At 40.0% G+C, this 70,963-nt stretch overlaps 5 protein-coding genes across 5 annotated transcripts in view; 2 read left to right on the top strand and 3 right to left on the bottom strand.

Moving 5' to 3' along the window:
• Nucleotides 1-4,798, bottom strand: part of f11r.1 (F11 receptor, tandem duplicate 1) — a 9,804-nt gene extending 5,006 nt beyond the window's left edge. Inside the window, exons 1-3 of the mRNA XM_008303235.1 lie at nucleotides 4,609-4,798; nucleotides 882-938; nucleotides 215-331 (exon numbers count right to left, since the gene is read on the bottom strand). Of these exons, the coding sequence (XP_008301457.1) occupies nucleotides 215-331; nucleotides 882-938; nucleotides 4,609-4,663 (229 nt within the window). The 5' untranslated portion in view covers nucleotides 4,664-4,798. The remainder of the gene's footprint in view (nucleotides 1-214; nucleotides 332-881; nucleotides 939-4,608) is intronic.
• Nucleotides 4,799-34,914: 30,116 nt separating this feature from the next.
• LOC103373360 (forkhead box protein O1-A-like) lies at nucleotides 34,915-54,147 on the bottom strand. Its single transcript, XM_008303232.1, has 4 exons — nucleotides 52,893-54,147; nucleotides 39,949-40,140; nucleotides 38,542-39,791; nucleotides 34,915-38,447 (listed from the first exon to the last, which is right to left on the bottom strand). Exons 1-3 carry the CDS (start codon nucleotides 53,472-53,474, stop codon nucleotides 38,589-38,591), a joined length of 1,977 nt encoding a protein of 658 aa, XP_008301454.1. The 5' UTR covers nucleotides 53,475-54,147; the 3' UTR covers nucleotides 34,915-38,447; nucleotides 38,542-38,588.
• Nucleotides 54,148-57,706: 3,559 nt separating this feature from the next.
• On the bottom strand, nucleotides 57,707-61,464 carry mrps31 (mitochondrial ribosomal protein S31). Its single transcript, XM_008303234.1, has 7 exons — nucleotides 61,293-61,464; nucleotides 59,663-60,124; nucleotides 59,275-59,427; nucleotides 58,992-59,135; nucleotides 58,825-58,901; nucleotides 58,466-58,606; nucleotides 57,707-58,369 (listed from the first exon to the last, which is right to left on the bottom strand). The coding sequence occupies exons 1-7, from the start codon at nucleotides 61,403-61,405 to the stop codon at nucleotides 58,134-58,136; spliced, it is 1,326 nt and encodes a 441-aa protein (XP_008301456.1). The 5' UTR covers nucleotides 61,406-61,464; the 3' UTR covers nucleotides 57,707-58,133.
• Nucleotides 61,465-61,745: 281 nt separating this feature from the next.
• On the top strand, nucleotides 61,746-67,182 carry LOC103373359 (transcription initiation factor TFIID subunit 6-like). Its single transcript, XM_008303231.1, has 15 exons — nucleotides 61,746-61,941; nucleotides 62,792-62,949; nucleotides 63,092-63,178; nucleotides 63,319-63,472; nucleotides 63,583-63,639; nucleotides 63,733-63,852; nucleotides 63,966-64,087; nucleotides 64,312-64,389; nucleotides 64,493-64,594; nucleotides 64,690-64,872; nucleotides 65,291-65,365; nucleotides 65,448-65,573; nucleotides 65,707-65,880; nucleotides 66,123-66,314; nucleotides 66,608-67,182. The coding sequence occupies exons 2-15, from the start codon at nucleotides 62,794-62,796 to the stop codon at nucleotides 66,896-66,898; spliced, it is 1,917 nt and encodes a 638-aa protein (XP_008301453.1). The 5' UTR covers nucleotides 61,746-61,941; nucleotides 62,792-62,793; the 3' UTR covers nucleotides 66,899-67,182.
• A 1,293-nt stretch (nucleotides 67,183-68,475) lies between these two features.
• Nucleotides 68,476-70,894, top strand: LOC103373358 (diamine acetyltransferase 2-like). Its single transcript, XM_008303230.1, has 6 exons — nucleotides 68,476-68,652; nucleotides 68,821-68,872; nucleotides 69,859-69,942; nucleotides 70,089-70,190; nucleotides 70,354-70,394; nucleotides 70,524-70,894. Exons 1-6 carry the CDS (start codon nucleotides 68,590-68,592, stop codon nucleotides 70,701-70,703), a joined length of 522 nt encoding a protein of 173 aa, XP_008301452.1. The 5' UTR covers nucleotides 68,476-68,589; the 3' UTR covers nucleotides 70,704-70,894.
• The last annotated feature ends 69 nt before the right edge of the window (nucleotides 70,895-70,963 follow it).

The raw sequence follows: 70,963 nt of genomic DNA, 5'->3' as shown, positions 1-70,963 counted from the left end.
TTTTGTAAGCAATTGCAACAAAATGGTATATAAAAAAAAACAAACTTGAAACTGTATTTTGAAAAAGAATTGAAACGAGTGGGACATATAATATGTGTCAATGGGAAACAGATGCATACTGTGTGGGCTGACCCAACTGTCGAAGCTTTCATTAAAATCTAGATAAAATGTTAAATAAAGATAGGAAACAACAAAAAAAAGTCAGTTTACTTACGTGTGAGTTCCCCATTATAAACCACGTACACCTGTGAGCCTTTCGTATTCTTAAATTTCCATTCAATTCTGGGGGACGGACCAAAGTCTGCTGAATACTGGCATGTAAGGTCCGTTCCTAAAAAAGACAAAATCAACAGAGTTTACACCATTATGCACTGACAGATTTAAATTTAACATGTAATACACAACTTAAAAAACAAACAAACAAAATCGCAGGTAGACTTTGACCATGACAACTGTTACTGGCTGGCTTTTGCCGCTTTTCTATCATTTTTGGATGTTTATCTCTTTTCAGTATCTCACATCTAGCAAAGTCACTTAGATCGCAAGCCTCAACATGCCTCTAAATGTCAGCTTCTCACAAACTTAATTAGAGAAAATGAATAGGATAGCTACACAACAATCATGTCCTGTCCAGCAGAATGAAAACACACCCTTCTGTGCTATATAGCTGAGTAAAGGAAAACTTCATCTTATCTTTAATTTCTCTTTGAAAACTTTCTGTGATTTTAAGTGCCAGTAAGATTGTGCAACTGATATGACACAGTATAAATATGAATGTGCCTTTATTCTGTAAATAAAGAAAAAAAAGAGACATTGTGCTGCTCTGATAAAACTACCACTCCTTAAACATTCAAATGACTTTTCATGTTTTTAGGACTCACCTTCATTCTCTTTCACACTTACAGTCTTCTGTGTGGTGACTGTGAAACCGCTGACATCTATGACACAAAGATAAAACATAATTAGACTTAAAGGACAGATATGCATCTTCACAGTTTTAAAAAGGTTCCAAGTCTAAAGTTTTCACTGTGTCCAGGCAACCCAATGCAGCACAGTTTTGTCTACAGCAGCAGGACCCATCCAAAGTAGACTCACAATGTGGACTCTGACAAACACTGTAAGATCAATCATGAAAAAATGAGTAACAGAATTTACAAAGTGACAAGATTAAAGACATGTGAGGGATTTACACGTGGGAAAACTGTGGTCTATCATGAACTCTTACATTCCCAAGTGGAATTTAGAACTTGGCTTATAAACAGCTGGCAGCATGTATTTTTGATCTCCCTCGTATGAAGTTAAGGCTTCACAAGAAGCAAGATGAAAGCACTCTAACTGTAATATTTATTAGCAAACAACAAGAGGCAGCAATAGATATGTAGGCTGGTACAGCTGAGGCTGAGATGATTCACTTTATATGGAGATAAGCATCAGTTCGAAACTTATTATCAACAGGAAGCAACATTTGATATCAGCGTTCTACTTCAGCTGCTTTAAAACATGAAGTTATGCGCACGACTCGCTCACATGGAAGACAAGTTTAGGTCAAAAGAGGACTGATGGGAGCAAGAAGGAGGTAATCGAGGGCGAAAAAATGAAGTGGATTCCCAAGCCTGAATAGTTCAGTACGTCATCTAAGAAATACACATAAAAATTAAAAGCAACTGTTCTGATAATCTGTAATAGTTTTCCATCATTTCAACAGGAAAAATCACCAGTTTTAGTACCTATAATGGGATTATTTACTGGATTATTTTGTCTTCTATTTGTGTAAACCTATAATCCATAACACTAATTCTGGTTTTGGGCTGTTAGTTGGATAAAACTGTCAATTTGAATAAGCCAATTTAGCCATTGAGAAGTTGCAATGGGCATGTGTTAGCATTTTTTGATCATTTATAGACCAAACTATTAAAAAGATAATAATAATAATAATAATAATAATAATAATAATAATAATAATAATAATAGTGGTCAGATGAATGCTAATAAAATTAATGGTTAGTTACAGCAGGCCTAAAAACATGACTTCATTCACACAGTGAGCTGCGTTACTGTGTCTCCGTGTCACCAGCAAATAAAAAGGTATGTTCAAAGATCATCATCACCACAGGAATAACTGGCAAACTGATACTGGCAAACACTTTGAGCATGCTCAGAAGCTCTTAGGGTGTGGACAAGAAGAAAAAAAAGAAAAAAAGAAGTGCTTCATTCCTTCCTGCTGAGCCAAAACGCTTCCGGTGAAACTGTCAACAGTCTGGTTGAAACCAGGCCTTTCCAGGCAGAGCAGTGCTACTACAAAGACAAAGGCGACTTAAGTTAGTATTGCTGGCAGTCACGTGCCTATCTGTCACGCCTTATTCCCATCTATTACACCACTTTGCATTAAATTACACAACTGCTATTATTTTAAGCATTGGGAGTTATATTATTTAACAACTATCTGCCTGCAAAGCCCTCAGTGATACAGAGAAGCTTCAACTCCACCATAGTACAGCAACAGTCAGTTAATTATTAACTGTGTGCAAAGTCATTCATTGTCCACCTCACCACATTCACTACAAAATGACAATATAAACAAAGCAAGACTTTAAATAAATGTGTACACTAACATAGTGCTTCCGTCTATAATTTACAGTCACATGAGGTGTTTTCACTGCAGACACTTTAATAACAGACTTCCTTGAAGTCTGCTGGTGTTTCTCACAGGCAGTCTCAGCTGAGATAAGGCAGTACAGTCACAGTTTTGGTTTGCTGGGACAGATAAGGCTCCAGTGTGAAATGAAACCTGAGCCATCTGTGACTTCCTTGTTTGCATACTTTGTGAGTTTCAGCACTTGAATGGTGACTAACTTTGCTGGTAAATCACTGGGAATACAGGTGGACTAAAGAGCCGCAGATAACTCACTTCAAAGCCTGGCAGCAAATGTTTGTTCATGTCTTGAGGAGGCCCGTCTATCAGCTGCTGTTTAGGGTCTCATTCATACATCAGACCAGAAGGTGTACTACAGCAAATACAAACAGTAACCAGTCTGGAATGCAGCTGAAATAATTATTACTTTATCTAGAAACATGAGGTCCACCAACCAGTCCAACCACTCTGTCCTGGCCTGCAAACAAAAACTATGCAGGTCTCAGTTGGCATAATGCCCTGTGAGTCAGCCTAGATTTTTTGTTCATGAATGTAAATCCCACTTCACATGAACTGAAATTCAAATACCTTGATCACATGATGGACACGGATATGTGAACATGAGCTGTTCAAGAGAGTAAAACTTTACTTCACAGACACATGTATTTAATATCAACTGAACCTGTATTTAAAAGAGACAATTTGGAAATTTGAATTGATATGATATGATAAAACCTACGGGGGGATTAGAGAATTACAGTAGACATAGAGGGAGTGGTTTACAATTGTAGACACAAAAACAGTATATTATGATACTAAATTATGATTCATGTCAACGAATCAGCCACAGATATTAGTCATTATTAATTCTGTTATGTAACATAAGTAGCACGATTGTTCGGGTTGATTTTGCTTTCTTGTTATTTTCATACAATGTACTGAATTTAAAAAAATTATAAAATCCTTTTTCACAACAATATGTGTTTCCATATAGAATCATCTTAGAACTTCTGAGTGCTACCACAGGGACTGCATTTCAGGTCAAAGTGATGAATGAAGACATGAGCTCCAGCTTCCACAATTAATTGTTAACTGTTAAATCATTTGCCAACAGTTTTGGTCATAGATTCATCAGTCTGATCATTGTTTAGAGAAAGAAGTTGACATTCTAAGCTTCTTAATTGTGAATATTTTCTGCTCTCTTGTCGTCTTTATGACAGTGAACTGAATATATTTGGGTTGTAGACAAAACAGAGCATCTGAGGACAGTTTTGGGGGGTTTGGGGAAACACTGATGCACATTTTACACCATTTTTAACAACAATAATCTAGCAAATAACTGACAATAATTGCTGATCGCAGCTTTTCTGTTCTGTACAAATACTTTTGTGTTGCCTGCTAACTTTACAAGATGTAGTTTACACACTAAATTATCCTAAAAATGAGCAAACTTGACTATTTTGGTGCTCAATAATGATAATTATGGCCTCAATTAACCTCTTTACTAGTGTATTATATTATAATATTAGGGCAAAAAGGGATACATGGTGCTTTTTTGGTAGATAAACGAACAATACATGTTAGTAAAACAGGAGGAGCTCATTTATCTTCCACATATGAGTTGCACATACAGACCTACATATGTGGCTGCTGGTGTTACTGCTCTCAATGCTAATATAGCAAATATTTTTTTTATTTTACAAGCTACAATCTTATTTTATCGACAGTAATATTAAGCTTTAACTTCCTGAACTCACCCAAGCCTTATAGACACGGAGCAGGTCAAACTTCAGGAGCAGGCCTGAAACTAGTTCACGGCTGTCAACAGTCACCTGTTCGCCTCTTGTTGGGTACTAAGGGGCTCCATATCTACTAGTATCGCTATTGTTGTGCTAAAATGGGCAAAAATACGTAGTTTCATCGCTGCCCGTCCTCAAACCCACATATTTCCTGAGAAAAGTGCCACCATCACTCACCTGTTGCTGCGCACAAGAACAATAGCGCCGAAACCAAGGCGCTGCTGGTAAACATGTCGCTCTTCTTTCTCCTCCTTTGCGACAAGACGGTGCTTCTTTGCGATAGTACTCCTGTTAGAGGACAGAAAGTGAACCAAAAATCCTTCCTCGCGTCGAATAAACAAGCAGGTGCCTTTATTTTTCGACGTTTCCACCTGCAGCGTCCGCCTGCTCTCTCACCTGAGGGTCCGCCCCGGTGACGACAGACTCGGTGACTTCCGGCGACTCGACGCTCTCAGGTGGCGGCAGACTGGAAGAACTGGTCCGACTGGAACAGAGCTGCACTGTTTGAGTTTCTTACATGCAGAGAAAACAGCTGACGATAGGCAACCACGCAGGATTTCTACATCTGCACTATGGGTTGTTTGGCTGACACGGATTTTTTATTTTTTTTTAATCTCTTGGTGGTTCATTTCTTTCACTTCCGTCGCGGCTGGCATGATATTTAACAAAATGAGTCAGAGATGATAAGAAAAAACGCTGTTATGAAGTTATCATGGACTAAATTATTTCTTGAAAGCTGTCACTTTAATTCTAACAAGTGACAAGAAACTATACTAACTAACTCACTTCATATTCTTTATATTTGAATTATTTCATCTCAAAGCATCAGGGGCCTTCTGCTCAGTCATTTCTGATTTGCTTGAAAAGTTGTTCTACTTTTTTTCTATCATAAACTATAAATATTTCAAATGAAACCTGGTGTAGTTTAGATTTATTTAGATTAATATCTGTAGTGCTTTCCAAGATTTCTATATTTCTTATTTGTTTTTTCGTGCATTGAAATTTGAGGCTATGTTTAAATGACAATATCTGGTGTTCTCATGCATTACCGATCAGGTAGATTACATAGTCTGATTATGGGTGAGTTGAAATATGAAAAACATTGAAGCGATCATGAAGATTCCCGTGTTTGAACTCACATTAACAAAAAGATTGATAATGCAGACGTCAACTAGTGATGTTTTCTGAACCATCTGTAGTTTCATGTCACAATAAAACAGAACAAAACATATGGAATACTTTAGGATATGAAACACAAAAATGGTCACTCATAACTAACAGAGGAGGTATGAGAAGACAGTAAAACTTTATTTCATACACGCATTTCTTTAATATTAACTGAAGTTGTATATATATTTTTATTTTTGTTTAAAAAAGACAATTTAAAAATTTAAATCGATAATTACACAGGTTAGATCTACACAAATCACTTCCAAGCTTCCAAGAAATTGAAGAAACAGGTATGATACAACCCACGGAGGGATTAGAGAATTACATTAAAAAAAAGATAGAGGGATATGAAAACAAAAATAATATCAGAACCAACCTGAAAAACACAAGCTTTGTTTATTATACTGAATCAGCATCAGATTTTTGTCATTATTTATTCAGTTATGTAATATAGTTAGTATGGTTGTTTGGGTTGATTTTGCTTTGTGGTTGTTTTCATACAACATACTGAATGCTTTTAATAACAACGTGTGTGTTTCCGTGTGATCACAAAAATGGTAACTCATAACTGATTGAGCAGGTATGACAAGCGGAACCACAAAAACAAAACTATTGCTAGATAACAAATCCATAATTTGGCCTTAAGCGCTGCGTGCAGCACATGTAGCAGAGTATGAATTAGAGCTGAGTGCATGGTGATGCAGAGTCAAGTGTCTTTATTGGAAGCTGCCAACTAGTTTGTAAAAAAAACATAAAAATAAATATTGACTGCAAGGGTCCACTTGACAAATTTCCTCATCCACCCAAGTGGAGCCCTCTGCAGACGTCTGCATGCAGCCCAGTATTTGTAACCCCTCAAATGCTCTGTAAAACAAATGCTTGTTAAGAGGAGAAGCAATGCGAAGAGATTCTCTGTCCTCCACACATTTTTAATTCCTCATTAAAAGAACTGCAACTGAAGTCTTTACTGTCGTATTATAGAGGTGCTGTGATTTGTACTTGCTACTTTCCATCAGCTGAGCACAAACACAGTGGGAAGCTCTAAAATCTCCAGATATCCTGTGCCATGCCTGCCCACTGTGCAGGGAATAACCACACTGACACGGTGGTAAAGCCCAATCTATAACCAGCTGCTACATCCTGTAAGAGAGCAAAGTCACAACCTTTCAGAAACATCAACAGGAGCCATGCTTTGGTCCGTACACATGATGCAGAAAGCATGAACTGGCCCTTCGAGTACTGTAAACAATGAAGTCAGAGCTGCTCTTCTTGTTAAGCTATGTATGATATCCTTACTAAATCCTTACTAAATCACCTCAAGCATCTTTCTCTATGTCCTGTAAAAAATTTAATTAAATAAAAAATCCCATCTACACATATCGGACAACATATTGTCCAACTCATATATCTGTGATAAGGCAGTATATCAGCCAGTAACATCAGTCTACCAGACACATTGGCTGACCAGAAACCAAAAACATTAATAAGTTCCCCAAAGTAGTCCACGCAGACATGTTACGCAATATTTCCAGCATCAAAATGGGCTGCGATATGTTTATTTTCTATGTATTATTTATCTGAAAGAACAACACCATGAATGGAAAATGTTGCCTCTTGACCACCTGTTATGGTCACGATAGGGTTCAGGAGGAAAAAGTTTATAAGTGACAGAGTAGTTTACTTCTATAAACATGAGCTGGAATTCAGTGAAAAAAAATGAGGTCATGATTCACTTGTCCTGGATTTAAGGTAACGCATGCGTCTCTGAACTCAGCAGCAGCAGCAGCAGCAGCAGCATGTTATTGTGTGTTGCACAAATGCTCATGGACATGCATGGTTAGGCAACACGGTGTTACACAGTTTGTGTGCACAGTGCGGAGCCTCTTGGGAAATGTTACTGTTTAAACCTGTTTAACACTGTGCACATATTAACAGTCACTCAGTCTTTAGCATTACGAAACATTGCCATCATGCATCTTTCAACTTTGTGTGATTAACGCATTATAATGTGGCCAAAAGTATGTGGACACACAAAGAAATAAAACATTTAATTAAGATAAAATTGTTGTTTCGTGCCACATACAGTAGGACATCTTGCTCATCTTACTGTTTCACAAGAAATCTGAATACTTATAATCATCGTATGATTAGTGGATCAGGTTTTTAAGATGGTAGTGACGTATTCAGATCCTTGAGTAAAATCCCTGGGTAGCATTTAGCACTTAATATGTTACTGAAGTAAAAGTATGGAAGTACAACCAGGGACATTTACTTAAGGTATAAAAAATAATATACAGTAAAAGTGACAATGTTTACAGCCTGATACAAGAAACTGTTTTGGTCTCCACAGCCAATTTAGTAATTAATGAACATCTGTAAGGGACTACATTTTTATCTACTTCACTGTTTAAATCATACTGAGGCTTAAATTTCTGCATTATTTGTAACTTTGAGTGATGATTTTGGATTTTGTTTTTTTTACACGAAAAGGTGGAGTCTTTGTTGAACATTTTGTGCAGGATTGCAAATGCTGTTTATTTTCATTGAGGATTAATCTTAATTAATTAATTCTTTTCGCCGCTAATCTCCAAACAATTCTGAAAATAGTGAGGACTTCCTTCACAGTTACTCAACGTCCAAAGTGACACCTTCACAATGCTGGTTTTGTCCAACCAATAATCCAAAACTATAATAAATAAAAAAAATTAAAAACACTAAAATGAATACAATAATTAAAAGGAACACCAGCTAATCTTTACATTTGTAAAGCTGAAACCATAGAAGGTGATTACATGAAAAGATTACGGAAACTGTCAGCAAAAATAGTTGGCCATTCATTTTCTGTCAGTCAGTTATTTAATGAATTACTAACTGATTACATGATGTTTGCATAAACAATTGGGTTGTTTAATTGTTGGGAAAACATTATGTTTTGTCAGCTCTTCATATGCTTTGTGTGCAAAGATCTTAATTTGAAAATTAACTTGCAATTACAACAATGTAATGAAGCAAAAAGTTCAATATTTCCCTCTGAGATGTTGCCCAGTGAAGGAGAATTGTAAAGTGTTATTAAAATTTTAAAAAACTATTGAAGTACAAGTCGGGGTGTATGGTGGCTTGGTGGTTAGCACCGTCACCTAGAAGATCCCCGGTTCACGACCTGGTTAGGACACCCCGGATCTTCCTGTGTGGAGTTTGCGTGTTCTCCCCGTGCAGCGTGGGTTCTCTCCGGGTTCTCCGGCTTCCTCCCACAATCCAAAAACATGTTGAGGTTAATTGATGATTCTAAATTGTCCGTAGGTGTGAATGTGAGTGTGCTTGGTTGTCTGTCTCTAAGTGTAGCCCGGTGATAGACTGGTGATCTGTCACCCCTTCGATTCTAGTGAGGATTAGGATGGATAGATGGAAGTACAAGAATTCACCAATCAAGCCACTACATTAAATTGAACACAAATACAGATTTTAACCTGCTTATGCAGTTAAACAATATTTTTTTAAACTTGTTGCAGAAGCTTTAGTATTTCCTCATGACTGTAACGAACAATGCCATGTTTCCTCTTTGTTTTTGTCACTTTCTACTAGAACCTGATTTGACCCAGTGCTACCCTCTACAGGACATCAACAGCTCCTTCAATATTAAAGTAACTCCAGACATGTATATTCATCCTGAAACACATTCAGCTGGACAGTTAGTTGCAGTGTGATGAGAAACGCTCCATCTGGTTTGAGTTTATTTTATTGACATTATACAGTACATAGTACAGCAGTGCTTTTCAGTGCATTGACATGATTGTGCTTTTGCTACACACCACCTAATCAACTACATACGTAAGTAAAAATCCTTTACATTATCAGAGAAAACATTGCATCATAAAAAGCATAGTCAATGTAAATTTATAAATAGAAACATCACTGTGGCTCTGACTAAAACTATAGCTTCAAAGGCATACTCAACAAGCCTCGGCCGAGCATGGGTGTCTCAGGCACAAGTGAAAGGCAAAATAAAAAAAGAGTTTGTGTTTTGGTTTCCGTTGTAGCGCTAGTCGAGGGACCTTATACGTCGTCGCCTCGGAGAGAGAACAGAATAGGAGAAAGGCTTTATTGCTTGTGCATGCATTAGTGGTCAGTCAAAGTTAAGATTAAAACCCTGTCTGCTATCTTTGTTGCCTTATCCAATTCCTATTGACAAACACAACTCACCGTTCCATTAGTGGACCTGCGCGGCACAAGGTCGCCTCTATCTGCCCTCGTTATTTGGCAGCCAAGAAGAGACACAGGGGACAGATTTCATTAAGGCAAAATAGATTGCTTACGTTAAAGATTGATGAAACTCAGCAATAATTCACATTGCAGAGTGCAACGTTGCATAACTTTTGAGCTGGAAAGACTTCAGTCGTTAGATGGCATAGCAAATGCAGTTTTCGCCCCTCTTCAGAATCCCTCTTACCTGTCGTCCTCACAGATAGCTCTTCTCTTCTTGGAAACAAGACTGGAGGCAAAAGCTTAATATCTTTCAGTGCACTAAATGCAGTCGCTAAAATTATTGATATTGATGTAGATATTAAATAGTACAGAATATAGACTCTTTATTTTAAGACTAAGTCACATTCATGCTTTTTACTCATCAACCTGTTAGATAAATCTGTTATTAATCTGGATCCAACAGATCTGTGCTGGTTACTTAGACGACTGTTAATATGTGAGAGTACTGTAGAGTACAAAGAGTAGGCTACGCAGTAGTATGTGTGTTTAGTATTGAGTGCATAATGCAGAATATGCAGGCCTGTAACATATACTGTTAATACATCCACTTCAACTTATTGCACTTTGTGCATACACACAACTTCAGGAGAGGATCCGTCGCCAGATGATCATGGTTGCAGTGTTCACATATGCAGCAGTTTGGCGCCTTCTTCACAGCCAGTGAATTTCCAGCAGCGTGGGAAGTGTCATCAAGGTCAGCAGTAGGCCACTGCAGCTTTGTAATAGGACACTCCATGCTGAGCAGGGGAGGAGGAGCTCTGCAATAAGAAAAAGAATGCAGGTTCAGAAGGAGGAGCATTTTGTTTGGCACCTCAAACGGATTCTTTTTACATGTACGATAAGCGGATGTGCACAGCTGGAGCAAACAGCCGACCGCGAGGACAAGCAGCTCACTTTTCTCAACCACTGAAGTTTTGATGGCCGTGCCCCCGTCGGGCAGTCTGATGTTGCAGGTGAAGTTGGACTTGCCCTTGGGAAGGTTTTTAAACAGCAGGCGGCAGACGTTGCCTGGAAAGATGCGAGCTCTGGCGCGGTGCTTGAAGGGAGCGTGCTGCTCCTCGTCTGGGTCGGTGGTGTCCAGGAGTCTGTGGGCCTGCGTGTACTTGCAGAAGGGTTCTGGTGACTCAGGCGGAACGGCGTATTTGCAGTCCATCCTGAGGTTGTCTTCGCCTATAGAGCAGTAGGCCAACTGAATCACCTTCTGAGCTGAGGCAAAGCCTGTGTACAGTGCGGCACAAAGAGATGTGTGTGGTCATCTATAAAAAAAAAAAGTTGGGAAATATCCACCTTTAACAAAAGGTAGATTGCCTTACCAACAAGTAACATTGTGGTGAGGAAGAACATTTTCCCAAGTTTCCTGGGGGGGAAAATAATAGATAAAACAAATCAGATCAAATGAATCGACCAATTATTAAACATCAGAAACAAGCGGCTAGGCTATTAATTTTACTGCCTTTGGATCTACGTTGTGGAGGTTCCAAACAAATAAAGCTGACGTTGCTGTAAAGCGGAGGCTCAGATTTCAGGGACATTCTGCAGCTCTGATGTGAACCCACAGAAAAAGTCAGTGTACCACAATACAACAACTGATCAGCCCCACTGTTTACGCTGCAAAGAGATGAACTGCAAACTTCACTGGTGAATTGCCAACACTGACGCATTTCTGTGCTTAACCACTCTGGAGAACAAAGGCTGATCGTTCCCCTCACTGTGTTGAGAAAACACACAAAAGCAACATTTTGTTTGCTTGATGCAAACCCGCTCTCGCCTTCATTCAGATATTTGCTTTAGTGCAGTGTTGAGCCAAATGTTCATGCAGAACAATAGAGTGACAGAAAGCCATTCTGAAAAACACAGTTCAATATTTTTTCACCGTAGCTTACATTCAACACATAATAGCACATGAATCATTCTCACCTCCTCTGATGCATTTTGAGCCTTCCTCAGTGCTCTGCAGTGTGATGCCAGGGGTAGATACAGTAGAGGTCGGCTTATAGAAGAAACAGAGGAGAGAGGGAGGGGGACAGAGACAGAGAGAGAGAGAGAGGAGAGAGGAGAGAGGAGAGGAGAGGAGAGGAGAGGAGAGGAGAGGAGGGGGAGAAAATGCTGCTCCAGTGGACTTTGGGGACATTTCTCAGTCCTGTATAAGCTTTTGTATTGATTTCTATCTACTGTTTTACCAGAGGACGGAGGATCACATGTCAATACACAAACCCTCCGATTCCATACTCAAAGATTCACGCTGCTGACTGGGAAGGAGAAAAAAAATGGGGAAAATGTTGTGATGAGGCTTTGATTAGCTCGGACACTTGAGCAGCTGATCTACATTTCCCCATTCAGTGCGAGCACAATGTGTGTCAGCAGTTTCTCCAACCAACACAGATTATAGTGCATGCATATTAAACACGCAGCCGCCTAAATCCTCCTGATAGACTGAAGATCTGTTGCACTACATTTGCATCTGCAATAAATAGAAAAGGGCAAAAGAAAATCATACAATCATGTGTGATGGTTTTATATGTGTTATCGTGTGTGTTCTGCTAAGAGGTGCATTGATGCATACATGCATAGTTGTATTAATTAATGCAACTACATTGATTTTAAACTGAAGCATGTGGATGAATAAATCTGAAAGCATGAGGTTTCTTTTATGCATGGGAGGTTTTTTTTTTTTTTTATTCCTGTGAGAGTGGGTGTGATTTTCTGTGTCAGTCCTGCGATGAACCAATGTCATCCAGGGTTACAACCACATTCCTACAACCACATTGCTAGCTTGGGTAAAAAATTAAAAAAAAAATCACAATTCTAATTTATCAACCCCCTGAACTAAAATCAACTGAAAAGCCACACAAGCTGCAGCATAATTCCTACTATTTCTACATCCTCATCACTTTTTTAAACACATTAAATCGAGGCTCTTAAAGCATTACTTCGAAAACTGAGGCGTTTTAGTGAAAAGCCCAGAAAATGATCATTCTAATCCAATCCTAAGCCTGAGAGACGAGCCTTGGCACGCTCCTAATTAACTTATTATCAAGTCACTTAATAGAAATATCACTGTGGAGTTGAACGAATGCATAATGTGACAAAGTGTTTATGTAAGAGTCGATGGCTGTGGCTATGTAAAATTATGCAACGTTATCTTATGCAGCCTGAAACCACGAGGAACAGCTGGGGATTGCATCTTGTCAAATCCACTGAGCCAGAGCCACAGTCTCCTCAGTCTCCTCTGCATCCTCGTCCACACTGCTCATCCATTTTGTCAAGGTCCTTCCTTCACAGCTGCTGAACAACTGCCATGTTGCTGAAGCAGTCTCCCAGGATACTGACAGAAGTGTTGCAGAGGTCTCTGAAAGGCACAAACAACAGCACGCCATGATGGCAAGGGGATATCTGCGGCGTGTTTTATTTCACATATTAACGCCACGTATTCTTATGGCTGTGTCTCCTTCTTTCTGAATATGAAAAGCAGAGAGGGGAGGCTGTAGTGATCCCTGCCAAAAGTATTCATTAGAGATTCTGTAGCTGTGATCCCTGCTGCTCCTCTACTGGAGGCTGCTGCTGATACACTGCAGATGAAACACGAGCCATCGCCTTTTCTTCTCCATTCATATACTCTATGAGTATTTTATATACACTGTGCTACTATTATAGTGGGCTATCGAATTGCATCGAGTATTGATTAAGAAAGAATGATGTCGTATTATGCAACAAAAGCAATCAATCCATGTTTGTGTTTTCATTCACTGCTCTCTGTCTTCTGCTTTATGAAACAGTTAACGCCACTGCGCCTGATCTGACATGTTTAAGGATGATTTCATCTCCCTGGGCTTTGCAGTAACTGGGACGCCTGCTCAGAGGCAGTTTTTTGGCCCAGACTTGGCCAGACAGATGTGTATCTGCTGTTAGTCAGTCAGGCCAAGACTGGCGAAAACCTGCAATGCATGCAAATGAGGGAGTGTGTGACATATATAGTCTGCATAGATGGCATGCATCTCGTCACATTTAGAACCTGACATTTTATGGAACAGGCATGTTGTTCATCTCTCAAAAAGCTGGGATGTTTCCCTTTTTCAAAGATTTTTTTTAAATTAGATATGCGTATGAGTGGTTAACAAAGATCAAATAAAAATGAAAAGAACGTACAAAAATTCATTAATAAATCAAACAACAAGGACAACCAGACAAGCACAGCAAACATGATGAATTGCTTCATATCTGCTGTCATGGAGGGCTGTGACGTGTTGCGTTGAGGTGTGTGTGTGTGTGTGTGGATTAATTTGTCACACTAGCACTGGTTGTTTAACACAAAACTGCACACTTTACATTTTATTTTAAATCTGGGTTCATACAGCTTTTATACAAGTAAAATCAAAACGTGTCGCTGGCACTTTCAACAATTTTAATACCCTAAATCTCAGCCACTGTGCAGAGTGGCATAGCAACAGTCACCTTTTCTCTTATGTTGCTTAACTGTACAGTGGATGTGTTTACCACACATCTTCCAGCAGTGCGCTCAATAGGGAGAAATGATGATGGATATGAGGTGTCTGTTCCCAGCAAGCTTCAAACTTCTACTGGCTTTCCATAAAAATGTCTGTCTGGATGGGAATGAAGCCAGAAAATTCTTGCAATGACATGTCTAAATGTAATACTTTTCAACACAACATTAATAGCTATGAATAATGGCTGGTCGTGGATCTGACAGAGGGTCAAGGGTGGGTTCCTCAAAACTGTTGGTGTTTGCACGCCACCTAGCAGATACATATGCTGACCTTTCTGCTCTAGATCCATCTACAGAGTAGGCTAGAGTATGTTACCCTTTAACATGAAATGGCAAAACGGTCAACGGTAGTTATGCAGTTTTCAGGGTACATTTGATGATACATTGTCAATATTGCATGTACATCTACTTCATCCAAGATAATATTTTTGAATGGAGACAGTGGCACCACCGTACAGTTTTCCTAGAGAAGCCTTTCTGCAGACACCAAATTACTGTCCTTCACATAAAGCATGTCAGCTGTGTCATCACATGACAAAGTCCCAAACATTTGTCCTCACAAAATACCACCAAATTCAGAAACTGTATTCACATGTCCATGGCATACTAAGCTGTTGTCTCTGCTGAAACTGCCTCATAATCTGGACTTCAGTTGCCCTATTCTTGTTATTAAACTTTCCAAGGATTCCATTAAAACTCTCAAATGAAAAGCACCAGAAAATATAAGCTGGTCCGTAGTCCAACATGCACTCTTTCAAATGAAGATGTAAATACATGTTCGGGGTGCTGTGTGATGTGCCAAATAACTCCACATTTTGACAGAAATGTCTGCAGGTGTCAATCTGCTTCTTTGAGTCTCTTGATGGATATGACTCTGGAGTAGAGTATGATACAGGCCTCTACAAAGAGAAACCACATGTCATACTGTCCTTTGTTGATAAGACCCTTCAGACAAAACAGGTAGTAAATGGTTGTCCAGTTTTTCCATTGATCTGCTGTGAATCCAGTAAAGCCAGATGAAATTCTTAAGGGAATTCTTCCAACCTCATATGGTACTTTGATATCTTCCACTCTAATCTGAAGTTCCTCAAGGTTCTTGGTTGTTGAAAGTCCTCGTTCTGTCCACAGTCGGAATACATGTCATGCTGTGCCAAGGAGAAGGTTGTGCATTGGATCTATGACAACAAATCTGATGGCATCGTAGTAAGGCAAGCGGAATAGTTCTGACCACCTAGCTCCATAAATGTGTTCAATTCTTTTCTGTTCTGCCTTTGTTGTTACCCGTCTGGATGTATGTGATCATGCAATGTGCGTGATTCCCATGAAGACCGCTCAAATCCTGAGTAGTCCATCTTTGCACCAAGCTTTGTCTTGCTGAACATCTTCAAACACTTGTGGCATCCTACAGGTATAAAACACACAAAGTTATAGTTGAGTATTGAATGAAACAGATCAACTATCACAATATCAACAGTGTAAACAGCTGCATGTTGAGTTTACAGATTCAACTGTCAATATAAAAGTTTAATAATTACATATTACAAACTATATATTGTAATATTTTCATTTACCTCTGTATTCCACCATGCCAAAGTTGCTGTTGCTTATCAACCAAAGGGTCTAAGAAGACATTTATGTTTAGGGATGGTTCCTTTGGGCCAGGTGTTGGTCCAACAAGAATCATATTGTCTTCCTTAAAACAGTCCTCACAAAGTGGATTCAGAATAACCAAGTAGATGGCTCCAACTGAATAAGGTGTGTTTTTGAAAGGTTGGAACCAGTCCACATTTAACATAAAGGCCACTAAAAACAGCTGGCCATTCACATACTGGTAATCCTGCCATACTTTTCCANGTGCTCTTCATATTCAGCTACATATTTTAGAAGCAGAATATTGGTGTTAATGTTACACAAAAATCCAATAACATAATGTAATAGACTACAGCAGGGTCACACTATGGCACCAAGTCCCTCTTCAGTCATTGGTCAAACCCCTAAAACTCATCTCTGTGCATCAAAGTCTTATTTAGAAGGTTTCTCCATGAAAATAATCCCATCCTGCCTGTCATTGTTCTTGAATACACAGCTCTATGAAGTTCCTACCTTTCTCTCCACTCACCCCTCCCACCTGCAGCTCAAGCACACCAGCTCACCTGCAACTCCGCTCCAAAAAAAATACCACCACTCTAAAACTGCAGTTGCAATGTTGGAGTAATTCAGCCACACGTTCGATTTTGAAGAAGAATAATGACACAGAAAGTCTCAACCTGCAACATGGCAACATGGGAAAATCTAAAAAAAATCAACCAAGATATCAGGAAGAGAACTGTGGACCTCCACACATCTGGTTCATCCTTGGGTACAATTTTCAGAAGCCTGAAGGTTCCACGTTCATCTGTTCAAACAATTACACACAAGTATAAACACTATGGGAATGTCCAGCCATCATACCGCTCAGGAAGGAGACGGGTTCTGTGTCCCAGAGATGAAGTGTTTTGGTTGAAATGTGCGTATCAACCCCAGAACAAAAGCAAAAGACCTGTGAAGATGCTGCTGAAGCTGGTCAGAGAGTCATTATCTACAGTGAAACCAGTCCTGTACCGACATGAGCTGAAAGGATACTCAGAGAGGAAGAAGACATGACTCCAAAAGCAACATATAAAAGTCAGATTACAGTTTGCAAATGCACACAGGGACAAAGACCTTAACCCTTTAAGCCCTGAGCTATTTTTCAGGCCTTTGTTCGACAATTCCATAATAAAAAACAGTTTATCTCTGCAACCACAAGGTCTGTTTGAAAAATTCTTGTGTCATAATAAAAGGAACACTTGTAAGATTTGTTTAGATGTGTAAATATCAGTATACATGTTAGTGGTTAAAAGTAAATATAGATGGCACACACACATTTAAAAAATTCAGGTTCGTCTAAAAAAAAAAAAAAAGCAGTGTCAGGGTAATTATCTCTTTGTACTGATCCAGCTGCACCTCTAAACCTCTCCCAGATCAGAGCACAACATGTGAACATTCTCCCTGCAAAGGCTGACTGACAAAGTGAAGTAGAACAAAGTTAGAAAGTTTGCGCCCTAGTTCACTTTGGGGCAGGGCGCTGAAAGGGTGACGTGCTTTTCGTGTGGCACAGGAAGTCGTACTAACNATTCACATACTGGTAATCCTGCCATACTTTTCCATCTTATACATCTCCTAACACACCCTCAGGTATTTTACACTTTCGCCATTCCTCACATTTAGCTTCGATTCCAGGTCTTTTTAAAATTGCTTCAAGAGACTGTACAACACTATTGTAACAGTATGGCCATATTGGATAGAGATATTCTTTTCCAAGAGAAGATTTTGATTTTCTTAACAAGTCAGAACCACATTTCTTCCTTAGGGCAGATCTTTTCTGTGGGTGGTTATAAAATGGTATGTAACCACAAGGCTTGTTTGCCTTCGTACCATCCCGTGTTAGCTCATACCTTTCAGTGGGCTTGTATACAGTCACACATCTTGGGCAAACCACATATTTTAAGAAATCATCACGGACGATGCCTGTCCATTTCATCAAGGAGAATAAAGTTGTTGGGATACAGCTTGCAAAGGCAGTAAGGGAATCAATGCTAAGGACATTTCCGATTATCCACATGAACTGTTAGAAAGCGGAAATCCATCAGGACTCAGGATATATTTGTGACCACTTGAGGGTTAAAACCAACGATATGTGCAGTTTCCCTCAAACGACCACAATTAGGAACATGAAAATGACCATTTGTAAGTCAAAAGCCAACGATATGTGCAGTTTCACTCTCAAACAACGGTAATTACACACATGAATATGGACATGGTTTACAGCAATTCACAGGGCCTATAATCTGGCTTTTCATGCAGTAGTTGAGACTTCAGTAGGACGTCGCCATGTCAGGCCGCCATCTTTTCCCTTATCATCGTTGGGCAGATAGAAAGTGAAGTATTAGACCAGAAAGTCAGCAACAAGGGCGTCCACCATTTGAAACTTTTAATGTCACACATCTGCAGTACATAGGTAATCAAAGAAATTCTACTAAAAATTGTAAGGATGCTGCATTTTTTTGCACTTAATTTGTAATCATGCTTTTATTCTGAAGGAATTGACAGCGTTGTGCTGCTGCTGACTGCAGAGTTTGCTCTCTGCAAAGTTAATGAAAGGCCTGATGGTCCACACACTGTATAATTCAGAGAAGCACCCATTAACTGATGTCACTCATCAAAAACAACATTAATGCACTCAGACTGGAGGGTTGTTTAAATTAATATAATAGATAATGGAGCTTCCTATTTTATTGCCTTATTAATTGCATGTGATGTCATTATTGTGCTCTTCATATTCAGCTACATATTTTAGAAGCAGAATATTGGTGTTAATGTTACACAAATTAAAAAAATTCAAGTTCGCCTAAAAAAACTAAAAAAACAAACAAACAAAAAAAAAAGTAGTTTCAGGGTAATTATCTCTTTGGAATGATCCAGCTGCACCTCTAAACCTCTCCCAGATCAGAGCACATCATGTGATCATTCTCCCTGCAAAGGTTGACTCTGATAAAGTGAAGCAGAACAAAGTTAGAAAGTTTGCGCCCTAGTTCACTTTGGGGCAGGGCGCTGAAAGGGTGACGTGCTTTTCGTGTGGCACAGGAAGTCGTACTAACTACTACTACGTTTGGATTTACCGAGAAAAACAAACTTTTTACTGCAAAACAGCGAAGGTAAGAGAAATTTTACAACTACAGTTTGACGAAGCGCTTTCGGTTTTTTGCTGTTCTTTGGGTTGTTTCTCGCTGATGCTTTGGTTTTAGAGAGCTTTGATGGATATTGTTTACAATCTGGGGACTCTCTGCTTTGTTTTGAGGCGTGGGTCGGGCGTGTTGCATAACGTCCAGTTGCGACAGAGTCAAAACAATGTGACGAGTGGGTTGACTGGGTGTCACTATATCGATGTCCATATATGATAAATCATTTAGTTGGTGTTTGAGGCATGTAGAAATGGCTGGTATATGCTTGTAGCCCAGGTTCTGCTGTTTAATTTGATGTATAACATCACTATATTCTTTAATGGTGAGTGCACAGTGTGTAAAACCCGAGTCTCTGGCTTAAGGGGTTAAAATAAATCGCACATTGGGTCAAGTTTTTAAAAAAATGCAACAATGAGGACTATTTTTTAGTATATTATGTACCAGGTTCTATCTAGATTTCTAATTAATAATCTACAGTGCAGTTTCTGTAGCACAACAAAGACAATGATACACAATTACTGCAACTGAAACGGCATCAAATAAATCACTGCTTAAGTCACAAAAATGTTCACTTTCAATAAATGTTGAGGAGCATGGATGGAACACATTTAAAATCAAAGTTTGCTTTCTAACCCTGAATTCCTAAACATGTGTTCAACACACTTCAGCCCCTCTTCTATCTGTCTTTTACACTAGATGTCACCAAAATATTGACTTGCTGCATTTGCCATGTTTTGTGGAGGCGCTTCCAGGTTTTGTCCTGCAGAGGGAACTCTTGTTTTGCACCAAGGCTCCACAATCCCTCCTCCCAAAAAAAAAAACAAACCCCAATGTAAATACCTGGACAGAAGTAGGAGTGAAGGAAGTGAAAAAGAGAGTTCTCATGCAATCCAGAAAAGTGAAGGAGTCAAGAGAAAGTCTTACACACATAGTTTTCCACACATGTGAGTCACAAATGAGAGCTTAATGAGCAGATCAGAGCAGAAAAATGTAACTGATGCAGTGCAAAACAGCGCATAAAAGACATATTTTTGGGGGGGTTTATTTGCGGTGTGTGTGTGAGTGTGTGTGTGCTTTTAAATGAGGCCGTACAGTTCAGAGCAGTAACCGCATCCTGAGTCAGTCGTCAGTCAGCGCTGCTCTGCTGATGCTGTCCTGCGTAGCGGCACATGAGCGCTGCAGGAGCTGACAGCGACCCAAGCTCAGGTAGGAGCGGCTCTGCGTCTGCACACTGGATCGCTTCTTCTTTTTTTTTTTTGGTTTTACATGTCATTATGGGAAATGCATCATTTCAGGTGGGCTGTGTATGTGTCAGCAACAATGTCCGCAGTAACGGTGCGCACTGACAGTGAGGCCAGTTTGCTGCAGTGACTGCATGGGCGTAGTCCTGCACTGAGCGGTTGGGCTGCAGGCTGAGCCTCCTCCAGGCCCGCTGCTGCTGCTGCTGCTGCTGCTGCTGGACACAGGAGGCTGATAAATGGTGCTGTTTGCGCGTATAAGATGCATGGTGACTTTGCGTGTGTGCGTGCAGACGTGTCGTGTTTTTTCTCATCGCTCACACTCCGGGAGCTGCACGGTTAACTTTGTCATGTTGTGTCCCATGCTGAACTTTGAAGGTTATTGATCTGATCGGACAGACGGGCTGCCTATCGACATGGAGCTGCACCTGCTGGTCACGGCCTGCCTCCTGTTTGGCAGGATCATGATGACGCACCAAACCCAACACAGTATGTCTTTCCCTTTTGATTTATTGATATCAGTGCATCTTCTATAGTGAGGGCTGTGTTATGAGGTTGTTGTGACTCATCAGTTCAAATAGAAGAAGGACAAAATATTGGTGATTATCTCAAAGAGGTGTATTGATGCCAAAAGCTCAACTTGAAAAAAAGAGTCAAATCTGAGCTCAAATCCACAGCATTCAAAATTGTATGATGCTGCAGCAGAAGTGTTATTCCCCAGTTTGACCACAGAGATCAGTAAAGTTTCATGAGGATTACGTCATCCAAACATGCAGACCTCAGACTGTATACAGTGTGAGGTGAAGACACCTGCTGACCTCTGGCCTGCACACTAAAACATTACATTTAAGTTATAGGCAAACAGTGAATTAAATGGGAGGACATTAATTTAAAAGGGGAAAAAAATCGGATTTCTTGCTTTTTTTCAAAGCTTTGCAATTTGTTTTTAATTTATCAAAATGTAATTATCTCATACCGACAAATTTCATAATCATGCATTTTATTGTTGTCACTACCTTTTGTCCTTTAAACCCAAACTACACTGTAAAAAATGAAGAAAAAAGACAAACAAACAAATAAAAGTGCAAAAGAGGATGTAATAATCTAGTAGCTGGGATGCCAATAAAAAAACAAATTAAAAAAAACACAGACAAACAAAAAACTGTAATTTTCCAATTAAAATACTTTTAAGAAAAATTTGAGATGTAATTTTACATGAGGTCGTGTGTATTTATTTGACTATTTAATGCCTAATGAAGGATGTTTACACATCATTTACACAAAAACAATGACAGTACTGACACATGTAAAGCAATCAAAGTGCTGTACTTTGACAGATTCCCACTGCTTATAGAAATTATAGAGTGATAAAACGTGTTTGTTCAACATTTTTGTTGTATTCATTTATTGCGTTTAAATTTAGAAATATATTTACAGTATTACATCTGAATTAAAAAAAATATTGATTAAATTAAAAGGATGTATTTGGTAAATTTCAATAAATGTGCTAATGTATTTTAACAGTCTTATATTAGTAGTATTAGTAGTGTATGTCCAAAAAAAAAAAAGTAATCAAAAAAATTGCCATTTTATGGTTTTCCACAGTTACGGGTTTCTGATTTTACAACATGTGCATTTGTTAATTTAAAAAAAAATTCTCAATATTTTTGTTTATTTTTTAAAAAACAAGGTAACAACTCAGACTGATATCAAATATGAGGTCATTAACTAACAGATTTAGACGAGTGAAATCTATTATTCAATGTTCCACATAATCCTCTGCTCTCGTCTTGGTTGTTGGTTAACGACGTGGAGGTAATCTTAGTTTCTGGGGTTTTAGGAGGGTGACAGCTGTGTGGAAGCTTCATGTTAAACCTGCAGCTCTGCCTCCTGCTCTCACCTCTGGATAGTTGTGGTTTAGGGTTTCTAAGAAACTCGATCGTATTCCTAGAAATGAGTATTGTGTGTCCTAATCTGACCATGTTTTCCCAAAAATGTTTTCTCGCTGTCTGTGTAGCCCACTTTGTTTGCAATGTATTCTGGGTATTTTGCTGCATTATTTCACTGTGAATTCTGACTGTAACTTCCTGTTTTCATCTATCTTCAGTGAGCTCCGTGTCCACGTTCCTGTTCGCTCCACGAGGACCCCAGATGTTTCCGTGTCTAACCTACCTGGAGCGAAACGTCCGGGTGGACTGCGAGTTCCCGGCCACCTACCAGATCCCCGGACCTTACTGTGAGTACCGTCAGGACAGCCGGCTGGTGGGCAGCACCTACCCCAACGCCGTCATCTACGTGTCCACGGAGGACCGCAGGAGGAGCAACGTCAGCCTGGTCAACCCCACTCTGTGCCGCCTCACCTGGGCCCCGCTGGCCGACGAGAAGCCTTACACCTACACCTGCAGGGTTTATCAGGGCAACAGCTGGAAGGAGAACAGCATGGCCGTCCACCACAGTGAGTTTACTTGTCATTTAAGCCTTTATCATTTAAGCCGGCAGACACAACATCTAAACTCACATTCTCCTCCACTTGCAGGGATTCTTCCGATCTGCTCCGCAATCAGCGTCATGTTCAAATCAGCTCCGTGGTTCCTGTCGCTGGTCATGTCTCTCCCTGTGGCCGTGGGTCTCCTGAGCCCTTGAAGTGTCACTCTCACTGGGTAACAGCAGCTCAGTGGACTTTTTGCTGACATGACTTCTGACTCTTTCTGTGTTAATCATTGGTGCTTGATTCAATGTAGGGGGGATTTTATTTCATATTATTTCATTTTTAGGCAGACGGGGGAGAATCCCTGGAACATGAAAAAACCCCTCTAACTGAATGAGACTTGATAAAAATCGATGAAGATTCAGTAAAAACGTACCATCGAAGTGTGAGAGCTTTTATGTGATAAACCTCACTGTCACCACTGTACCTTGAACACCGTCGTTTCACAGTGCTATCAAAAAAGGGGACGAGATCTTTAAAATTTATTTTCTATTATGATAGATATTATAAATGACAGATGAGTTTTTAAAAAAAGGAAAATCTGTTGTCTTCATCGGGTCCCTCTTGTACATATGATTCATTAGAAGCTATCTGGATATAAAGATTTTGGTAAATAAAGATTTATTTTACCTTTTTTTCTTTTGAATGAAAACAGACGCTTCTTATAGATTTATATTAAAACAAATGGGTCTGATTATATGCGCTGACGTTATAAGTGCACATCATCTCTCGGCACTTCTGTTCTTGCGACATATGAATAAATATGTTGAGAGTTAGGAACCCTCTGGTTGGATTTATCGCACTACAGTATCATTAAAGAGTGAAAAGTTGCAGCTTATCAATTATGCAAACAGTATGTAACCCAGAGATGTATTCCGGTGGTGTTTTGGCTTTTGAAATATAGTACTAAACAACTGCATAAACACTGCCTTTCCTGCTGGCATTGGGCCTCTCTGATACCTTCAGTACCTTTAACTCGAATCTTACCTGCGCATAATATTCACTTGAACCTCATGTGACATTCAAGTCAAAATATCAGAACAAATCAACTCAAATTGAAGCTCTTTTCTACTCTCCCCTCTGGACAGCAATAATGAAAACACTGAGCGTGACTGGGTGATTATTCCTTACTTGAAGACCTTTGGAATTAGACTCCAATTCAGTGCACCATGTTTCAGTCTTCGCTTTGCTTGCCTCAAACAAAACACACGGAGGTGTGCGACTGTTTTGCAAAGTCTGTTTAATGACGTAGTGATAAAATAGCGAGTGATGCGTCAGCTGTCCCTCACATGAGTCAACATGCGGCGATGATGAGAGAACAAGAGATGATTCAAGTGTTATGTTTTGCACAGCAGGAACTATCTGTAATAATCCTGGCGTGTTTAAATGCTTGCAAGTACATGTGTTAATGTGCACAATATAAAAGAGTATTATAGCGCTCCTCCATTTAAATGGTTTCTGTTTTGCACTGTTCACACTGTCTGAACACTAACGTTTAGGGCCTTTCTGGGCTCTGGTTATGCTGCTTGCTTCATTCAACTTGGATGCTTTTTTTTTTTCTTACTTTGTGTCTTCAGTTTACTTTTGTATTATATTGCCATCATTTTTTAAAAATGCTGCTCTGCTTACTTTAATTTGCAAGCTAGGACTTGGAATAAAGATGTCTTTATATTTTTTCAAATAGACAAATCAGCTTGTTTGGTTTATTTTATTCTTGCACTAAAGGTGTACTAAATCACATAGCCAAGCTATAGTAACAAATAAAGGTTATGAACTATAAAAGTTCCCTGTGTTTTCTCTGCACGAGCCACTATAAAACCATTTGATCTGTTAATGTTCAAGGCAATAGATACAGAATGTTACATAAATGATATATTCTCGTGTGCATCTAGTAAAAAAAAAACGAAGTTCATGTACTATAACTGTCTTCCATCAGCCATCCTGATGCTAAAAACCAGCCAAATTTGTATAAAAGTGGACTTGATTATGAGATTGTTCCAAAACCAAAAGCTAGTGCAGGCCTTGGACTCACAAAAACAACTTTCTTTTACACTAGATGTCACCAAAACACAAGGTTGCCGTGCTGTCAGGGTGTTTTTTTGGTGTTGCTTCCTGTTGTTGTCCTGCAGAGGGAGCTCTTATTTTGCACTACATTTACCCAGGTGCTGCACTTTTTAAAGATTTTTAAGATACCTGTGCTTCGTCTATTATTTACATGTCAATACATCTACAATCCTTAACGTGTCCACTACATTTCACAGGGATTTTACTTAGTTTTTCGACATCTTCTATAAATAGAAGCAACAGGGTGCATTCCATCAACACTCCCACAGTACGCAGAACCCATAATTATGTCCACCTTTGCAACTTTTTACCTCTTTTGCATTTGCAGAAACTATTCACGATGAAGTAGGCTGCAATTAGCTGGGAAACCCGAGATGCACGAAAAGGGAACGTTAGACGAACTTCCTGTGCAAAAACTCTCAGCAGAACTGAGGCTTTTAGAGTTTTCTCCGTTCAATGACACAAGTGTATTAAATTGAAAGTGGGAGTCACACTGGTGGTCAGTCATGCTGTAACAGTGTGTGTATATTTAATCAGATGATTAGTGGTGCCTCTGTCACATTTTAGTGATTTTATGCTTGTGGATTGTGCACGCAGGCACGAAGCTAAACGCTGTAAAAGGACAAGAGCTGTAAAACCTGAACCCCTACACGGAGCAGCTGTCCAGAACACTGTGGTGCATGAACAAAACAGTTCCTGGCGGTGAAGATATGAAGAAAGGCACAAAGTGAAGCAGACGTCACTTCCTGTGATAATATGCAGAACAGAAAAACCAGTGGAAACCTTTTCTGCCTGGAAATGACATGAGCGCTTATATAAAGGAACAAATAAAAAAATACAGTGCTCTGCTTCCTGTCCTTATGTCATCACAGCAAGAAGCAACAAAAAAACCCTTTCAAGACGAACTGTGTGCTTTTCCCTCAGTTGGCAGATGAATGGAACATATTGTATATGCCATACACCGTAATGGGACACTAAATCGCTTCTTTAATGTCTCCTGTGGCTCTGGACGGAGCTATCTGAGAAAATTACTTCTACAGTGTCATCAGGTTCACCTCAGAATAGGGCAGAAAAAGCTTGTGTTACACAACAGGGTGTGGCCTAATGCGAAGGTTCATTCAGTTGCATTAGGGTCAGGCCGTGTCAATTCAGATAGAGGTATAGCGTCACTGTCTCAGATTTTCTTCAGAGTTTAGGTATTTGTTATTTGGGACCCAAAACTAAGTTCTGTAAAATATTTTTGGCTGATGATTGAGAATTTTACATGTTTTCATTTACATGTTTTTTTTTTTAACCCAAAAACATCTTTCCTAGGAAGCCATTATATGGATTCAATTTCTCTAAAAATTGAACTCCCGCAGCCCTGAACTCTGGTGAGGACACAGACAAAAGTGTTTCCAGCAGATCCAAGTGGATGAACTGGCTCAAGCAGAGGCCATGTTTAATTATCAGTCCCTGAAAATGGTAAAAATGCAACATTTGAAGAAAGTTCCTGTAAGTGTATGTTTATGAATGTATTCGTATTTCCTACTAAAACTGCATTTTTTTTCCCGTCACATTTTACCAATTTTTGAGGCCTCTAACATCAGCAGGACTTGATAATTGCCATTTTGATATGCCTTAAATGGTGATGTGGACCACAAAAACTGATGTGCCGAAGGGTCTGTATATGATACAAATGTGCAGTTTCAAGTTGCCTCCATGTTGTCTTCATACTGATATTTAACAATATGTAAGGTTTATTTAGTCTTACCGAATTTTCAGTGTTGAATTCTATCTGAACTGACCTGTTACGGAAAGTGTGAGATCCAGAGGTTTTAGGGGTTGATACTCGCTATGAACTTATTGGCAGATATCTTGACCTGCTGTATCAATTCTGACCCCTTTTCACCCTCAAAATTACAGGCTCATAACTTTATCCAGTACCAAAGGGTTGTTGTGACCCATTGTTATTACTGGTTTCTATGTCAGAATGCCTCTGCGACAGGTAGCCAATGAGAGGTATTAAGTTTTCTGGTTGTCCATCTCATTCCTGTGGACACAATATCTCAGAAACACCGTGAGGTAAAGACTCAAAAGATGAACTGATTGCAATTTGGTGGTCAAATGCCAAAGGTCAAAGATCAGTATGACCTCACAGAACATGTTTTTGGCCATAAATCTGTAAGCCAAATGCCACCCATCCATCCATTATCTATACACTACTTAATCCTCACTAGGGTCATGGGGGGCTGGAGTCTATCCCAGCTGACTTAGGGTGAAGGCAGGAGACACCCTGGACAGGTCACCAGTCTATCACAGGGCTACACTTAGAGACAGACAACCAAGCACACTCACATTTACACCTACGGACAATTTAGAATCACCAATTAACCTCAACATGTTTTTGGACTGGTGGGAGGAAGCTGGAGAACCCGGGGAGAACATGCAAACTCCACACAGAAAGATCCCGGGCCCTCCTAACCAGAATGTGAACCGAGGATTTTCTAGCTGCGAGGGAGCGGTGCTAACCATCGAGCCACCTTAGAGCACAGTCATATGCCAGTTCAAATTTTAGAGAAATGTCCAGTAGGATTAAATGATAAAGTAAAGACGTTCTATATCCAAAAGGTCAGAGGTCAGCTCTACAGTGACAACGCACAAAAACACTTAACACCATAAGTCAGAATTAAAGGGCGACTGTAACCATATTGTTCTTTTGGTCAGATAGTGAATTCTTGACATTAGTCTCAGGTGCTCACCTTAAACTGTGCTGATTACATCCTTCTTTTGTGCTGTTTTGTTGGAAGCATCCACATGCTAGAATTTGTAGCTTCTTTGCAGGAATCCAGCATCCATATTTGAAGCCTTGTCTACTGTCATCACTGCACCTTTGTGCTCTATTAGAATCAGCTTTATTGACCAACATGTGAGCACATACAAGGAAGTAGACTCTGTTATTTTGGTTCTCCCAATAAACGACATACTTCAAAGCTTTCACCACATGTGTTCTATGAGTCTGGGCAGCCATAGATGTAAACTGGAACTTGGCAGGTCGGTGAAGGCCTACAACTGTGAGACAATAATTCTATTTTATTACATGTTATTGTTGGGTTACTTATTAAAATGTAACATTGTAGACACACACATCCCAGTGTGGATGGGTACTAGACCAAAAACATCAGCAGTGTTGAACTACTTATTTAGTGTGCAGACCTATTTTCAAATTACTTTCAGTCTGTCGCAAATGTATTGTTAGCTGTACAAAGTGATCGTCATGTGATGTTCAAAACTAGACTGGACAGACTACATAAATGATTAAAAATCTATGACAAACAGTGCAGTTCACATTCACACAATACGGTAGTTTGTATAATTGACCCGACAGTAATCGGTCAGTTTTGACCCAGTTATGTGAATCCGTGTCACGAGTCCTTAAACTTCATGGAAGTACTCTCAACGCAGAAGTAATCATTCAACTGTTGAAAATGTTTGTCATCTACTATCTTATGCACCATCTGCTCCCTGTCAACTTCTCCGACTGCCTGTGGCTAAAGATGCAGACTGAACATGCAGAATCTTCCCAGCATTTTTGAATGTAGAAGTCCCCATAATACTGTCACCCTGAGTGAAGATCCAGTCCTGAATCTCAGGTAACCAGAGTCATTTGCCTCCATACCACCGACCTGATTTCCGCCATTTCCTGTTCAAGAATCATGTGATGGGACTGATCAGCAGGCAGCTGCCAGGTTAATCTCATCACAAATTAATCTTCATCTCGGCTTCCTCCTGTGAGACCCACACATGCATTGCATCTCTGACGCTGGGTGTGCATGTGCATATTGCGTTTTATATTAGCAAAGGTCCAAAAGCCCAAACCACCTAATTTCCTGGCCTTGTGCCTGGGCCACACAGACGAATTAGCCCGGCCCTAGCTCGCTGTGCAGCCCTTCCAGGCAATCACCCCCCTTTGACAGAAACTGTTGCCAAAGGTCCACGTTATTTAAACAGGCATGGCAGGAATAAACTCCATCAGCCCCGACGTTCCTTTAACAAGCATTCATCTTCTACTCCATGCAGATGTTAATGGAGGTTCTGCTGCTTTTTCTATGAGTCGATTAGGAGCATCAAGCAGGAGAGGGAGCACAGCAGGACACATCTGTGTCATGAGATAGTGTTTATGGAACCAATCTGGTTTTTGATGTGTTGTGCTACAGAATAGCCTCTACATCCAGGATTGCAAAGACAAATGTTTGCAGTTTAATAAAGACCCCCTCTGGTGAAAATAATTTTTATCTTGTTAACACAACATGAGTGAAATAAGCAGTCAATGTCATGGTTGAACCAATTTTACCCAGAAACTACAAAAAAAACAAAAAAACAAAAAACATGGATTCAGACTTTCAGGGTTTCATTTGAACAAACCTTGGAAACCAATGTTGTTGATTTGCAGGGTGGGATTTCCTTTATCATCATTACTGTTTTTCAAAATTGGTGTCCAGTTTGAACACATGTAACGGAATTACTTCAATACTGCAACCTGCCTTTATGTATAAACAAGGAGCTGTTAATCTAATCTAATCTAATCTAATCTCATCTAATCTAATCTAATCTAATCTAAATTAGTATTTTTTGTGATTTTACTATTAATATTGTCCTGATTAACAAAACAGGGATATATTCCTTCCCACTATTGCAGACTGCTGAAGTTTATAGGGAATCCAAATGTTTTGGATTGTTGGGTGTTTCTGCCTTTGTTAAGCGCTATGAGATGACTTGTTGTTGTAAATATGCGCTATAGAAATAAAACTGAATTGAATATATGTATATATATATATGAATAAACAACCAACATAAAATCTCTACAGCTGAGTTCTGCGTCATCAAAACACTAAACATTTGCGTTTTTTGTGCTGCAGCTAGCATTCAATCATAGTAATTTGCACTGATTGCACCACAATAGTCAGCGATCTGCATATTCAGCCCTCAAACATAGGCCACTGCCAATAATCTCTTCACGTTTATGTGTCAACAGGTGCTGAACTGTCGAGCAGTGCAGTCGGAAAGGCAGCGTTGGAGCAGAGTTGGTGTTGGAGGGCTTCGAAAATCACTTCCATTTAACACTAATTGGTTTGGAAATGCACCTAATGTGTTTCTAAAGAGAAAACAGAGTCAGAGTGAACAGGGGGAGAATGCTGAGCCTACTGTATGTTATGTTACCCCCCCGTCTCTCTCCTTCCTCTTGTTTCTGTACATTTATGAAACAGATTCATAAAACCCCTGGATACAAGAGAGCTTTTTGCTCAACATTCTGAACTCCTGTGGATGTTCCTTCCCCTTCAGTACAATGCACCTAATTGAGTCTTTCCATCAGCTTCCTATGCAGCTTTGCCACCTCAAAAATTCTGTCTGTACATGTAGTTCCTCTTGGCACGGAAATTTAAAAAAAAGGGTATTTCCCAAAACATCTACATTTTTTTTCTATACGTCCCACTTGATCTTCAGAGCAAGTTGAGAGTGAGGTCGTAAATATGTTGAGAGCATTTTGTAACCAACAAGACTGACAAAACGTGACCCAGTCAAATGAACAAATGACAGCCTTTGTTCACTGAACCTCACACAGACAACCAGCTTGCTTGTCTTAAGACACTTTATTTACCAGGAGAGGCCTGAAACACGACATGTAAAAGGTGTCACACAATCAGAAATAAGCCAACAATCTTAATTGTTGTTGAATAATTAAAGGCAACACTGCCATTATCAGATAAATTTAAATTATTGTGACTTGACAATGACTCTGCTGCCTTAAACCAATCATCAAAGCTGAAGACATTAAACATCGCTGTATGCCGCCTATAGCTGCGACGTGGCCTCATTTCACGCAGGAAATGGACCTGTTATCACTGACAGCATCAAGTTAGTCACATTCATAAGAAGCAAAGTGAGAATAAATTTGTCATGAGGATGACCTGTTTTCCGTTCTGTTCCATTTGGTATTTTAATTAGATATACTGCAATGCTTCCTAGTAACTGGGCTTATTTCGTGTTACATACAGCGTATACTTCAGATGGCAAAAAGTAGGACGCGTGGAAGTTGACTAATTTACGATTTACTCACACTTACCGCATTTTAAAGATCTTTTCAGTTTCGTGAAGTTAGTTCTGTAATCGTGGGTCGTCTTGGGTTGCAGCCTTTTCATGGTCTGACTGTTCGAAACTCGTCTAAGCACCGTGAAAACCCAATAATTTAAGTGTTGCACTGAACTCTAATCATCTGATTAATCTGCTGATCTATGCCCATTTTATGATCGTACCTTAAAAGTCTTGTGGTTGTTTTCTTCGCCTTCGGGTGTTGTTTACAAGGACCGCATTATTATCCCGAGTTTTCATTAGCTGTTAAATTAAATGATTATTAAAGTGGATTTCTGATATGGAGCAAAGGACTTTAGCTTTATACTAGACTATGGCTGATGCAGGATTTCTTGGGCAAATACTGATTTTCGGGAATGATGATGTTATATGTGAGGATTAAAGTAACAGAATTAAATTAACACATCATTTTTTTCTAAATTTGTAGTGTAAAACTTGACTTGAATCTATGCTGTAGGTACGTCATATCAGTGTACCGTACAACAACATATTGATTTGCACAAACTTAATGTGTCTGTAAAACAACATGTAGCATGCAATAAGCTGCAGATATATCTGGTTTGCTGATAATGCAAACACAAAAGCCAGTATTCTGCCAGTAGCTGTATCCTGATTTCTACTTTTTACCACTTTAAGAATCTGCAAATAGACTCAATCAGTTCAAACATCTTATCTCTGTTTCGTGTTGCAGTAATTGCGGTTGCTATTGAACATTTATTAGCTTCAACTTCAATCTTATCCTTTCAGTTTCAGAGGTCATTGTTGGAACTACAAGGCGAAACTTGTAATGCTGTTTTAGTTGTGTAAGTGCAGAGCGACACAGACACACCAGTACACATGCTCACAGCGGTACAGGTCACTTGTGTAGGCCACAGCATAGCATCTGTGTAGATTCAATGTAGAAGTAAGTTTAACAGAGGAAGATCAAGAAACCAATCAATGAGAATAAAAATTCATTCTAAATTTCTCTTTCTGTTTCCCACAAATAGCTCTTTAACACCCAGTTGAATGCAGTGTGATTCAACCCAGCGCGGTTCCCACAGACTAGTGTGAGGTCTGTGAACGACTCACAATGATTCAAAGGAAGTGCGTGCCTGGTCAGAAGCTTTCTGGCTGCAGAATCGATGTCTGCAGCCAACAAAATTTGAAACGTTTCGAAACAGTCATTACCGCTTCATGCACCGACTGATTATCGAGAAAGCATGAAGGATGTTTTTTAGTCTTCGCGCAACTGCTTCTGTCACTTTGTGTGTGAATAACGTCATGGGAACACTGTCCTTAGATGTCCAGCAGTATGCTCAGTTGTATGATTCATGCACTACAAAGCCACATAGGGAGGCGTGACAGCAGTTTTTCACTCTAACTTTGAGTGTAGCCTTTTGGAACAGGTAGAAATCCTATTGCGTCGAGAACATAGTTGTACAGCCATGTTTAATAAGCACAAGAGAGCCTCATTCAATTCCAACTAACAGTTATCCTATTATACTACCTGGGAAATGTTTAATTTTCTGCCCCACTGATGCGCACTTTCTATTAAATATCCTAGAATTAAACTCCCAAATGGAGACTGAATGAGTCACAGAAGGAAGGAATGAAAATGTGCTCCGATAGTGATCAAAAGTTGCGGTGAACAAAATAGCTTTTAACTGTGGTTCTGCCCCGGGGTTGATAACCTGGAAACTATTTCTTTTTAGCTAATATTATGTGAATCAACAACAGCTCATTTCATTCATTTATTGCGCTTACCACGAGGAGATGCTCAGATGTCTGTTGGGATAAAGGCTGCGTGACTCTGCGGTTTGCTCTCACTGCAGAAAGCCCATTTATTCAGGCTACGAATGTAAACGATGCTTGCTAGTTCAGGCAATCAGCACTGATCCAATCTTTAGCATTAATGAGCTTATCATTAACAGAAGTCAAGCAGAGTAAGAGTGATGAGTCTATCGCTGGTAGTGATCGTGGTGTTAATTCTGGCTTCCTGATTGATACACTTATTGAAGCCTGCAGTGAACTATCGTGGCTGCGTGACTCATAGCCGTCTCACACATCAGGAGAAAAAGATTAGGGTTGTTCAAGGACAACAGAAGAACATAGGCATCCTTCATATGTGCAATCTGTTGTTTTGTTGTTTCACATCACAAAAAAACAGCACAAGTGACCCTGAACCGAAGCACTTGGTGATCTGTGTGACCTGACGTGACCTCGGAGAGTCTGGGTAGAAGCAGGTGGGCAGCATGTGTGCTTAATGACGGGTGTCCATCCTGCACGAGCCTCATTCCTCACAATCTGAATCACTGCTTTCAATGTTCTGGATGTGATTAAGAACTTCAAGTCACGGAAGGTCAAGTTTATTTTTAAAAGGTACGGTGTTGCTTTCCTCAGAAACCTACTAAACAATACAGCAAAGAACTCGCCAAAGACTCTGAAGACTGAAATAGGGGTTGATGTCAAATTACAACAACAACAACAACAACTAACTTTTTAGCCATTAGTCGTTAATTAAACCTCCAAAACTCGCCTCTATGTATCAAAAATGATATATTTGGACTTTTTTCCCCATGAAAATAATCCTTTCATGCCTTTATAAAGCTTAGATTTACCTCTACATGATTGTCTTCTCTAAAATGTGGAGATTTAAGAAGTCCCTGCCTCTTTCTCCGCCCACCCTCAAGCACACCAGCTCACCTACTTTAACTCTAACACTGTAGAACTACTCTGTGCTATACAACGGCAAGTTCTAATGTTAGAGTAATACAGCCATACAAGATCAGCAGAATCATGGCACAGAAAGCTCCACCCTGCAAGTAAACAGAACTGATTTCTTGGATTGTTACGTAGGAAACCCTGAAAGTCTGAATCTGTATGTTTGAGACCGTCATTAGTACACTGCAGGTTCAAGGTGGAAACACTAAAAACCACCATATGGACATGTTACATATGTTACATATTTTAGAGGGCTGCAAGGTGGCTCAGTGGTTCACACTGGCAGCTAGAAAATCCCCGGTTCGCATCCCGGTGAGGACACCCAGGATCTTTCTGCGTGGAGTTTGCATGTTCTTTCCATGCAGCGTGGGTTCTCTCCGGGTTCTCCAGCTTCCTCCCACAGTCCAAAAACATGTTGAGGTTAACTGGTGATTCTAAATTGTCTGTAGGTGTGAATGTGAGTGTGCTTGGTTGTCTGTCTCTAAGTGTAAAAAAAATGGCAGAATTTATTGTATCTTATGAAAATAACCATACATCAGTGGTCCAACACCATGCTGACATGCAGGTGAGTGACAAATAAAGGGAAAAACCCCCATAAAGTGTCTTTGTCAGGTGTTGTGCCACCAAAAGAAGCTTCAATAAAGCTTAGCATTATTTCCTCTGGAACTCTTCTGGAGGGATGAACATCATTGCTCTAAAAGATTTTCCATCATTCGGTGTTTTGATGGAGAGAGCTCTCAAACACGTTGGTCTAAAATTTCCAAAAGATGTTCAGTTGGGTTGAGGTCTGGTTACCGCGGAAGCCACATGGTTTCACATTATCTTGATGAAACCATTCAGTGAGCCCTCGTGCCTTCTACAGACCACTCCCATCAGGATGGATTAATAAAACTCAGAACAACTTTGTATTGGTTTTCAGAGACCCAAACATGCTAACAAAATGCCCCCACAGTATAACAGGGGCAACACATTGCCTCAGTGTAGGGGTTAGGAGTTAAGGTGTTACTTCTAATTTCTCACTTGTCTGTACTTTGTGGTGCATTTCTGAAGAAAACCCTTTTTAGGGAGATCTGAAGACAACTTACAAAATATTGTGTTGTAGTAACACTGAAAAGTGAAGGAACATTTGTCAGCAAACCCCCCAAAAATACACAACTTCAGTTTTGTTTATGTCCTTTAATTGCAAATGACGATTTATGCATTCAACAGGATATATAGAAAAACTGCATTCGTTCAAAAACGCCTGGACGTGGGTATCAAAGACAACATAAGTCTGTATTTCCTGAAAAAGTTTGCACATGATTGTGTCTCATCATTTGTGTAATGTTAGAGGCTACGTATAAAAATGCCATATACTTTCTTTTTCCTAATGAAATGCAACAGGCTCAAGCACTTCTCAACTAAATCCTATTTGTGCAAGATAACTATACGTCAAAATGGTCCCGTCACATATTTGTCTTCATTACAGTTCAGTAACTAGAGAAGTAGTGCTTTTATACCACAACATAATTCAATTCTTTTTACAGAATGCCTTTCAATGAGTTTAGTCAGATGACAAATGAGGAGACATTTCTTTCTTTTTTTTAAAAAAAAAGTCTTTCAAAATATACAATTTCACACAAATTCACGATTGACTTAAAATCATTTACTCTGCTGTCATGTAACATTTACTATATTCTAATGGCTATAATCCTCAAGCACAAGAAAACATTAGAAAGGTAAATACAGATGGAGCGTCGCTCTGAATAGGTCCAAATATCACTGGTTTCAACATTAACCAAATATGAAAAAGACAAAAAATAATATGTACAAATCATATGTCAGAATTAAAGACAAAATCAATACATTACTCACTGAGGAAAATGGCAGGAAAGATCCCTTCAACACTTCAGAGGTAAAATATTTTGAGGTATGAGTGTTCATATATTTATTGATATAGTTTGGACTGAGATATGTAAACATCCATGTCTAACACAGTCATACATACAGTATAATGTTTCAGCACGACGACGAGTAACAAGGCCTTCAGAACTCACATACAAAAATGTATTACGGCAGAAAATAATATGTACAACATTATAAATCTGAGATGTGTAGGCACAGTGAATTAGCACACCGTCTCTGAATGTGTTTGGTAGAGTGAATACGTCTTTGGTGCGTAACAACCGTAGCTGCTTAGAGGTAAATCGCAAGCAAACCCTTTGCTATGTTGGTTACACTTAACAGACCATCATCTATTTCCAGTCAGCTCAGGCTCTCACCATCAGCGTTTCCATTCGCATCTGCTCTCATGGCATAAGTCAGGTGAAAATCCCCCGTTTCTCCAAAACATCCCTTTATCGGAAAGTGATGAAAACAGTTTTGATTTCAAACTGATGGCGTATTTTTTTCTGAATAGGACACGAGCTCCTCTAAAAACATGATTTGAGAATTTTTGGGGGGAGGGGTTCTAAACTATTGACTATTTCTACCATGCATTTCTACTTTCCTTTATCGTTATCATCACGGGTCATTCGTAAAATTATCAGTATAGGATTCTTACAACCCTCATACAACAAAACGGAAGAGCAAACCTTACCCTTCATGGTGCCTAAAACAGACAGCATCGGCTGCTTTTCATCTGTTTTTTCTATGATTCATATTAATAGGAATAACGATAAATAAAAGCTAAATCAACTGTTTTATAAATAGCATACATGTATTTCTGACCATCAAAAATGAAAAATACCAGTCCCCTGAAAGCCATGATGTATTTCACATACTAGTTTATCCGATATGATTTTGGAAAGATTTCCGTTCTAGAATTTACAGAGGTTCATGTCATCCTTGACTTGAGCTAAAATATTTTCACAACTACTCTAAAAAGTTCAAAAAGGGCAAATAACTTGAGTAACATTATTCTTCACAGGTGTTCCCAAACACCCACATTTCCTAAACAACCCTAAACGTAACTAAGAATATTCACAAAGGGGATTTTCAATGATTGAGATCAATATAAAACCCTAACCCTAACCCTTTCAGTAAACTGTTCTTGGAAGGCAACATCTCTACTGTATCTGTAATGTCCTTCTTAGAAATTAGTTTTATGTAAAAGAAAAAACAAACAGTAACTTCAGAACAGTGCATACATTGTACACAGCAAGTGCATATACTTTTAGAAGCTTACAAAGTACAAAGCATGAATCATCCAGCAACAACAAAGTAAAAACATAAATAAATACCTTCATACAGTATATGATTGATGAGTTCATTTTAGTCAGAGATTGAAATCATTTCGGGGCCTCTAAGGACGTCTGATGGAGGTTCAAAGGAGGAGATATGGCTGATATTCCACTGGAGAGCTGCATTTTCTGGCACTGTACCGCCACGTCTGACTATAAACATCTGAACTGTGTGTATGCGAATGAGAATATTTTCAGAATTTACTGTTATTTCATTCATAATTTGCGATCTGTTGTTGTAAATTCATGCACATAGCTTGTTGTCACACTCCATGTCTTCTTGGGTATTAAGTTTACTATTTCAGTAAAGGTAATATGCCTCTCTATGCAGATGATAGACCACTTTATATGGTTTCAGTTTCAGCCTGATTATTTCACTAAAGTGTGTGATCAAAAGGCCTTCTAAATGTAAACCTAAGCTTTGTAAGATGAAATTTCTCACTGATCACATAGAACATCACCTCTGACAGACATTTAGTTTGCTGAAACACACTATCAAGACCTCTTAAGATTTAAAAGCCATTTTCAAATTCTGTTTACAATTTAAACACTGGACCAAATCCCACTGCTTGATGAGTTAACCCTAAACAGATTTCCATAACTAACTATTTCATGGCTGCTCATGGTGGTGCTTCCAAAAAGAATGACGGTGAAGTGAGCTGAAGTTAGCTAATGTTCAATAAAGTGAAAACTTCAAATGCCAGAAAGTGGGGAGAAACAAGTCAGAGAGCAAATAACTGAACTGACACTACAATGCAGTGAATACATTTGTAATTCCTGCTTTTTGCCTTTTTAGGGGTGTTTTCTCATCTTCAGTTACACAGATATCCTGATGTGTTGCTGAAGACTTTCTTGCAATGTACTAAACAAAATCACTGTATTGTGATACCGTTATTATTATGATATTATCGTATTGTGTACTCTCTGATCCCTACCCTGACAGTATACTGGCTTCTTTCACCTGAATGTGGCAAGCTCAAAGTTCCACAGGAGGGACAACTGACTGCTGCAAAATACAGTTCTAAAATGAAAGGTACAGCGTTGGCCAAATGTCAGACTGACCACAAATCATACATTTAGAGAGGTTATTTAAGGTCTCTTTGTTGTCACCCAGACAGTGTGGTCTGCTTTGTGCAATCTACTATAATATATATTTTTATCTGCCATGACTCAGCAATTAAAAATAAAATGCATATTTCCAGTTTTTAGCAGACAGTTGTAAACAAGGCTAATGCAGGTTTGTCTCTGTGCTGGTATGTTCTGTCCTATTTCAGCATCAGGATCTGAATGATAAACTTCTTCCTTTTACTCCTAAAGTAAAGTATTAACATGACTGTGCAACTCAAGTTGTACATTTTTGAAAATAACTTTGTGTCACATGGTCTGTGGAGAGCGATGGTGTTGGTGTCGTCTTTGGATTTATATTGTCAGTCTCTGACTGAAGGTGAGCAGTGGAGTGATGTTGGGAAAAACCTGTGATGGAGACCGAAAAAAAGCACAAAGATAAGAAACCTTCGGAGGACACTGAATATGTTGCAGTTTTGATATGTATATTGTATGTACTTACTGCCGGACTAATTGTCAGTTTCACCAGCTTGAGATGCACCAGGTGTCCTAGCCTGACACCCAGCTGTGTGTGGTCGTCTTCACCCTCTGAGAAAACCCATGAGGGCCGGCTGCGGGGTCAAAATTAAAGTCCAGCGCCCCGCCGTCCATGAGGGTGTCATGGAGGACGGACTCCAGGTCACACTCGAACCTCTCGATGGACACGCTGTCCAGGTCACTGGGCAGCCGCTCCTGATGATGACCGTGTGGGTGAACTGAGTTCAGTTCCCTGTAACTGCTGCTGCTGCCGCTGCTGCTACTGCTGTAGCTCGCTGAGACGTCGAGACTGTGTGGTGGATGTCCTCGGGGCACCTGCATGCACGTCCTCAGGTTAGTCATCCGAGGAGGGGCCCCTGAAAGACTAGTCAGACTCGTCAGGGGTATCATGTTGCAGCTATTCAAGTCTCGTGAGGCAGCAGGACCCTGACTATGTATAGCTTGTGGGTTTACATGAGGAACTGGGTGACTCTGAGGTGGATTCATCATTTTTACCCCATTATGACCCCTCACATGGCTCTGGCTGCTGTAAGCAGGCATTAGGCAACTTCCCCGTCCAACCTCTGACACCAGTGTATCCCTGGAGGGCATCATGTCCCTACTGGTGTCTGCCTCTGTGGTCAGCAGCTCTTTGAGGAGGCCAGCTGGGGAGATATACTGGTTCTCATAAGCCACAAAGCCCGGCTTGTTCTCTGGAAGTGTCTGCATGGGAACAGGGGACAGCGAGTTCATCCTCACCGGGCCGTACATGCACTTGTGGTAGTCCTGCTGTGGCCGTGGGGTCAGGCCAGTGGAGCTGTAGGGGCTACTCTGAAGCATGGCAGCATTTGAGGAATGCGTGGACTCAGAGCCGAGCTGAGGGGTCTTAGGAGACAGCAGGTTCAGGTTATCCAGCAGACTCTCCATGACGATTTCTGAGCCATGCTGGCCCACGGATCCAGCCACCTCTGACAGGCTGGGCAGGGTGGAGGTTATCTTGGTACTCGCTGCTCCAGGATACATCATGTGGCCATCAGGCTCACCCAGGTCATCCTGCTCAGAGGGGAAAGGTGAACGACGACCGCTCAGAGTACTGGCGTCAGAGCTGGTCCGGGTCCTAAAGGAGCTCCAGGCTTCAAAGTCCTCGTTACTGTGGGAGTTTGGACTCCCCAGCCAGTTAGCGTACTGGGATCCAGGGCTGCCTGCTCCTCCCTCAACCCCTTCCTGTAGAGCCATCTAGGGATAGAAAACATAAAAAGCTCTAACAGGCTGACATAACACCACCAGTGTATTATTAACAATCACTAAAGCATATCTTGGGTCAGCAGATTTGGAAACGAAAAAACACGTGGCCGAAATATCTATGGATGTTAATTATAGAAACACACTGTACCTTTTTCTTTGTGGCCCTTCCTTTGCTCTTGACGAACTTATTGTTGTTGTCCATGGAGGCAGCTCTGCGTCGAGGCGACTTTCCATTCTTTCCTCCTTCTGGGTTCAGCATCCACCAGGAGCTTTTTCCTGTTCCCTCGTTCTGTATGCGAACAAAGCGGCTGTGCAGGGACAAGTTGTGCCTGATGGAGTTCTGAATGGGAAGAGAGCCAATCGTTTGTCACAGAAACATCACAGCAGTGTGAAAGCTTGAGACCTAAAAAGAGACTGATGTTCTAAAGATTATTTTTGGGCAACTTGTTGGTTGACACTTTAAATATCTGTTCCTCCAAAGACACGAATTTATTGAAGGGAAGTGAAAAAAGTACAGAAAATAAATGCTACGCTACTCTCTTTGCTCCAAAATGAAAAGAACATTAAGAAAAGAATTTTAGGTTTAAAAGACAAACTATTGAAAAAAAAAACAAATCAAAATCCTCTCAGCTGCATTACATGTCTATAAAAATCCAGTGTTTCAGACTTTGACAACTATGCTACTGAAGGAGCTCATTTGCTTTGATTTTAACCAACGCACTCCTTTTTTTTGTTGCATGTGGTCATATTTATCCTAACATGTGTACACCTAAAGCCTCATTCAGTCCATTTTCCCCTAATGCTATGTTATGAACCCTAAAAAGGACACGGCGGCGCCTCCTGCGGCGGTTCTTTCAGGAAGAAAAACAGCGTCGGTTGAGGGTCAGAGAGACGATCATACAGGACACAGACATACTGTACAGTCTGGTCTCTCTGGACAAACTGTGGACCTAATATGCAACATGCTGAGCTGGATGGTGGGCACAATAAAAGGCTCAAGTGCAGCACAAGATGTACCAGAAGGGAATTTCCCCTAAATACCCATGTGAACGACAAAGCAGCTCCCTGCAGTTCGTACAGCCAGATGTCCTCAACCACAGGATCCAACAGGGATATAAGAAGCATGGAGATAAAGACACTCACATTGAAAACAATAGATGGATTGTCTGAGAGAGTCTCTGAAATGCTGGTCTTGGGTCAAGGCTCTGCTTTTGGCAAGAACATAACTCATATTGTATTAACAGAATTACATCTTCTTATTCAACGTTATTGCTGAATCACTTATTTTAATATGAATACGTTCTCAAAGAAAAATAGTTTATTGATGTACGTTAAGAAAAACTAAACAGCTGAATAATCCAGAATAACTGCAGGAACACAACAAAGCATTTTAAAGTATTTTTTCTGGACATCTGTCGACCTAGAAAAGCGCTGAACCACCACTGCAACCTCAAAACCGTACGTCAGCATGGACTGAAGGCAGACGGCTGTGCACAGATGAGAATTCTTTTACTGAAAAGAAAGTCAGGGGAGGTTACGGAGTTCGAAGCAAAGATGGGGAGGGTGACAGAGTGAGATGTTTTTGCCGGCAGAGCTGGGGGTCAATGAGTTCACTGTGTGCTGAACACGAGCTCCTCAGCCGGCGCTGACAGAGACATGCAAACAGGTTGGATGGAAAAGGAACAGAGAGAGGAGGAGAAGCATCAGAAGTGACACGCTGGGTCGGACCTGCTCTGCGGCTCACCATAACAGCCCCTGACTGCCGCACCACACCACCCCAACCACTCTTCCACTGACTTTTAAAAGAGGCTTCCGGTGTCAGAGGACATCCTGCGCACACACACACACACTGAAGAGGCTTGAGGTGGAGTTGGCACTCATAGTCATAGCTACAAAATGCAAAGCTCAATCTGACTGGCGTTCACTTGATTCATGACCTTTTTGTCTTTTTACATGATGTCAAATTGTAACTGAAGAAAGGAAATGAGTCATTAGTGGAGGACCGGAGATCTTGGCAGAGTGCTGCACAGACAGTCTGTAAAGCACCTTTTATTCCTTTAACCAAATAACACATCTTGCCCAGACATGGCTGAGATCACTACTGATATGCAAATGTCTACAGCGTCTGATTAGTGCCCACAATAGATCATGCACTGCATGACTGGACCCTGGAAAGGGGCATTCTCTTCGCAGCCTGGGATAATCCTCGTCTGAGACAGACCTCACCTCAGCCCAAAGAGAACAAAAGACATCCCTTGGCTCACTGATTCAGGAGGTGCCTCTTTCACACATTATTTCTCTGAAAGCCTGACCCAAGGTGGCCTATATGTTTTATTGTTGCTAAACTTCTTTATAAAATGTATTGTCATGGCCTTCATTTCTAACTGGCTTTGAAGTACCAGAACCTCTGCACCTGTAGCTCCAAGACAGCTCATCTGAATGCGACACATTAAGAAATGTATTTGCTCACTATTGACCTTTCTCAGCGATCAGGGACGTTCCCAGACACAGATTAAAGAGGCCCTTAAGTGACATAAATATCTAAGAGAGGAGCTCTATTGAGTAATAAGCCTCTGCAGGAGTTAAGCGTCACAAAATATTTTGATATAATGTCTCTTTGCCTTTCCCATTAGCTGCTCTTGACTTGAGGATAGTAGCCACTATTTTCATTGTTGATTTATTTTAGCAATCCATTAGCTGATTAGGCTATAAAATGTCAGAAAGTGTTGATCAGTGTTTCTCAAAGCACAAGATGACATCCAAAAATTGCTTTTAGTAAAGAAACAAGCAAATCTTTACATTTAAGAAGCTGGAATCAGGGATTTTTTCTTAAAAAATTACTCAAACTGATTAAAATGGTTGGTGATTCATTTAATAGTTGACGACTAATCGACTGATCGATCTACTTTGGGACAAGATATCTTGCAAAACAGCATCTGATGCAAACCTGTGCTACAATGAAGAATATGTGAGGTTAAACGTGACATAGGTACTAGGTCAGCGCCTGACATGTTGAAGGGCTGACTTCTGAGTAAACCTATTTTCAGTTTGCCCTTAGAAATGCCCCATTAGGAAGCATGTTGTAAAAGCATGGCAGCAGAGAGCAGTTGTCTCTCTACAGAGCTGCTGTGAGTCCACCTGCTCATGCCCAGCTCAGATACATGCTGGAACATCATCCACCATCTTACCAATGTACCCCACTAGTCTGTGAAGCGTCTGTGATCAATATCCTCAGGCCACAGTGCAGCAGCATGCGGTGACTCCTCCTACTGGACTTCAAAACAATCTCATTGACACAGCTGCTGTTTCTTGTGTAGTGAAGCATGAGGCTTGCAGTAACGGTCGCAGGATAAGTAAACAAACAGGACCCATGTTGCAGCAACAGGTGCAGCCACAGTGAAAGTGGCCTCACTTGCAATTGGTCCAAACATTTTACATACAGCACCAGACACAACCACAGACAGGACCGAGGATCTCCCAGGAGACCGACTGCTGGAGGCCAGCTGCCTCTTAAATCACTAATTCGGTTTTGTATCAATGATGGGGCTGATCTTTAGCAAGTGATGAATAACTAAAAGGAGGAAAAAAATTACCTTTAGTGTGCACATACTGCATGTAGAGAGCCCACACAGCTACAGATAGCACAAAATAAGTGGGACTATGTACACTTTAAACATAACTTTTCCTCTTATAGATGAGGTGTAAATGCAAATTAAAGTACACGGAGCGTTTGTTGCTAAAGTCTGCTTTGGTCTGGTAGTTAATGGTGTCTAAAGTTAGCTCAGGTTTGCAACCTTTACATATACTCTCTCTCTATATATATATATATATATATACACACACCTATTCTATATTACAAACCTACACATATGTACTCATCTATACTTGTGCTAATGTTACACAGTGTTTTAGCATGGAGTAAAAACAAAGGAAAACACAATGGGTTTATTAAAATGTTCATGAAGTGATATGCTAAAACGTAGAACAATTTAGGAAAAAGGCAGCAAACCAGTTCTTTACTTTACATTGCAATTACGTCTACCATCCCTGCTTCAGTGAGAAGTAAACTCTACCAGTTTTTACATCTTTTGTCTTCCTTCCTGCGCACTGTGCTCACATACACTGTATGTCAGTGCAGCTGAATTCCCAATTCTGTGATATTTCCATGTTAAATGATCGCTCAGAGAGAAAGTTAGAACAACAGAAAGTCCTGGTCCTACACATCTTATTCACATCAGTGTTGACTGATGTTTACCTCTATACTGTCAATTACAGACACAGAGAGAACCTGCTTCCTGACGTTGGCAGCAGAAGCTCAGCTGCTTTTACGCTACAGACACTGAAGCAGCCTGTTAGAAGAGGACTAAAACCAGTCATGGTAAAATGAACCAACTGAACCAACTGAACTCTGCAGTCTTATGAGCTGACAATTCAAAGGAAGAGTCAATGGGCACGTGAGATTTTTATTATCTTAAGACTTTTAAAGACCTTTAAGGTACATAGTTTTACATTCTATCTGTTCTTGAGTGATTTTGTGTTGCATATCCTTTATTATTGTCCTGCGTCTAATCATGTTACCTCATTGACCCCGGCGACTGGGTGCAACTGCACTCAAAGCATTGTCTTTGTGTTACTTCTGCCCAAGGGCTTTTAGACAAAAGTTGCACAGAATGAGGAAATACTTGGAACAATTGTCCATGCTTCAAAATCACATTAACAGTGAAACAAGGAAGTAATCCCTGCGGCTGCCAGTAACCACAAAAAGGCAAACTTCTTGACCAGTTTGTTGACCACCCACGTGCTGACTGGGTCCTCAGCCACGTAGGAAATAAATGCTGACTTCTGCTAACTGGTTGACTGTATAGCTCACCATGTCAGTGCACAGAGTGGCTTCCTGCTAAGACTAAGTGACATGTCTGAACTCAGCATCATACTACCAGTGATTATTAGTACAGCATGATGTAACAAGTGCATGCCATAAAACAACTCAACTTCAGTCTGTGAAACTTTTCACATGTGTTGAAAATACCTGGAATCAACATGTACAGCATGTTTCCAACTGGTGGCACCAATAATGCAAATAAAATGACAACTCCACATATTATACATATCAAAGTCCTATAATTTTTGTCACGTATTTGTGGGTTGCTGATGGAATCATGGCTGCAGTAAGGAGTGCAGATTTTTTTGTTTTCTTGTAGAATCTGGTTGGAACAAACAATTAATTTTTGCTGACATTTTAAATGAAAGATGGAGATAAAAGTGCTTTTGATGAATTAGTATGATTTTAAGATTAAATGTGTCTGGTTCTCAAACAAAGTAGTTCAAGGACAGAAAGCTGAAAATGTGACAATTCTTGTGTAATCTTTTTTTACAAGAAAAGCAAGCAGTCAAACATAATTTGCTTTAAAAAAAAGTCAAATAACCAGTTATTCTTGTGAGACATGATGCATGTGTGAGGTCAACGTGCTGCTTCTTCAGTTCACTTCAGAGTGAAAATATGCCGAAATCAGCGCTGTTTTCAGTGATGGTGTAGCTATCACTACAAAGCAGCCGTATATCTGGTGTAACTATGAGAATAAGAAAGTACAGCACTTGCAGAGATTACAGTAAAAGGACAAGCCACTTCCTGACAGTGTCTTCCTGTGCACCCCTCCCCCCTTTTCTCCTCTGACCCAGCATGCGTGAGCGAAGTTGAAAACGAGCGTGGGACCTGAGTTTTCGGTTACGGGGCGGCAAAAAGGCGAGGACGGCTGCAGCAGAGGAAGAAGAAGAAGAAGAAGAAGAGCCCTGCAGCTCGGTGTGGAGAGAGCAGGTCGCCTCTTCATGGCTGCGGGCACAATGCAGACTACTTCATTAACACACACTGAGTGACCTACTTCTGCAGTGGCTTCAAAGTGGGTTTATGAAAAGGAATGGAGAGCTTTGTGTTCGGGGTTCAGCTTTTAGATAAACAAGGAAAAGGGCAAATGAGAGTAGTGATATCCTCAGGTTAAAAAAACAACACATTGTTAAATCATACTTAAATATGTCGAAATACCAGGGTGATTAAAAACCTGAGCTCTGATTGTTCTCAGCCTAATCTTAAAGAGTGACACACATTCTTTACACACTTTAAGGGGTAAAAAGGCCAACTTGTGTTTGTACTGGATTGGACACTAATCTCAATAACTTTTGATCCTGTTTCTTTTTCTTCACACCATATTTCTTTGCCTTTCCTCTGCCTCCTCCCCCCACGCCCCCGTGTCCTTTATATTTTGCATAATGGGTTTGAGGCCAAGTTCTTTTTGTGAACTATAGAGGGGGATTATTATCCTGCGCAGGCTAGAGGACAATGCAAAGATCCACATGCCACAGATTCCACAGACTCACACGTGTAGACAGCAGACTGTACACAGGCCTCAACCCCCAGCCAGCCAGTCAGCTGATTGCTCCCCTCCTTCCCTCAAACCACGGTCGCTCCTCTTTGAAAGCCCCTGCCCCAAGCCTCCCTTTCTTCATGGGGTTACTTAAAGCTCTTAGTGGGCCTCTTAAGTTCAGGGCAGGCCTCCCTTTTTAACCTTGTGATCCCAAGACAAATAGCTGGCGTTTTTTTTCTTGCTTCTTTTAGTAGCTATTGTCTCTTTTCAGATCCGCAACCAATAATTAAAAACCTTCGTGAAGGTGATAAAGTTAAGAAAATAAATAAAAATCTATTACTATGCGTTAATTCCACTGAAATGTACTTCCTGTGCTCACGTTGTCTGCAGCTCAAATCAGTGTTTCTGCTGTTTTCTATGCTCCTGGAAAGTTTAGAAACAATGGTGGATTAAAAATAATAAATTCTGTGCAGTTCCAGGTTTTATATCATAATATTTAATCGTCCTTTGTTTATTAATGGTGGTAAATGGGGAAATCTAGCAGCAACCTCCGGGGCTAAAAACATTAAACCAACGCTAAGGTGCCCAAAACTGCAGTTCCTGGAATGACCACTAGAGGCTGGCTCTAAAAGTCAGTCAATCCCAATAAACCTCCATGTTAAACTGTTTACCTTTACAGCTGAAATAAATATGTTTACAGCCTGGTACAAAAACAGTTTTAGTCTCAATAGTTAATTTCCCCATTCATGATGACTGCCAGGGGGGTTCATTTTTATACAACTTTCCTGTTTGAAATGTATTAAGACTTAAAGTTCTGCATAATTAACGGCATAGACACTTTTAATGACAGATGGGCAACGCCAGGACAGTCTATGGCTAAAAAAGCAGCTTCTTCTGGCAACTGAATATCCTGTTAACATATTAGCACATTTGTTTTTCCAACTTCCCGCCCTATAGTATGGTTACTTCATAATCTACTGCGAAATCTTCTTTTTTTTTTTTTGGATATACTTGAAGTAATTTCCAGAGCAGAAAAAGGGAAGAAGGAGTTTCTCACACACATTAGAGGTCACAGAGTTTACCATAGGAACGAATGGGTGTCCGGCTAACTTGCAAAACCTGCACAGAGTTATGCAGAAATGAGATGTTTTGGAGGAGCTTCCAAACTGATGCTTAAGAATGCGTGGGGGATATCACAGAGGGCTTGTTTACCTTAATAGACAGTCAATGGGCCATACATCCAATAGTAAAAGAAACGTTCCTCTTAAAACTACAAGTTTAAGCCTCATGTTGCCACCAGAGGATTTAAATGGTTATTGTAATCCATTGTCTAAGAAGCATCTGTGTCGTCATCCAATAGATGTTGCAATATTCTGATCTGAACTTTAATGTTCTCAAGAGAAAGTTTTTACTTCTAGTGGAATTTGCCTTTAATCTCCATAATACTGGCATAACCTTAGTTTAAATAGTTAATACTATGTAGGTTAAATGGTCCTCATTGGCCTTATTTCGTGAGATACTTGAGGATACTGGATCAATGGCTTCAGTCTGCAGCTGAAACCACTGGAGGAGTTATTTTATTCATGATGCTATCATCCACACACATTTCTTTCATGAAAGATTTTCACCGCATTTGCACTCAAACCTGCTGCAGCACAGTTTCAGTTTTGCTAACTCTGCAGTTCCACTAGTGGCCATTTTCATCGTTATCTTAGCGGTGTTGTTCAAATGGAGTCATAGTGAGCTTTTCCACTGTGTCACTCAGCTCATCCTGAATAAATGGTTTCAGTGTTCAATGTCATGAGGTTCCAGTGCAAACATCAGGCACCAGACAGTCAGATCAACAGGCTCTGGGTTTGTAGTGTATGGACTATTTTGACACCAAGGCTAGATGACATAGTGAGATAAACCGCTTTACAACAGACAGTTGTGCATTCTGCAACCAAATCTGGACAGATATTAATCCACAAAGCACTGGGACATATAGTAAATATCACAAACTTCTTTATGTCTGCAAAGCAAGACTGACCAACACCTTTTCTGCACCTAAGAAATTTTAAAAAGTTGTAGATAAAATACTTAAATGAATAGGTTTTCAAATGAACACGTCAGAGCTTTAGCACCAGTTAAACTCATGGGTGCTGCTTCCTGTTCCATTATTTAATGTCACGCTTCACTGAGAAAAACAATGGTAGTACCAGTAAGAAGTTAAAGTACGTTGCAAGCTGCGCACTGCCACTATTAGACCCACCAACATCCCAGGGGAACTGGTCCCCCCCACAGTTGACGGGGGGCCCTCTGTTGTGGCATCACAATCACAAAGCTGCCGCACAATTTTTAGAGGGAAAACAAATGGTAAGAGGGAGGCAGGAAGCTGCAGAGGCAGCAGCATCGCCCTCATCCTGCGCTCCACCCATCTCCAGTTTTCTAGGTGGAGCGGCGTAATCACTGAGGTTCAAACCCAACGCCCTCCACCCACCATGAGGTCCCTGGCTTATCTCTATCTGTCACTACAACTGGAGGACACACATGCATGTGGATCCAAAAGTCAACATACAGGTCAGGATATGACGCAGAGCATATGAGACAGACCAGTGATTTTGTTTAATTTGTGGCAGGAATACTGAAATGGAATAAAAAATGACTTCACAGACAATTAGATGCAAAAACCAAATATGGTCTCTCCCAATGATTCCTCCCCTTTTTTCCAGGCCGGACCCTCATGTTTTGCAGGGTGGGGATGTTAACACATGGCACTGTTTTCCATCCACTGGGCAGGAAATGCATCATAGTTCATTGTGGGGGGACTGTTGTGTTTTTTTAACAGGAAGGTGTAAAAATAACTATTAGCCAGTGGTTCCAAGGCCTGGCGGGCATGCCAGCATTTAGGAATGCAGAGGTTGAAGCAGAGATGTGTTGATTTAATACAACGAATAAACAGGCGGGAGCTTTTGTTTTTGATGAAAATCAATTAGGCGCACACGGTGAAGAGTGGCTACAGCAGCACCCTGCCTTCTAACATCTGAATTAGGACAAATGATTAGACAAAATAGGAAGTAAAAGGATTTTGATGTCAGTCATTATCGGGGGAGCAGGGTGAAGCAGAAAATCAAGGTTCAAGCGCTTGTGAAAATGTAAAGTGTCTCCTTTGCTGAAGTGCAACTGAACCAGCCACAACACTGCCTACAAAAAGTATTCATCCTCTTTGGAAGCTTTCCACATTTATTGATTTTCAGTATTGAATCATGGTCAATATAATTTGGCTTTTTTGATAAGAATTTACCAAAAAAAAAAAAAAAAGACTCTTTCATGTCAAAGTGAAAACAAAGTTCTCAGAAGAAATGTCAATTAATTAAATGTCTTTACAAAGTCTTCACACTACAAACACTTGAGACTCATTCACTGCACTCAGATGACTTCCATGTCATTAACTTTGAGACTTGTAGCACCAAATGGCTGCAGCTGTGTTGAATTAGGTGCGTCGCTTTAAATCGGGTGTATTCTTGTGCAGTCATTTATTTTACATTTTATATTTCTAATTATTTACATTACTTGGTAGAAATATGTTTTCCCTTGACATGAAAGAGTCTTTTTGGAAATTTTGGAAATCGTCTGAGTGCAGTTTGCCGACGTGAATGCAGTTTAAAAACTTTGTCAAAAGTTGTAATCATTTGATAGTTCTTTGTAGAGATCTGTGTTCACTTTGACATGACAGAGTCTTTTATAAATTCAATATAAATTCAAAAAAGCCAAATTAAACTGATCATCATTTAATGTTGAAAACCTCCAGGGGGTTTGCATACTTTTTTATCGGCACTATAGTTCTCCAAGGAGAAGGAATGGTGAAGAAACAAAGTTTAAGACTGAAAAGTAAGATAAAATGAGTATTAAAGGACCTACGAGTGTCCCTGCATGTTATTTACAGAACTTGGGTCTTAAAAAAATTAACCCCTCGTTATATAAGGTCTCACTCCCTGAGCTCCACTTGAACAAGCACAAACCCCCCCAGCAAAAGGCCTGAGAGAGGGCACAGAGGGAAGCGATAGGATAAAGAGCAGCGATCCCTTTCTCCAAGCTGTAGCATCCGCTGAGGAAACTCTAGAAGACAGGGACACAAAGATATGAGCGCACAACTCAGGAATGGAGGATGTTTGACGTCGATCCCAGCATCCCCTTCTCCCAGCCCCTTCCCCTCCGACACACTCCCCAACACTGATTGAGCTGTTTGTGTCGCCTCCTGTTATTGTCGGGGAAGCACTGGACAGTTTACGCCACGCTGCTTCCCTTTTTTTACAAAACTGTGTGCATTCCCACCGACCAGTGCATTTAAGAAAGTGTAGGTTCAGAAGTAAGAACGAGGAGGAAAAGGAGGTCCAGCAGAGCCATAAGTCACAATATAAGCTGTGATCAAGCTCTCTTCACGTGGGGGTGTTAAACAATGGGAACTATATTTGATTGAGGTTTTCCAAAGGCATTTCCTGACAACTTTGAAATTACGCCTCATGAGAATGCAGGGGTTACAGGAAGGGCCGCAGAGCTGAAATATGAATTTGACTGAGATTATGTTTGAGCGTGCAGGTCTCAATGTGCCTCTTCTGTTCCTCCACCTTTGGCTTTGTCTGCTTTTATTCTCAGGTCGTGTCCATCCCTCACGGCTGAGTGACTTCCTCACCGGGCCAGACAGTATTAGAACCTGGATTAGCATGTTTGTGCAGGCATTAAGCAAATGTTTTTACAACTTGTCCTTTGTGCTAAATATTTCCAGGGCAAGCAAACGCAGATTTCAAATTGCAGGAGGGTTTTCCATGACTGTGGAAATGCTTGCATGTGTGAGTAAGTTTTGTGGTCATGCAGGCTAGACTGCTCCCACATAGGTCTGCTCGGGAATATTTAAAGGTGTATGTGAGATGTGTGCTGACTTACAAAGCATCCCTCCATTTTTATTCTCCTCAATCAAGGTAGATGTCAGCCATCACTCAGCCAAGCCTTGTTCTCAAACATCTACTTGACAGTAGAGCTACAGTGGATCAATTAGTTGTCACCCACTAAATTAATCGCCAACTATTGTGAAGGTCAAATATTTGGTTGCGGTAATTTTTTAAGAAATCAAATTTAAATTCTCTGATTTCAGTTTCCTAAATGTAAATATTTTCTGGTTTATTTGCTCCTCTATGATGATAAACTGAGTATCTTTGGGTTTCTGGAGAAAATCTTCACCTTTGGGAAACACTGATCAACATTTTCCACCATTTTATAACATTTTACAGAACTAATTGATTAATCAACAATAAAAAATAACACTTAGCTGCAGCCCTACAGTTGACAGACATGCAATAAAGCTGAAGGTTATTTGTTACAGCTTCTGGAAGGCAGCTGTTTCTAAACTAGTCCAATCATTTTTTTTTTTTTGCAGTGTTCTATTTAAGAGTTAAACAGAGAGAGAAATATTCTCAGGTACATGTTTGGGATGTTTACAGTCAGATGGGCTGGCTGGTCCTCTGCTGCTCTCCCGCTGTACGTTTCCTCTCTGACACAGCAGAGAGGCGTGTGCTGCCACTGAGAGAGGAAACCACTCCAGAACTTCAAAGGTTCAGAGTTCAGCAGCCCATTTTAAAACGAACCCGTTGAACACTTCTGAAACCGCCTTCGCGGACAGAGCAAAAACTACATTTTGAACCTCCATGCACAAGAAAAATATGTTCATCAGTCTCCTTGTTGAAAGGACAATGCATCATGTCCTTTTATTGACATCTGACTATGTCTTATCTACATGAAATTAAAGTTTCAAACTCGGTTCAGAGTGGTATCTGCAGATCCCTGACTGGAGCAACTCTGGTGAAGGTGACAAGTTTAAGTTGATTCTGCAAAACCAAGTACTTGCCGGACATGATGAGTGGACACAGCACTGCTTACTGCATAATCTCTCCCCCAAACCAAGTGGTCCAAATGGGATTAAAGGATAAATTCATACTTAAGAACATATACGTCAGTAGCTAGGTAAGTGCTTTTCTCTCTGCGGATCAGTCATCACTTATTTGGCTGCTGGGAACAAAGAACTTTGTGTGGCATCACTTAGTGGATAGCCGGCAAACACAAGTGTTACTCTGAACATATTAAATCAATTAATTCTAAAACAATAACGTGTCTTGAAAAAAAGCCTAATAATCCCTGTATTCCATATGATAAAACAGTATCACGCAGAGATAGAAGGAATTAGATGTATTTTTTTTTCTTTTTTGCTGAATTTTTAAGCAGGACTACAGAAGCAAAACAAATCTGCTCAATCTTTAATTTTTTTTTTAAAGTACCTTGTAATTCTAGTTTTGAAATATGCTTTAAAATAAAATTAAAATTAAATGTATTATTATTGAGCTTTGGCCTGTGTGCTCTCCTTAATGTGCAAAAAAAGGTGAAAGTTGCATCAATGCAGTGAGAATAAGTTGCATAAAAACTGTTTGTCTGCTGGTAGCTGCACTTTTCCATTTTATGCACATAGAAATGATCAAGTTGAGCACACGGAGCTTCAGTAACACTCTTCTGTATCATCCAGGTGTGCTGCAAACTGAATGACACATTCAGCATATAACAAAGCAGTCGCTAGTTGTTTCCCATAAACTGTGTTTTGCTCTGGGGTTTGAGGTTTGGTTCTTGCAGTGCAAAGTGTTACAGAAGTCATCAGAGCGTCTCAGGTTCCTCCTCACTACCAGATGCTTGCACGCAGACACACACTCACCTTCCAGCCCGCGGAGCTGTTGCTGTCTCCCTTGTCCTTGAAGTAAGGCACACTCTTCACCATCCAGTCGTAAATCTGAGACAGTGTCAGCCTCTTTTCAGGCGAGCTGTCTATCGCCTTGGTAATCAGGTCAGCGTACGACATGTTCCCCCAGGCGTTACGGCGGGACGAGCTGCTCTTCCTCTGGCCGGAGCCACCCAGAGGTGGCACCCCGGGAGGAGGCACCTGTTGCTGAGGCTGCGGACCGTGCAGCTGCTGCTGCTGCTGCTGCTGGAGGTGGTGGTGGTGCTGCTGGTGATGCAGATGCACGCAGTTTCCATCCCGACACTGAAACACGCTGCAGGGTGCTTTCTGCTCTGCGTACTCTTCATAGTCTTCCTCCAACAAGCCGAGGTTGCTGATAATGTTTCCTCCTCCGGGCTCCTGCTGCACTGACGGCGCCGGGGAGGAGGTGTTGGAGCTGGCCGGGTCGATGAGCTCCGGTCGGGGCAGCGGCCAGGTGCAGGAGCGCGGCCGGGAGAGAGGCTCGAAGTCCGGGTCTATTTCGACCGGCTGTGCCTGCGGTGGCGGTACCTCAGCCATGTCAGGGTCCAACCATAGACACTCACATAAAAACAAATAATAATAATAAGTAGTGAAGAAAAGTCACTCAGTTGCAAAAAGAATTAGAATAAGATGATGCGTTCAAACGCCAGGTCCCAGAAGTGAAGCCGCACAAGACGAGAGAGGTTTGCAGTTTAAATGACAGAAATGTTTGGTTTCAGATCTCCTGTGAAGTTCACACCATCCTGCAGCGGTTAGTTGCAACTCTCAAGAGTGCCGCTCTGTCAGGACGGACTAGTGTGGTGCTGCCTTCACGGACCGCTCACAGACTCCGCGCTTTGAGTGTCACAAGCTGACAAGTGCATTCAAGTCAAGTTCGGTTAATATCATAGGCTGTGTAATATATAGTCTGTGGTTAATATAGCGCACGAATGGACACTATTGGAGTTAAAGTGTGTATTATTGAAGCAATTTATTGCTTTAACTCTTGTATAATTCAACTGACTAATTAGTTAGGAATTTATCAGTTAGTTACCAGAGCAACTTGTTATGTTCATTGTTATTAAGAGCTGTGTAGACTCAAGAAACTATAAATTAAAGATTTTTGTGCCATGATTTACAGTGCAAAGAGCTGGTATGATGTATTTAATGACAGCCATCTAGGCAGAAATTTAAAAAGTGTTTCATTAAAGTTATCATACACCTCCAGATTCTACCCATATAATAAGAGAAACATGTCGTTATTGCTGTTTATCTTTTCTAACTCCGTGCCACAACCTCAACATATTTTGTTCAACTCTAGCATGAGAAATTCTTGTCTTTTACTTCTCGTACACGTTTTGAGAGCACTTGAATGCACCATGAGGGCAGGGGAAATGTAGACTCCCCCTGCTGCTTCAAGAGACACCTGACCAAGAACTGTTTGTGTTCTCTCTAAAATCTGTCCCTTGTTGGCTTCATAGTGAAGTCATCAGGTGTTTTATTTTCAAAAGGTGACATGGTAGTTTTTTTGTAGTTGGGCATTTATCCTATTTTAATAAACGGTTCAACACATTTCCCCCTCTGCTACTTATGATTTTAACATCTAAAACACTGACATAACTTCACAAATTGTTAGGACACCACTTTATCGTGATGTGTTACAGGGTTGTTGGTTTTTCATGCACTGGTCAATTTTCAGATTTGGGGATATTTTGAGAGAGAAAACATTCAAAATGTTTATTTTGCTACACTTTGTTCATTTGCATGTGTACATTTAAACTATAATACCCATCTTTAATGGTGTTTTCCTTTAGTTCGTTATTTCTCATACTCTGAGTCAGGAATCTCCACTGCAGTAGCACCAGTTTATTCCTTCTTTTTCTGCCTGTTGGAGTTATTTTCTGATTTATGTAGTGCTAAAAAGAAATATTCCAAAATCTCTGATGACTCTAAAATGTCAGGATTGTGTTCTGGAAACCGAGGAAACTATGGCACTTTTAGATATATAATAACGCTTTATTTGAAAAATTCAGAAAACCTTTAATACAAAAAAATCACTGTTTTATTACAAGTGATTAACTGGGGAAGCATTGTAGGGATATCTATTTCTTCAAATGTTTTACCAAACTCACCTGTAGTGTCTCCCCTCAGTTATAGGCTGGTCAAGAATTTAAAATATATATATACAAATATACATCACAATATATGCAATTGCTTTGCAGAAGGATTTTTGTTGTTGCTGTTTAAATATCAAGGTTCCAATCTCAATGTCAAATCACTAAAGCCTAATTATATATAGAACCACAGCTGTCAGTAGTGCCATCTAGTGGGTTGTGTTCATACAGTGTGTTTCTCAGCTGAACCAGGTTTCCTTCCACACCAGCACCCTTTTTATACCTTATACAGCACAAGGAGTGACCCTCCTAAAGGCTTGTGATGTGTGTTTTATAGTTTATCACCTAAACCTAAGAACATGGCTGGAAGCGATCAAAATAACCTTTAATTAAGCTTCATTTGTGCCATGATACAGAGGCACACAGAGAGCAATGACAGAAGAAAAATCTCTAAATGTACAGTGCTTAACACATTTATTAGACCACCACCCGGTGTAAGGTTTATCCCACAGCTGCCCTAAATTATCAGCACTGGTATTTACCAAAAATAATTAGTATGTTTCTGTAGTGGTTATTACACCAGTATGTAGAAGCTCTTATTTTTTTATAATGCTAGAATATAATTATTATTGTAATCCATTAATTTTTGAATGTACTGTTTTGCAAAAAATAAAAAAATAGTAAAGCACATTATTATTTCCCAATTAAGATGCCAAATTCTAGTTATTTACTTGTAAGTTTCATCTAAAGCAAGTCTGTGGAAACAGCTAGAAAGTATTTGGAGCTCAATAACCAAAGAGACTGTGAAAAAGTACATAAAAACATAAAAACAACACCAGCGAGAATGCAAGCTGTTATCACGGCCAAAGGAGGTCATACAGAATATGAAGGGTTTTTGGTTATTATATGTGAGAAAGGACTATTTAGTTGTTTCAGTTTGTTATTTGTCAAACAAATAGCTTTCTTAGTTTTAAACAAGCTTTTGTAAAAATTCTAAAATATGTGACTTCTCGTGTTTGTGACAGGTGTTCTAATAAACTTGTGAAGCATTGTATATATTTACATGCTATATACAATGTTACCTGCAGCCTGCACAGTGCGCGTCTGTATATTTTTCCTTCAGTCTGTTATTGCTGCCTGTGTGCTATTGTACCTTGGATGATTTTTTTCCACACAAAAATACTTCCAACCTAGATTTTACATTGTAATTTAAGCTGCTATGTAACCCTATTATTAGTGTTTGTGAACGTTTTTTTTTTTTTTTAAGATGCAGGTTTAAAAAGTGTAAAGGGTGCAAACAGGCATTTTACACAGAACAAACTAATCAAGTTAAAAGTTTTTACAGAATGCTTCACAACATTAAGTTCACTGATAGCAAAGAGAATGGAATTTGAATTGCTGAATAGTAAAAAAAAAAAAAAAAACACTTACTTATTGGACCTGTTGTCCTTCGTCTTGCTAGAAAAGTTAAAATTACGGTTGGGGGGGAAATGTTAACGATTTTCCCTTTGGGCCATTTGATCAGATCTGCAGCCTGCACTCAAGTCAGGATTAGTTAAACCTGATTTAGCTCAGTTGTTCTTTAGTGTTGTGAAATAAACATAGACTGTTGTCACATGGTTTAAGATCCATTTTGTCTTTAGTCCCTTTGTCAGTTACCTAGCGGTTAAAGATGTGCACTTAAGACAGAGTTTTAATGAGCTGAACCCCATGTGGCCCCTCAACGCTACACTACAGTCGTATCAGATTCCCACCTTAGATTACGGTTTCTCCCTCGTGCTGCAGTCAGATTTCTCACTTGTGTTTTGTCTCTGCTGCAGTCTGTGACCTGCAGCACGACCTCACCTTACTTAACTTGTTTCTAACGGAAATGAAATGTAAGATCACTTTTCTTGTTTATTCATTTTAACTCTAAAACGGAAAAACAAAAAACAGGATTATGTAACGGAAGAATGGACCATATTTCAGTAACCGGACCACAACCTTTGACTGTTTTCTCTCTCAGCTTGAATCCGCAAACTGATTCCATTTCTGATTCCAGAAACATTGGCCAATACAATACAGACTTAAAGGGAGGCCAACATGAGAAGCGGTGCCAACATCTTATCGTGCCAATCACTCTGTTTAAGGAAAAGTGAACAAAATGTGGAAATGAGGCACTTTCGAATGTCAACCTGTCACTTTCCACTTTCTCAGACAATAGATGGAGGAGGGTGTTTTTAGACCAGAAGGGATCCGTGTGGCACATTGTTAAGAGGTTGTTTAACTTTAAAAGCACTTCCTTTGCGAAGGGTACCGGGTTCAAGGTCTAATTACGCTCCTACTGTAAACCTGATCCCCATTGCTGTACACACGTTTTGCTCTTTTCACAGCTTGCCTGGAAAAACACCATTAATCATAACTGCAGGTGTTTGTGTGACCTCTGACACTTAAAGATTACAAAAATATTTTCATCAACTTATTTTTTTCATGTGGGGGTATTGACATCCATCCAGCTTAACAGTCCACTGATGTTTTCTTATGTAACTTGACCTGTAAATGTGCTCTGATGCAACAGTGAGCCTTTTATACCAATACTGTAATAAATTTAACCAGTGTTCAATAGTTTTTGTCCATAACTTAATACCACCTGTGCATCCTCGAAAATGACTGCGCTGATATGACTGTACAACCAAATACACTGAGAATCCAAATGCATTTTAATGCAGTTGTGTCACCATCAGTGACACACAATAGCTAGTTAATTTCCTGCAGTAGCATTGGACGATGCAAACAAAGTATGAAGAAATTAATAATGACAGACGGGACAACTGACACACACTGAAATAAGTAAAAAGCCACAATTGCACTTTTCTGCTTTAAATGTGTGTGTACAGTAATATTTCACTTTCTTCCTGGACATTTTTCCTCCACCATGTAGCAAATGTTGAAGTTATTACATAGTGGTACTCTAGTCAGATCAACACTTTCCAGTCCACTCTAACAGGTCTCCTTGGAGAAGTTAAGAAACCCACGAGACTGCATCGGTAAAGATGATCATCGCTTTTGTTTTTATGTGTCCACATCCAGTAAAATTAGAAGATGCATTTAGCTGTCTTTAAGTTTAATTGAGGTCAGCATTGGCCTCCTTGAGGACCTCCTCTTTTTGTTGGAAGTAGTCTCTAAACCAGGAAATGTGCCCCTTCTTCTGCTGTACAGTCAGGTAGGGATTTCTGGACAGACCGGCCACCACCAGCTCCATGAAGTGACGCACTGGTCCCTGGTGAGGGAACCCTTCCTCCAAGTGTTTCTCCAAGAAGATGTGCTCGTGGAACGAGACACTGGCCTCCTCCTCTAGGCCTAACATAAAGCAACAATACACAGTCAGTGTGTCCTTCAGGAAGTTTCTTTTTCTTTTTTTATATAATAAAGTCAAACATAGTCTTTAATGCTCACCGGCTTCATTGTCAACTGGGTACTGCCACATTTTCCCCTCTTTGGTCCATTGGATCATTTCTTCGAACCCGTTGCGAGGTGCTTGGTTGGTCACCTGAGACAAATTATTGGCAAACTCCATGTCCCATAGAGTTGGCTGTGCTGAAATTATGACACAAGCGTTATGAGCAGTAACCCAATAAAAATAAACCAAAAAGTTTTACAATGAGGCAAAATGTGGAGCAAAAATTTTGAATCCCACACCTTCAAATTATTTCTAAAGACAAAAAAAATCTAGGCAAATAACAGCACAAAGCAGTAGCCTCTGTAAGCAAACATAGTGGCTTAATAAAAAAAGAAAAAAAATCAGTCTTTATTACCAGCTGTTGATTGAACTGCATCATCCTCTGTAGTAGGAGAGAAGATGTTAAGTCTTTTTGCTAGGAAAAAGTTCCTCCTAAAAAAACAAACAAACAAAAAAAAGACACATTGGACTCATGATCCATCTCAAAAATTATCGGAGTAAAGATGCGATAAATGTATTTACCTTCTCCGAACACCAACCAGCTCACCAGTGATTCCTCTATCACGGGTATATCCTCGTTCATCATCATCAAACGTGATCTGGCTGGATGCTGAAGGCTTCTGTCGGCTGTACTGCCTTCCTACTTTCATGTCAGCAATAATTTCTCTGAGAAAATGATGTTAGATTAATGTTTAGAATAAGGCCTTTTATTTTTGCATTATTCAAAACAAAAAAGCAAAGAAAATGTCAGCCTCTCATTTAAACATTAATTCCATTGTCATGAATGTACATACTGTAAACATACCCAAGCTTGCTCATGTCTCCTTTCTTCTGAGCTTCGGTGATGGCCTTGCGCTCCCTCAGCTGCCTGAGCAGCACAGACTGTGCCCTGTTGCTGTCAGGAAGAGTAGCGGCAGCAGCAGATGCAGCTGCAACCAGATCAGGCTCCAAAGTCTCACTAAGAAACACAAAGCAGAAAAGCTGGAATGAGTGAATAAAGCAAGAGCTGAGCTTCAGATATCCTCCCAAGGTTAGAGTGTAAAGTAAGTACCTACAGATGAAACAATCAAACTTGCAATAAGTTGCAGTAATCATTTCATCACGCTGAGCATAATACTTATGTGCAAAAGAAGAAAACTGAACTTAAATAAGGCAATGCCACCCATTGAAATAATTTCTCACGGTTCCCTCACCTTGGAGGTGAAGCCGCCTCTGTAGCCTTCTGAAACATACTGATGGTGCTCTCCATAGCTTCTGACTTTGACTCAGGATGTTTAATGGACTCATAATTCTGCTTAATCGTCGTGCCTTTGAACTTCTTCTTACTAGTAACTTCTACTTTCATGGCTACCAGGAGGTCCAGGAGATGTTGCTTCCCACTCTTAGCTGCATCAATCGCGGCTTCTGTTGGCTTTTCCACAACCGGTTCCGTTTTAACATCAGTCTGCTGTTGTGTGGTGCTTCCATCTTCTGCCATTAACACCACCGGCTCCTCCGTTTGTTTAGCCATCTTTGCTTGGTCAGTTTCTGTTGGAGGATCTTCTTTGACTGCAGTTGTTTTCTCGTCTTGATTGGAGGGCACGACATCATCTTTCTTTTCACAGAACCTGACAGAGCTTGTGCTGAGTGTGTTTACTCCACCTCCATTTACAACCCTATGATAAGAGGAAAACAGTTAGCCATCATAGGGGAACAAATCACAAGGTTTCACAGGAAAGTTTAAATAATGATCCTATTATCACAATATGAATATTAGGAGTGGGCAATGCTGTCTTAAAAATGATACTTTAAAGCAGGGATTATACATTTGCATATAATTTTGTGAATGCACTTTAATAAAAAGTTGTAAACTGCATACACCTGTGCATTAAAACAAGGGTAACATGTACAAGAAAACTGTCCGAAAGAGTGTTCAGAACTTTTATTCAAATGCAGCAGATGCAAACCACCAATAAAGCACATAAACAAGACGCAAAGCTTGGTTGCATGAACAAGCCCGAGCACGCTTCCACTTTAATGGAGGAGCCCCTTCATGTCCCTGTTGCCCGTCCTACACCTCTGTGCCCCACCACCTCCACCAAAGCAAAGCGCTTCTGATGCTCTGATTCGATGGTTGATGGATTCAAGTGTCAGGGTGCATACTGAGACCAGTCTGTGTCCTGTCTATCCTGGTCCAGGTCAGCTCCTCAGAGCCTGAACCTCAGCATGGTGGGGCGACTTTGCCCTCCTTATGTGCGGAAATGTATTTACTTGTGTTTTTAATTGTTGTGTGTACCTTGACAAGAAGGCTTCAGCGGTTAAATTCAACATTTCCCTTTCTTCCTGCTGCTCTTTAGCTTTATCACCCAGCACATTCATTGTGAAGCAGAATTCACCAAGCGTTGGTTTGTTCACCCACTAATAAGGAACGTGAGCTGGGTTTAGACCGTCGTGAGACAAGTTAGTTTTACCCTACTGATGATGTGTTGTTGCAATAGCAATCCTGCCCAGTACGAGAGGATCAACAATAAAACATGTGAGCCTGTACAAGATGTGTAACGCCATTTACATGTTACCATGGAAACGATCTCTGGAAGAAGTGTCAATCAAAACGTCCCGCCCCACTTGTGCAAGTGCAATAAGCTAACAGCTAGCTGTCTGTCCCTCTGCTCTTATGACAACAAGTAAACGCCAGCTATTTGGAATACACACTGTCAACACTTTCTTCCACTAAAACACGTCAATAAGCAACCCAGCAGTCGCATTTGTCCTTCATGAGTTACGCTACAGGGTTTCACCGTGTGTCCCGGTCAGTCCCAGCTGACAGTCGCAGCCGCTGCTCACCTGAAAACTGGAGCTGCTGCCTTTTCACATTTCGCCGGTAAAACACACGACTCGTACACAATGACTGAAGAATTCCGAGCCGCGCACACAGTCCGGGATAAAAATCTATACATGACTGCTTTTGCTGTGTCCTTCCACGTTCCTTACGTTTGTGTTCGTTGCTGCAACATAAGGTCACCCCCTAAAACCAAGGAAAACATTAGTTCCGACCCGGGACAGGATTCTTGTGGAAACGGATGAACGGCGTTCTTCGCATTGAAACTGATTTATAGTTATTTTATAGTGTGAATTCTTTTTTTGAGTGTGTGTGACATTGCTTATTTTGCCAATGAAAACACATTTTCTTTGCTTACTTGCAATACGTAAATTTTTTGAATTACTTCAACGGTTACTCATCTGTCATGTCCCTAATTGTACTCTCGCGATAGCACAACCGGAACGTGACTCAAAATGGCGATGGAACACAAGCGCTAATTCACGAGCGGAGGTCCCAGCTGCAGACCGTGAATTAGTTTGTTTTTTACGCCGAGAGATGGATTTTCACAGAGAAGAAACAGCTTTACGAAACCGCCATTGTTGTAAACATTGATTGTTTTTATTTGTATAAGTTCCTGCTTAAACTCAGAGAGGAGAGGGCAACTTCACACAGGTAAAAACGTCAACGGAAGCTAAGTTATTAGCATGCAAGCTAACATACATCAGATTTAGCGCAAGTTTAAGTTAATATTAAAGGCGTTTGCAGTCGCCAAGATAAGTAAAATTGACACAGATTTTTATTTTGCGATGAAGTCTTTGCGTTTGAATGAATACACTTTTAGTGTGACTTGTGTGTTGCATGTAGCTACTTGGTTGTCGTTCCGTTAAAGTGATTAACCCGCTCTCTGGAGCTCAGTGTGTTTGTTTACACACATGAAGTATTCAAATCTGTCAAAACTGCTAATGCATTGGTCTTTTTCCTTTAATGTTGCATTAATTTAAGACTTTGAATCAAAGTATATGTAATCTGGATTGTTGACATTGAAAGCATGGAAGACTTATTGCCATTATCTAGAAATTAATTTTACGTTTTGTCACGAACAGATGTAAATATCCCTGAACTCAATATTTAATTTGGGCATCGTTTAGAAAAGACTGCCTTCCGTCTGTGTAGATTAAACCACGTTAGCCTTGCAGATTTGGAAACATGGTCTTTGCAAAATTTCGCGCACTTCTGCAAAATGAGCGTAATGAGCTGTACTTTTAAACTTCTGCCATAAATGTAATTGCACCGTAATTACAAGCCCTAAAAACACAAGCAATGTTTTGAGGCGTGCAAAGCTTTGGCTTTGTTGTTACTTGTTGCATTTATGTTACCTTGTACGTGCATACACTGCAGAGTGTGTTAGAGAGATTTATCTGTCATAATGTTGTCAACACTGGGCTTCATAGTGGGAATATTGGGTTCTGCTGATGTGAGGTTGAGAGGTTGAATTTACAGACGTGTGTGCTTTGTTATGCAGCCATGGCGGAGGAACGTCGACAGAAGCAGTGTTCGGTCGTCTTGCCCACAGAGTCGATGAAGGCCATGGCAGAGTCTGTAGGAGTGGGGCAGTTACAGGAGGAAAGCTGCGTAGCCCTAAGTGAAGAAGTCAGCTACAGAATAAAAGAAATTGCACAGGTAAAGCATGGATGATTGAAGCAGATATGATATTATTTTGTTTGCATGACAGACAAAACAGTAATCGCTTTGAAACCATGTGCTTGAATGTTGTGTGGATTTATAAATAAATGCCTTTCTGTGTCTTTCCTTTTTTACATAGGATGCTCTGAAATTCATGCATCACGGGAAGAGACGTAAATTAACCACAAGTGACATAGATAATGCTCTTAAACTAAAAAATGTGGAGGTGAGTGAGAACTTGCAAATTTGAAATTAAAGAAGAATTGTATTTTTGGTTGCATAAAAGGTCTTTTGATGGATATAACTTGAGGAAAAACAGGAAGTGGATCTAAATTCTGTATTCTAAGTACATTCCTTTTGTTGCAGCCCCTGTATGGGTTCCAGTCGCAAGAGTTTATCCCTTTTCGCTTTGCAAGTGGCGGTGGAAGAGAGCTTCATTTCTACGAGGAAAAGGAAGTCGACCTCAGTGACATTATAAACACACCGCTCCCCAGAGTTCCACTAGATGTGTCACTCAAAGGTACCCAGAAAATTTGCATTGCATGGCATTATACTCCATTATATTGCATTGTCTTGTTTTGACTGCATGATTTGTAAGCTCATACACCGTGCTTGTTTTTTAATCCATAGCTCACTGGTTAAGTATTGAGGGGGTGCAGCCTTCTATTCCAGAAAATCCACCACCAGGTTCGTCTTGTTTAAACGTTCTTCTTTTAAAACACAAAACATGATGTATCTGGACGAAAAACTTAAATGTAAGGTATGTCTACTGCTTTTCAGCACCAAAAGAGCAACAAAAGGCTGAATCTACAGAACCCCTCAAAGTTGTCAAACCTGGTCAGGAGGAGGAAGGTACGATTCAAGGCAAGGGTCAAGGCGCAACAGCTCCTGATGGCAAAGGTCAGTATCTTGTGTTCTGTTTAACTTTTCTCTATTTTCTCCCCCTTCTTCCCTCCTTAATCATTAACAGTAATATTCGTCCCTCATGCTGTGTTTGTATCTGTCTTTTTCAGGAAAGGAGAAGGGCATGATAAGGTTGAAACCACGCAGCACTCACGAGCTGTCGGTGGAACAGCAGCTCTACTATAAGGAAATCACAGAAGCATGTGTTGGCTCGTGTGAAGCTAAGAGAGCTGTACGTCCTGCCTGTCTTTCTGTATATAGTGGTTTATTTTATACATGTTTAGTAATAACACAATTATAGACAGTTTTTTTTGTTTTTTTTTACAACAATTATAGTCGCTTTCCGACAATCTATAAAGAAGTCAGAAATAATAGTGCAAATATAAAATTGTTACTTTGATGGTATTTGTCATGTCATGTGACTTTTCACTAAATGTTTCCTTTTGTTTCATGCAGGAAGCCTTACAGAGTATTGCTACAGATCCTGGGCTGTATCAGATGCTTCCAAGATTCAGCACATTTATTTCTGAAGGAGTAAGAATGTTTCTTCTTTTCATGTTTAGAAGTGTTCATCACATCACATTAAATACCTACGCATCTCTCTGCTGAAAATACTGACTGTAACCTCTCCCTAAAGGTTCGCGTAAATGTGGTGCAAAACAACTTGGCTCTACTGATTTATCTAATGCGGATGGTCAAAGCTCTAATGGACAACCCCACGCTGTATCTAGAGAAATACGTAAGTGAAGAAAATGTTATAATGTTTTTAAAATATCTAAATTCAAGACAAAAATATAATATCGTGATATTGTTTTTTTGTGTCTGTATCTATAGCTACATGAGCTCATCCCAGCTGTGGTCACCTGTATCGTGAGTAAGCAGCTCTGTTTGCGACCTGATGTCGACAACCACTGGGCTCTACGAGACTTTGCTGCTCGCCTCATGGCCCAAAGCTGCAAAACCTTCAGTACTACAACCAACAACATCCAGTCCCGTATTACCAAGACTTTTACCAAGGTGGGCTTTTGTGTTGCATATTTTGTTGCTACAAATGTTAAGCTCTTGTTGTGATTGTTTAAAGCTTCGTAGATACCTTAGAGGTGTTGCCTTGCTTGCAGTCATCCAGCCCATTTATTCCTTATGTCTTGGAGTTTCCTAATATATTCTTCTGTTCTAAACAACTCTACATTTTCTAAAAACCTTTGTGAAAATGCAGGCATAACTCCAGCTAGTTAAATATCTCACCCTTGTTGTGCAACTGTGTCTTTGGATTTTTTTCAACAGTTAGTAAGTTTATTTTGTTAATAACCAATGTCCTTGGTTCCCAAAATGGTAAAACAAATAGTAGTGCATAGTTTATAGCACTTCTTTACTTTAACCATGACATCACTGTTTCAATGGCTTCCCATATTTAACCCGACTGATGTTTTTACAGAGTTGGTTGGATGACAAAACTCAGTGGACGACACGATACGGCTGCATCGCTGGACTTGCTGAACTGGGACCTGATGTGAGTTTAATGTTATTTTCTCCTTGTGTTTTCTTGCTCGTTATGTTCCATTCCACCGACCTTCTGCTTTCGTCCTCTGCAGGTGATTAAGACGTTGATCCTTCCTCGGCTTACTGTAGAGGGTGCTCGCATCAAAGCAGTGGTGGAAGGACCTGTGGTCTCCAATATTGATAAGATTGGTGCTGATCATGTCCAAAGCCTCTTACTAGTAAGAAATAACGTTTTTGAGCATCATTCATGTTAAGGTGGATACATTTGTGAACAAAAACTGTCAAATCAAGTCACAAAAGCAGTGTTACAGCTATAGTAAGGATTTTTGTTTTGGTTTTTTCTTTTTCAAGAAACATTGTGCCAGTGTCATTGCCAAGATACGACCTCAGCCTGACAACGTGGAGCAGTATCGGACAGACTACGGTTACCTCGGACCTATGCTTTGCTCTCATGTAATGAAAGCCAGGACTCAAGCAGCACTGCAAGCTCAGCAAGTCAACAGAACCACATTAACAATCACACAGGTACACTTTACACTTAATAAAAATCTGTTTTCTCTCAATGCAATGAATGTGAAAAGGCTGAAGGGCATTTTATACAATGTCAGAATAGTAAATAAAAATACCATAAAAAGCACATGTTCACATATATCCTGTCTTTTAGGCTGCACACCTGCAGTCCAGGGTTAATGTGAAACCGTGCTGAATAACGTGAAGGTAAACAAGCAAGCTGCTGTTTAATAATGAATGCTGACGCTTTCTTGCAGCCTCGTCCCACCGTTTCAGTCTCACAAAGTGGGTTAAGTGGGTCGGCGGGGCCGCGCACTCCCAGCATCATTAAGGTTCCAAGCTCCCTCGCACTGATGTCCCCGCGACCTGGAACCCCATCACAGCCGTCTCCCCCGGCAACCAAGTACATTGTTATGGCAACTAGTGCAGGAGCCGCCTCAACTCAGCAGGTACTTTAATCTTTTAATATGACATTCACCCAAGGTACCCTAAAATAAGCTTATGTTGATTAGGAGATATGATAAAAGTATCAAACCTTATGTCATATACTTAACCTTTTTATTGCTGTTTCGAAGCTGCCACAACAATGTATGCACAATCAGTGGTGACATTTTAAAAGTAATGTATCATAATGTGAAAACAAACAAAGCACAACAGCAGAAATCAAAATAACTGAATCCTCTTGTCTTTAAAAACCCACAACTCCTCAGAGTATGAATGTGTCTTTTTGTCTTGCCTTCAGGTAATCACTCTCAGCTCTTCCCAGTCAGCTTCACCAGTAACCAGCACTGTTCCCAGTGCGACTTCGACCTTGCAGCCCTTAGTAAAACTCGAGTCTGGCAGTGGCCCTGGACTGACGGCTTCACGACCTATGCAGAAGTACATTGTTGTATCTCTGCCCTCGTCTGCCTCTTCCTCTTTGGAGACTAAGAGCTCTGTGCTCCCCACCTCAATTTCCTCAACTCCACTAGACACGGGGATGAAGCTGGACCGGTCCGAGTCTCCTGGAGCGAGCACACAGTCGCCACACTGAGACTTGTATAGTTAGTGGAGATTTTTATCATGTTGGAGCAGCTGAACACACAAGCTGATTTGATTGGGCTTAAAGGGTAAACTATGAAGTGGGATGAAGGGGAATATCTGAACTCTTGACTGACGAAGAGAAAATGTGACCAGACAATGTAAATATGTTTATGCCCAATGAAAACCGATCAATCTGTGAGATCTTCAGTGTTTCAGCTTATATTCTAATTGGTTTCATGTTCTTTTTTTTTTTTTTTTTACCCTAAAATAAATCTGATTTTGTATGAAATGGTGGATCTGTGTTTTAGATCTCTGTTTTAATTTTACGAAAATGTGTTATGTTTAGTAAGAAAAGCTCTTGTTGTTTACAAAGAGTTGTTTAGACCAAATATCTGAATAGTCAGTGCAGTTCACATTGGTGTCTTTTGCTGTTCTTCAAATTGGCCATTTTCAGAATTCACTGCCAAATTTTTTTTTCAAGTCTATAGATTGGATTTGAATACTCTAAACTTGCATCAAAGTAGAGGAGAAGAACAATCAGAAGTAGCTTTGCTTTTTTGCAAGATGTGTGCTACGTTATTACTGTCCGAAAAGTGAGAGGTGTCATAACTTTTTATTCAAAAAAGGAATTAAGTAAATGTTTTGATTTCAAAATGTTTTGTAAAAGTTCTGTATCATCGGCACTTGAGTTGGAGAAACTTTCCCTTTTGAGCAGAAGAATCTCTCAAACTCTGGTCACGTGATTTTTCACATTTACAAATTCAGGAGAAATAATACTGACCAAATCATGTTTTTGAATGAAAGGGACTAAAGTCCACCTCCAGTCATTTCTTTACCCTCTAGAATTTAATCTCTGTGTGTTATTAGAATTTTTTTCACTGAAAATAATCCTTTCGTACTTTTTTAATGGTTTAAATGTAACTCTTCACTATTGCTTCTTTTTCATACAGCCAGTGGTACAAATCATGAAGATCCCCCTTTCTTTGCACCCCTTCGCCTCTTGCTGCAGCTAGAGCACACCAGCTCACCTTGCCCTGTTCTGTAGCATATGCAAACACCTTATAGGAATGTTTACAAAATTTAAAAAAAGAAAAAAAAAGTAGATTTTCACTGGAAAGGGTCTTTAAAGTATCAAAGGTAAAAATTTGCATTATGCAGAAAATAGAAAATGCTATTATTGAATATAACACTAATTGATAGATAAGCAGAATTGTAGGCTATTATCTGCTTTATATACTATAAACATATATCCTGTTTATACATTTTTTTGCATATTTAAATAGCTTAATACAAGTCAGTGTCTACCTAAGTGCAGTAAATTAGAGTAAATAAAAATTTCTATCTGTGCCACCTCTCAGTCAAGTGGGCAGAGTTCCAGTCGTAAAAAATGACCGTAACCACACGAAAATTACTCATCCTAGTTTGGGTTTTAATGCATTATTGTTCTAAATACAAAATATAATTTAAAAGAAAAAGAAAAAGAAAAAAAAAAACGTGACATATTTCTTTAAACTAGGAGTTTTTATTATTATTATTTTGTCAGTGTTTGATGTACGTCTTATTTTGAAAGCAGAGCCGCCACATGTGAAGCGCTTCCGGTGTGTTCAAAGTAGTGAGGTTTGCTTTCTTTGGACTCTAAAGAAAGTGTCGGCTCCGCTTGTGTCAAAGAAACACTGTTGGTTTTTTCCTTCTGCTGTAATCATGAATTTTAAGATACGAGCTGCCACAAGAGAAGACTGCAGAGACATCTCCAGGATGATCATGGTGAGTCGCTGCTAGCTCTGACTTCTGTCTGCAGGAGCTTCATAATGCTAATATCTGTTAGCTTCATGTCTGTACAGTTGTGATTTATTAGTTATAGTTTGGTGTGTTTGCCAAATTCATTTCTATATATGTGTACACATAACGATAAAAAAAAAATACGTTTTTCAGGAATTGGCGGTTTATGAAAAGATGCCAGACCAAGTGAAGATTTCTCATGAAGGTAATTTTACAACAAAATCTTGAATGAACTGAGTGACAAAGAAAGAAAAGATGCAGGATTGTTCCAACTGAAATGTTCTTATACAGTCACTTACAGAGATTCACTGAAATGTTGCTTTGTTTAAGCAGGAGGAGCACAGGTGTGTTTATGAACATGGCTCAGCTCCATTCAGTGTCCCTGTGGTGCTGCAGTGATCATAAAAGGCAGCCATTGATAATGAGTAGAAATGCACCTGTGCTCGTCCTGCTATGAAAAAATGTCTGCAAAGAAAAGGTCATAAATAACTTGGATTAAACAAATGACAATGCCTTAGTTCCATTAAGAGAGACAAATACACGGAACTATAGTGCAACCATGGCAGGTGATGCTGGCTTTGTAGCTACAGTCGTCCTCAAATGTATTCATACCGTCCCATTAAAGAAAAGGCAGAATTCACAACACAGATATTTTTGTTTGTCAAATGCAAAGAAATAACAACATTGCATAGATTTTTTTTGTCACAAAAGGCAACACAAACTGTTTGTCTTTACTGTCTGCAGACTAATCCTGCAAAGTCACCCGTCAAAGGCTCAGTCTGAGCTGGGAAAACCCAGTATATGCCTAACGGTATGTGGAAAGTGTTCTGAGAGGTTAGACATTAGTGCAAGACTTTATAACCAACCTGGGTAATTATAAATAGAGTGCAGTAATCGGTAACCGCAAATGAGGACACAGCCAACTCCATTAGTAGGAATGGAGATCAGTCCAGCATTGGTAAATTCTCAGGAAGTTATGACCAGATCCACTGGAGAAGTTTTACAGAAACATGGTTGTTTATGTGTTTATGGCCAATAGTTCTCCCTGTTTGTTATCAGTTGGTGTGGAAGTCATGCTTGAGCATTAAGTGTCTGTTTCATACAAACTTGAGTGCTGATGAATGCTATTATTATGTCTAATGGGAAGATGAAATTAGTCTATTTGTGTAAATTATTCTTGTGATATTTCAGAGCTGGAGCGTGACGGTTTCTGCCAGAATCCCTTCTTTGAATGCCTCGTGGCAGAAGTACCAGAGGAGCATAAATCTAAGGAAGGTAAACGATGGATCAAGACCTTTTGGATGCTTGACTTTGTTGCCAGTCAACCCTGATAGAAGTGTAGTGATTGTTTTGTGTGTCTTCCTGCTTGCGTCTTTGATTCGTTGTGTTTGTTTGTTTGTTTGTTTGTTTTGTCTCTTTAGGATTTACAGTTGTCGGATATGCACTTTACTTTTACACCTACAGCACATGGAAAGGCCCGACAGTGTATCTGGAGGACCTGTATGTGATGCCAGAATTCAGAGGTACAATATGCATCACAATGTTGGCAAGAAGACTGAAATAGAAATGCTGTATAAAGATGTTTTCATACTATGTCTGAAATACATGGTTTTTTTTTTCCTATATACTTATTTATCTTACTTCTCTAACAAAAGTCTCCATGTTTTTTAATGATTTTCTCGACAGGAAATGGCTTTGGCAAAGGTTTACTGAGCAAAGTTGCTGAGGTAAGACTGTCTTTGTTCACTACTGAGTCCTCATTATCTATGAATAATAGAAAATTGGCTTGAGAGAAAGACATATTTTTTAAATTTAATTGCAACATGATCAAGCCCAGGACTGTTTTGATTGCTCAGGTGGCGAAGAAGAAGCAGTGTGTGCGGCTGCAGCTGTCTGTGCTGAACTGGAATACTCCTTCTCGAGACTTCTACGCTGCTAAAGGAGCTCAGGACCTCACTGTCACTGAAGGCTGGCACTTCATACGCTTTGATGGACAAAACCTGGACAATTTAGCAAACGAGGCTCCGAAAAATTAAAAAATTGCCACAAAAAATACACTGTATCCTGCTGTGGAAAACGTTTACCTTCATAAGGTTGTTATCCGTTTTGTCTTTCCCCTGGATTTGCAAATTTAAAGGTAATCGCATTTACAGGCACCTATGTGTGATGTAAAATTGTGTTTATAATGATTGTGTTTATAAAAAGAAACTTTTGATTTACTTTTAAATTATCTGTGGCCTTTCTTCATTTTGCAAACATGGCTGCTTTGATTTTTAAAATGTTACGTAAAAGTTCA

Source organism: Stegastes partitus, unplaced genomic scaffold, assembly GCF_000690725.1.
Source record: "Stegastes partitus isolate 25-593 unplaced genomic scaffold, Stegastes_partitus-1.0.2 Scaffold1962, whole genome shotgun sequence".
NCBI lineage: Eukaryota > Metazoa > Chordata > Actinopteri > Pomacentridae > Stegastes > Stegastes partitus.
Note: the sequence above shows the minus strand (reverse complement) of the source record. Positions and strands in the feature narration are given on the sequence as shown.

Excerpts from the sequence above, each read along its gene's own strand:
- LOC103373360 (XM_008303232.1), bottom strand. The coding sequence starts at position 53,474 with ATGGCTGAGGTACCGCCACCGCAGGCACAGCCGGTCGAAATAGACCCG. Across the intron at positions 40,141-52,892 it reads ACAGCTCCGCGGGCTGGAAG|AACTCCATCAGGCACAACTT; the intron begins GTGAGTGTGTGT and ends CTTCCCATTCAG. Across the intron at positions 39,792-39,948 it reads GAAGGGCCACAAAGAAAAAG|ATGGCTCTACAGGAAGGGGT; the intron begins GTACAGTGTGTT and ends TTCTATCCCTAG.
- mrps31 (XM_008303234.1), bottom strand. The coding sequence starts at position 61,405 with ATGTATAGATTTTTATCCCGGACTGTGTGCGCGGCTCGGAATTCTTCA. Across the intron at positions 59,428-59,662 it reads GAGGCGGCTTCACCTCCAAG|TGAGACTTTGGAGCCTGATC; the intron begins GTGAGGGAACCG and ends TGTGTTTCTTAG. Across the intron at positions 58,607-58,824 it reads TGCAGTTCAATCAACAGCTG|CACAGCCAACTCTATGGGAC; the intron begins GTAATAAAGACT and ends TCATAATTTCAG.
- LOC103373359 (XM_008303231.1), top strand. The coding sequence starts at position 62,794 with ATGGCGGAGGAACGTCGACAGAAGCAGTGTTCGGTCGTCTTGCCCACA. Across the intron at positions 65,574-65,706 it reads ATGTCCAAAGCCTCTTACTA|AAACATTGTGCCAGTGTCAT; the intron begins GTAAGAAATAAC and ends TTCTTTTTCAAG. Across the intron at positions 65,881-66,122 it reads CCACATTAACAATCACACAG|CCTCGTCCCACCGTTTCAGT; the intron begins GTACACTTTACA and ends GCTTTCTTGCAG.
- LOC103373358 (XM_008303230.1), top strand. The coding sequence starts at position 68,590 with ATGAATTTTAAGATACGAGCTGCCACAAGAGAAGACTGCAGAGACATC. Across the intron at positions 68,653-68,820 it reads ACATCTCCAGGATGATCATG|GAATTGGCGGTTTATGAAAA; the intron begins GTGAGTCGCTGC and ends TACGTTTTTCAG. Across the intron at positions 70,191-70,353 it reads TGTGATGCCAGAATTCAGAG|GAAATGGCTTTGGCAAAGGT; the intron begins GTACAATATGCA and ends TTTTCTCGACAG.